This window comes from Chenopodium quinoa, unplaced genomic scaffold, assembly GCF_001683475.1.
Source record: "Chenopodium quinoa cultivar QQ74 unplaced genomic scaffold, ASM168347v1, whole genome shotgun sequence".
NCBI lineage: Eukaryota > Viridiplantae > Streptophyta > Magnoliopsida > Caryophyllales > Amaranthaceae > Chenopodium > Chenopodium quinoa.
Genome location: NW_018745240.1, coordinates 206,393 through 267,340, shown reverse-complemented (window position 1 = coordinate 267,340; position 60,948 = coordinate 206,393). Strand labels below are relative to the sequence as shown.

Here is a 60,948-nt window from a genome sequence, read left to right as displayed (position 1 = left end):
AATCATATCCCCTGATGTATTTCAAGGCTCTGAAGCATGCTTCAGCTTCAGCTGAGGAAGCTATGTTGTGTAGCTCGATTACCAGGTTGTAAACTAGTAATGCAAACTCTAAGGTCTGTTACCAGATTGTAAACTTGTAATGCAAACTATTAAGCTTGAGTTCCAGGTTGTATTGCAAAGTACTGAGATCGGTGTCCAGATTGTAATGCTTAGTGCCGAGCTCGGTTTCCAGGTTGTAATGCAAAGTACTGTATTAAAGACAGACGAGTAAAGAAGATGGCAATGGCCTACCAGCCATAAATTCCATTTATCTCAAAAATGGGGAATAGTGTACATCCACATACAATGATACAGAGATCTAGAATTTATCCTAAGCCTTTGGCTCATTCTTTAGTTTAACCTAACTAATGAAGGTGTAGCAAGAATAGCTTATACAGCTGAACTCTAATCCAATAATTTCGCAGTATAAGATCACGAATTGTAGCCCTCTAATCGAATTGTTTGCCTTCAAATGTTTGGCCAGTTTTCCAACTCCTTGGAGCTACATTATATGATTTGAGAATAGCCCCATCACTTGTAGTGACCTCAAATGAAAGAGGCTGCTTTTCCAAATTAGCATTGAGTATCCAGTTCTGTCCCCAATTCCTTGACATTGGAAGCCATCCAGTTTGTGACCCCTTAACTTTTACGGTGGTAACATCACCTGCCCCTGCAACATTGCTGATGAGAACAGACATAAATACTCCAGACGCATCGATGGTAAACCGAATCCCTCCTTCCTTTCTGCATCTAATCCTGCTCAAAACCAAGGAACAAACACTTCAACAGGCAGTCGAAAAAAAAGTAATTTGCTGCATAGATCATTAAGAAATTAAATGTACGGAGTAAAAAAAAAAGAGAAAAACTGAATTTATCTACTGAGTTTAAGGGACTTTAAACTATCTGCATCTAATTGCAACTCTCTACATCGAAATATCAAAGTAATTCAATTATTTGTTGAACCAGAGCTAGCTTTATATCTATGCTTGAAGGCAATTGATAAAGAATAATACGGGTTCCAGTACATATGAAGCAATAAAATGGAAGTGCTAGCTGTTATATGTGGATTAATTTGCTGCAGAAGTGCAGAGTGAGAGATATACTACATGGAAACACAACAAACTGGTGTGGTCGAGGTAAAAGACATTCTTAAAGAGGAGTTCTGAAAGTACATAAGCAGACCACCAGCAGGTTCCAGGCACACAATTAACTTGTATCATTGTATGTAAAAACCTAAAAAGAAATGAGATAACATGATCATCCAGGATCCAGCTATATTAAGCACGCAAGACTCTGTATCAAACAAATTATGAATACAATACATAGACAGCTAAAGATTTTACCAAAATTGTGAAGTACTTTTCATAACTTTAGATGCTATATTATACATTACATAGTTGTTGAATTATTCTTTTTTCCCTAGTCACTGATACCCCAGTAAATGGGTCACACACACACACACACAAGTGCTAATTGTCACTGCTGCCACTCTTAATAATCTTTAGTGGTGTTACTGGAGTAGTTTGAAAAGCAAAAAGGCAATCTTTCCTTAAAAATGTAGTTAATATTTAAAAACATCAGCATTATCAGTAATCACCCTCAATTTTATATAAAATGGACACCTATAATTTATGGCCAGGCTAAATTTTCTTAATATGTGCACCATTGCATAGCTTGCAGGTTACTTGGACTAGCAGGGTGCATCTTGACATTTGGGCAGAACAAATGGCAGCTAGATCATACTGGCCATATTCTTCTAATCTCTTTATAAAATTTTAACTTAAGTTAATCAAACAAAGATCTTTAATTCTGAAAGTACGTCTAACTATAGCATCTACAAAGAACACCAGATAACCCTGAATCAAACTCTGACTCCCCTCGGCTTTACAACCCTTCACCAAAATTGTTGAGGGGACACAAGAGCATTCTTCCTCAAAGTTGATGGATAAACAACCAACAATCGAAGCCTTAATCTCAAAATATTAGCTCAGCTACATCTTGTACTCGCCAACCATGATCCTCTTAAATATGCTCCTGCAAATTCAACTTCTACATGTCCCAATATCGGCATTAGCACCCTCAATATATTTAACTGCTCAGCTTAATATGAAATGGGCATGGATAGTGTATGGGTAAAATAGATTTTCTTAAGACAGGCTTAAGCTTTGCTTGCAGGTTATTTGGACTTGCAGGGTGTATCTTGGCATTTGGGCAGAATAAATGCCAGCTAGAACATATTAGCCATCTATTTTACTAATCTCTTGATAAATCTTGAACTTAAAGGCAATTTTAGTCCGCCCACGATTTTTAATTCAGAAAGTAAGTCTTAAACTCTTAATTTAGCACATTCACAGAACATCAGATTGCCCTGAATCAAACTTCCATTCACCAGATGCCAGACTCTTCTCCTCTTCTGTATACCAAAGCTGTTGAAGAAATACAAGAGAATTCAGCCTCATAGCTGATTATGTGAGAACAATTTCATCCTTCAAAGGTTAACTTATCTGTAAAGAATTTTTAAATTATCTCCTAGCCACTCCAAATTCCATTATAACTTATATCTTCAGAAATTCATGAAAGAAGACATAATTGTGGAAGTTGTGCTTCCATCAACTATTGGTAAATACTCCCACTAGGCTACTATCCCTGTTCAATCTTCTCAAAAAAATACTTCATCTCCACTTCTGTTGGTTTTAAAAGGCCTCAAAATTAGGTGCTTGGACGTTGTATATAACTTTTCCTCCTCCCTGTTATGGAGATAATCCACAAAAGGCATTCAAGCATTAAGGAATGGTATGAAATAAAGTTCAATAATAGGATATCATTGGCAATTTGACGGTTCTAATCCATTGCAAGGGCTATTTGTCATGAAATTTCCAAAGGGAATGACATAAATAATAGTCGAGAAACTCTAAAATTTGAAACTGCATAGCAGATGTTAAAAAGATTACACTTATCTAGTACAAAAGGGATACGGAGTACTAAGAGGAGGCAGGTCAAATAGAGACTGTCCCTAAAACATGTTTATCTATTTTATCCCCTAAAAAGACAGATAGACAGATAGTTAAGACATGATTTTACACTACGTATGGATAACAATAGTGAATGGAAAGGGAGGGGAGGGAAAAAGAGGGAAGAGAAAAGGTGGTGAGGAAAGGGAGAGAGTGACCTTTCAACTGTTTTCCAAATCTTTCCAACAATGGAGGGATTTTGTTTATTGAAAAGGGAACCTTGCCCTATCTCAAATAAGGGAAATTATTGTGATAGACCCAGGGTGCCTGCCACCACTTAAGGTGTATACTCAAAGGAAAGGGAGGAAAGCAGAGCAAGTCCAGCAGGGCCAAAAGGAAGGGGGCCAGTAAACAACAGTCACAGGTGGCGGGGGAAGCAGACAAATTTGATTAACATTCCACTATGAAGGAGTGCACCATGAAACCTGCAGTTTTGATTCTCTTGACAGTAGGACAAACTCCAATTAATGTTAGGGTTGTTTGAGATTGCTTAAGTATAAATAGACGAGTAGAATGTTAGTAGATGTTATGTGATTTGAATGTTATTTTTGTAAGGGGGAGAGTAGTAGCCTCAAGCTGCAGTGTGAGACTAATAGCCTCAAGCTATTGCCATTGTAAGAACCAACCATTAGTCATCTAAAGACTCAAGCTTTCCACTGTCCACTCTATCCTTTAAATTTCTGCTTAACTACAAAATTACCCAAACCAAATTTTAGTCTATTACAATTATATCCCTCACTTTCCCTGCCTTCCTTTTCCCTCCAAATATTCCTATCCAAACATAGTCTATAAGAAAAGCTTTTCCATAGCTCACATGCACGAAGAATTATTATGAAACTGCACTAAGAATTTAGGGAGTTTTTTTTTGCTTAACTAATGATTTTCCCTGTGTACCAATTTTTTTAAGATATATATTCTTAAAACTTCTGTGAACCTTGTATGGAGACCATGAACTGCCTTAATAGACTACTTGATTAATAAATCAACTGAATGCAAGGATGTTGTCCGACTTATTCCTCTTCGTTTTACTGAATGAACAGTTACGTTATACCAAACATGAACAGAAGAAAGAAGAAAGAGTATGAAGAATCATACAGAATTTTGGATCATTGATTTAGGATGAAATGTGATCATATGTTCATAACATTTTAACCCACAATGCTTTATGAGTTTTATGACTGCGGCTCTTCTATGAAGGCTCTGTAAAAGCACCACAATGTGCAATCCATCATATAGTAAATATTATACAGGATGAAAGTAACTGAATAAAAAGGTAAATTTGTATCAAGCAGTGCTAAACTTGGCCCGTTGGCTGTGGTACAGCATACTCCATCCATAAAAGAATAGCACTTGTCCCAACCCCTCAAGATTTAGGATTTAAGATAATGTCGGCTCAAACCCTTGAGAATAGTTCAAGAGGATATCTCACATTCTCAGGTGATCAAATCATGAACTACTCCTATTTTAGGAAGTTATAAGCATTTAGGAAACACTATAAAGATCATTATACTCGTATTCCCCGATCAAGGTTTGCAAGGAGCATGAAATTTTTTACATGCTTAGCATATGCAATAGAAGATTTTTTAAACTATGTGTGAGCACTATGCTTTTGAAGGCAAAAAAAATTCTTCTCAAATGGCAAAGTTTAATCTGATATCATTGAAGCAAGCCCGTCATTATAGATAAAACATCACCCTTCTTCAAGTATGAAAATCTACCTAAACTTTGCAAAATTGACCTGTAGGCCGTAGCCAATCCGAATTACCAAACCCAAACCAAAATTTACACAAATTCCTGTATTTCACAAGCAATAGGGGGCTAAAAAATCCAACATGTAAAGAACATAGTCTACAATTACACATCCTCATAGAATCATAGCTGTTTCCTTGAAATTTGATATGCTCTCAAGGACTAGCTTTGGTATTAATCGCCCTACTTTTTGTACTTCGTAATCAGCTCAAATAAGGCAAGATCAGTGGTATCAGTTCACAACAAGTTCAAATATGAGGTTAAGTGAAAAAACATAGCCTACGAAGTTTCGAACCCAGGTTGAAAAACATGCAACTAAGCTACCAACAACTAGCAACTTTATCAAGACAATTACATTGTAACACATGCAATTGATGACTACAATATCTCATAAATTCCCAACAACAATAATCACAAAACCCCTTTTTCAATTGCACCACCTATTTAAAATAATCAAACTTCAACACCTGAATTAATTCCAATCAAGCTACATCTACTAAACAAAACAAACCCAAAAATATCCTCGCATGTCAACTAGCTTAGTTGGTTAAAGTCTCGCGGAACTACTCACACCCAATACCTCAGATCAAATCCCATCTACATTTAAATAACCAAAATACCAAAAGAATAAGAGAATGAATATAAATATATAGTATATACCTTCGATATTGAACAGCCATATTGCCAGCTTTCCAAAGAGCGATCTTCTCAAAAGCTTCAATAGGAAGAACAAAATGCTTATTGGGAGGATTACAGCGACCACCACCATCAGCAGTAAACCCAAAATTGGGAGCACAAAAATTAGTAGCAGTAACAAGAATAGAAGTACCCGGAATACAATTCCGAAGATCCTCAACACACCGAACTTCAAAACAAGCGCCGCAGATCTGACCCTTGTGAAACAAAGCAGTGCTCAACCCGACAGTAGCTTTACCGTAGCCGGATTTTTCGAGGTTGCCGTAACCACATGCACCACCGACGATGTCGCGGGGGTCTGCCGCGGCGTAGTATGTTGCACGCGCTGACTCCCATTGGGAGAGGAGGGGGGAGGAGGAGGGTGGTGGGTTGTAGTGTGCAATGGAGGGGTGGAGGAGAGAGAGGAGGAGGAGTGATGGAATGAGTGGGGAGAGGGAGTGTGAATGTAATGGCATTATTATGGACAAAGAGAGAGATTTGAGGAAAGTGAGAGAGAAAGGGAAAGGGAGAAATGTTAAAGTAGGAAGGTTAGTTGTTTCACTTGTTTGGGTGTTCGTTTGAATGTGTGTAGTGTGTTTGTCTTTTTGTAGCTTTTTGAAGAGTAAGAAAGAAAAAGAGTTGAGAGAATGAGAGTGAGTGGTAGATGGTTTCTACTTTAGGAGCACTTTGTATAAAGATCAAAGTTTTGGAATTGATACCTTGTAAATATTCTTTATGCTTTGTTTGTTTAAATATAATTCCAACATCTAAATTATTAGATTCGAAAATGTGGGGAGAATAGTTTAAGGCTAAATAATGGGGGAGAAGCGAAGTTCGCTAATAGCATGGATGGATGTTCACTTGAATTCGTAGAAGAAAAGCGTATGAATGTCATGCTTTGAAAATTCGCGTGAACTTGTGTCAACTAAACTAGCTCTAAGTATAACTTTACGTTTATTAGAGTTAATTTTCACATTTTTTAAAGAACATGAAAACTAACTCTAATGAATATAAACTCTAATGAACATAAAATTATCTTAGTAATAGTTGTTATGTTCATTGGTTTTCACGTTTATGGGAATCAAATTTCACATTCTTTTAAGTTAGGCTTGTTATTCAACTGATGCACAGTACCCCTTATACATACACCTTCACCATTATATTTGGAGTGTACAGTCAATCAACTTTGGTATTTGTGTGCTTTTAGTCCCTTGATTTTCAAGTGTGATAAATTAGTCTCTTAAGTTTGCTGACTAAGTCATTAATGACTCAAGTTATTAGAGACTGAGAATTGCTCTCTTTCCTTTAACTTTGCTGACTCATTGGTGCTCAGCTATTATTGCAGCTAGAAAGTACAAGTCTTGGGTGGCTAAGAGACCAATATGTCACACTTTAAAGTTGAGGGACTAAAAGCACACAAATACCAAAGTTAAAGAGGACTATATTATGGCTTTTTTTTTAAGAAAACGATATGGAAATATATTAATGGAGGTCAAGTCCTGTCAAAGTTTGTAGGTTTTGAGGGAGGGACCTAAATAAACGAGTTCGTTACAACCTTCAAAATCTCACCTCGCTACAAGATAGGCAAGGATATTTCCCGACCTTTTGACATGACACAGAGAAAAATCAGCAAAAGAAGAAGAGAGAAGCACTATATCTTCTACCAGCAAGCTAAAGGGATCAAAGCCCTCCCTTTTCTGCCCAACACACTGAACAACCGTGAGGGAGTCACTCTCAATAATTACTCTATTGTACCCCAGGCGAATAGCTAATTGCATACCAAATCGGCAAGCCCCGGGCTCAGCGAGAGCTGGACTCCACCCCGCACTTTCCCTGCGAACAGCAGCAGCCAACACCACGCCCATCTCGTCTCTGATCACAGTACCCAGCCCTGTATACTCACTAATGTGAGCATCACAATTGACTTTGACAAACCTAGCACCAGGACATTTCCAAGAGCACACAGCAGCAGCAGCAACATTAACAGGCGGCTTAAAGACACTACACGCATATTCCCCATAGTCAATAACATTCCTCACCAAACCAGCAGCAACAGAACTGGAGAAGACTATATTATGGCTTAACTCATCATATTTGTGATAAAAAATTAAAAACCAACCTTTCCCATAAAAAAAGGAAAAATAAAAACCCATAATCTTCTACTCCTATAATACGAAACTATAAACTCATCCCCCTCAGCGTGCTCTCTTCTGCCCTCTCTCAGTCCTTAAAGGTAACTTCCCTGCACATTTCTTCACACTGTATTCAATTATGCTCTTAATTTCTCTAATTTTTTTTAGCTTTGCTCTAAACTAAACTATCCATTTTGCATTTTGGGGTTTTGTACAATTGATTTATTTAATGATTATCTGTGTTTTTGATGTTGTGCACTTTTCTTTAACTTTCCAATACTGCCCAAAATCTAGATCAGAACTGGGTTTTTTTAGTTGTTGATTGGATTTTATGAATATTTACAATTTTTAATTATGTAATTTTTGTGGCATGAACCTTAATTTGAAGATGTTGCACATGTGTCGTGGTGGAAACCCTCTAGAATTAGCCAAGACTGCTGGCTGCTTAGCTTCCTTTCAACATAATAATTTCACCCATTATCCAATATTTGGATATTCAAGTTGGAAATGCTCAAAACCCAGAAATTATAGGGCTCAAAATTGGGGTTGTAGAATCTTGTTCAGGGAGAAAGGGTGTAGGAAACAGCTGATAACCCGAAATTCAGAGAGCGAATTCGAGGTACTGGATGATGAGGGGGAGCTTGATGGACCTCAGAAGAGGTTTAGGGAAAGAGGAGAAGAGAAAGACTATGACCGGGACCCGGAATTTGCTGAAATTCTTGGTAACTGCCTTGATGATCCGGATACTGCTCAGTCCAAAGTAAGATTGAATTTCCTATGAAGTTCGTGTTTTTTATCTTGTAGAGTATATCAATATTTTTAGGTGAATTTAGCTGATTAATTACTGTTGCATTGCGTAATGAATGAGAAATAGTGTAAGGGTTTGTTTTGTGATTTTGAGTTCTTAGTGCCTTAGTGAATGATGTTTCAGGTGGAGGAAAGGTTGAGGAAAAAAAAGAACAAGATATTGCAGGTTAAAACTGGTTCTGGCTCACCCATGAAAGTTACATTCAACAAGTAAGTTTGGGCTATCATCTTTGAAATCATATACACAGCTGCTTTATAGTGACCGTTTGTCGATTGTGTTTCAAGTGTTGTTTAGATGCAAATTCATAGTTAAGAAGAGTGTCTAATGTGTAATTTGTGCAAATTCATTGCACACTATGGCAAAATTATCATATATGAGGTGCAAGTCCAAACTCCTAGTCTGCTTAGTCTGTTGTAGTCCAAAATCTGTTGGCTTTTATATAACCTGGATTACTGGTAAGGGACAATATTGAATAACTTTTGAGTTAACTTGTATTTAACCTGGATCGGATGATTATTTGTTAAGTGGTAACATGTTAGTTTCTTGTGCTGTATTACTCCCATTTCGCTTTTGGTTTCTTGGTAAAGCTAACAGTCTAACGTCTCAATCAGCAATTGAACTTCTTTTCATGCCTGTAATAGTCTTTGCAATGTTGTCTTGTTTTGTATAACCATGAATTAAGTTTGTTCATTCATTTTAGTCTTTTTGGTGGTTGGCAGATTTGATTTCACAAATTCATATATATGGTTTGAATTTTACAATTCTCCACTACAAAAAGACGTTTCTTTGATTTGCGATGTAAGTCACTATTCTTCAAAAGTCAGGGTATATGACGCTAAATGAATCTAATTTAATGGATGTAGTTTCATGTAATCTTGTTTGCTTATAGGTTATTCGGTCGTGGCACATCATTGGACGTCTTGGTGGTTGCAATTCACTGAATATGCAGGTAATGCTTTTCTTCAGGAGCATGATGTTTAGTGTATTGTTGGAGATATGTACTCTTGCCAAAAGTTGATACTTGTGCAATTTCTTAGTTCAATTGTTCTTGGGTGCACACATTGATGTATATACAAACTAGCTTTGTATATTATTTAGTTGCATGAATATCTATTCATGCTCCTGATGATTCTATGGATTCTTTGGTTCATGAACATCCTGAGAATAAAGTTTTGTTTCATTCATCAGAAAGGCCTCTCTTTTTATCAACTTAATGCAATTACTAGTATACATAGAGAGGAAAAATTATGCCCTTCAAATTAACTTTGTCAGTAGGTTACAATTACTTTCTAATTCAAAAGCTTTCTGTCTTTGATGCAGTTATCACAATCTCCATTAGACAAAAGACTAAGTTATGACGCTATCCAAGGAGCGAATGTTGATCCGACCACCTTTTATAATATAGGGGATCTTGAGATTCAAGAGAATGTGGCACGAATATGGTATGAAGTTTAATTCAAACTGAAAGTGATTTTGCTTGAGCTTGACTCTGCTTTACTTGTAACAGACTGCAAGGTTCTATAGTATTTGTGGTGTAATTACTTACTTTTGCTTAATATGTCTCCAGGGTTGATATTGGGACAAGTGAATCGCTGCTTCTGGATGTTCTATTGAATGCATTGACACAGATAAGCTCTGAGTAAGGCTTTTTACCTTCCCCGGTTCCCCATCTATCTTATTGTTAAAGTCTCAGTCATATCTTGGACCTAGTTTATGTATATGTGAGGGATAAGATGAATTTATTTATTAATTTAGGTAATCTTATTACTGCAAAATGAAAATCTGATGATGGAAGTGGAATGTATAAGATATTTATAACGGATAGGAGCCTAGATATGTACATATGTAGTAATGCTATTCTTTTCTGACAACTTAAAGCCTATTTTACTTTGGCTCTTCAGCTTGTCTTCCTACCCATGTCGAACAATCGACATTCTGACGAGGGTATATAATTTTTACACAACACTCCATGCTCACTCATTCACTTCAATTATCTTGAACCCCTAATTGTAGAAAAAAAAATGTACAAATAGAATGAAGATGAGAATAAGTACGATATGTGTTCACAAGTACGTTTCACACAAGTATTTCAACAAAAATTAACTATCAAGTCAGCTTAAGATGTGTGCATGCATCTGTATGCTTTAACTCACGCAAAGTCTTCTAAAAACGAACATGTTCCGTATATGTCGTGTGACTCGTGTCCTTGCAACCATGTCCAATTCTAGGATGTGTGTCATGTCTGATTTTTACATTCTAGTGTAGCAATTATTTTGATATGTACCTGCATCCCTATTCTCCTTCATATATACTAGAGGATTTATATCAACTGTTTAGATTAACTCTTGTGCTTGGTGTTCCAAATGGGCAGTTTTGTTGGCATAAAACAAGTTGTCTTTGGTGGATCTGAATTCGAGAATTGGAAGGAAAGCTTGACCGTAGAAGATCCTGGTTATAGTGTGCACAAGATATGACAAGCCTATCTAGGAGGAGCATATGGTAACAGTTCGTTATGATATATGATGGTATGCCTCTGCAAGTTATTTATCGAGATACTTGTATTTTTGAGAAGCCAAAGCAAAGGTCGCCTTGCATTTGGAGCCCTTACCAATATTGGAGTAATTTCCGTGACACCAGGAACCACTTCAAGCATGCTGTGATATTGTGGATCAAAGTGGAACGAGCTGATATGTCATTCAACATGCTTTCTACAATGGTGAAGTATTGTACATCAGCCAGAGAATGACTTTTTGCAGAATTTTAAATTCCTTTTTGCATAAAGTTGTTTGTAATATCATCCAAGATGTGAATTGAACAGTCTTTAAGTTTTTTTTCAGGATGTTCTTCAGTAGAAGTTTCATTTGTGATATTGACTAGCCACATAAATATCAACAAGTAACAAAATCAATTCTGCATTACTCTCTCCCTTTCTTATTGATATTTATATTGATGTATAAAAAACCACACTTCGAGTTTGTGCAAGGTCCCGTAAAATTCACTACCATGTGTAATTTCAAAATAATAAACTTTAAAATTTTTAAAAATACGCTATTAGAGATCAAAAAAAAAAAAAAAAAACCAAAATTGATGTTTAAAAATGTGTATTGAAAAGTGTTAAAAATAGCAACTAAGAACTACATCAAACAGAAGGTGTATTATCTAGAAGTATTATTAATGTAAGCACATTTAACCCCAAACTAATCCCATATCAAATTCATTTGGAGGAAATATCATCATAATATGAGATTGAATCTAGTCTATATGAATAAATAATTGCTCTTTGATCACTTGAGGTTCAAATTTAATAGATTTGTGCATTCACTTTAAGCTTGGCCCAATTGCTAAGTACTAAATGAGCTTACTTTTAGCAACTTTATATTTGATCACTTCTAGGGTGACTAGTTTATTTCTAGGTCCAATAAACAATCTGCCAAAATTCATGATTATGGGTTTAGATAATTTCGAAAATAAGTTGGCCATTAAATTTCACAAAACAAGCGAAGACTGATAACACGTGATTCTTTATCCCAAAACTCCCAAATAGTCCTACACTAGATATAGGAGGGACAATCGAGTGAGACAAGGCTGAACAAAGTAAGCTCGTTAGGCTTTCATTCAAACTTTAGCCAAGTCACAGGTTTTGTTGAGTTTAACATTTCAAATCTAATATCAAATCTCAACTTACCATAAAACTCAACTTGATTTCGAAAATTAGAACTTAACTTTATGTTACGGCTATGTTTGTGTTGTTATTTCTAATTTTTTTTTTACCGTATTAAATAAATTCTGTGCTATTATTTCTTTTCTTTTTTTTTACAAGAATTTTGTGCTATTATTTCTAACTTCTCCCCATTGTTTTTATATAATTTTACTATTTGGTTAAGGGCTATGTATGAGAAGCTGAAAAGGTAAATAATGAGGATAAATATTAATTACACCGATTTGCACGTGATTTTGTCATGAATTCCCAACTTAATTCCATTTTAGAAAGTATATTTAATGCTTATAAATAGCCCTACAGACTACATATATCATTACCTTAAAATAAAATACAAAAAATAAAAATAAAAAATTAAGCCATAGCTTCTCGAGCCAAGTTTTGTTGGTTCATCCGTCTCGAAAATTTCGAGCCGAACTCAATCCATACACGAATTAGCTCTGCTCATTAACACCCCCCGTTAACTCGTAGTTTTAACTTGTAAGGTCTCTAATTCCCTTTTTTGAAAGCCTTCTCTCTCTCTCATACGCTGAAGCGTACTCTGAGTTCTCTCCTTCATTGAAGTGGCTTATGAGCTTTCTCTCCTCCATTTAAGCAGCTCCTAAGGTAGATTTATTTATTTATTTTTTTATTAAAATCATTCTGTATCAATTTCAACTTGGTCTAATTGCTACATGGGTTAACAATTGTGGCATTAGTTGTTTATTTGGGGCGAATTAGGATTAACAGGCTTTGACTGTTAATCGGTGTTCAATTAATGTTAGCTTATTCAATTGTAATCCCCCATATTTTTCTTAGTAAATAATTATATATATTTTTTTCATGTATACGAATATTTTATAATAATTTTATACTTGTATAAATATTTTTTGGGAATGATTTGACAAAATAAGAACAATAACTTATTTTATACCCACTTTGGGCCCATGACTATCATCTTAATCCTACTAAAGCCAAAAAAAAAAAAAAAAAAACAAGAAATCCTTAAGCCCATATTCCCATTTTAATTAAGTAAACTTCTTATTTCTCCTCTCAAAACCCTTGTATGACTATTCCTATTGCCTTCCCCTTAGGCCTTGTTTGATTCACCTTATTTTTACTGATCTGGTCTGGTCTGATTTGATCTGGTCTGGACTAATCTGATTTGACCAAACTTTGACATTAAGTGTATGATAATCTATAAGGAAAAAATATATCAAGTGAGATCTTGTTAGATTCGTAATAATGTGTAGTTTATTAATATGTAATTTTCACAATTTTTTTCATTACGAAATTAAGAATATTTAGCGATAAAAAACCACACATAAAACGATGTTCTGATCTGAACATATTTTTTCTGATCTGATCTGATCTGAAATTATTTTTTCTGAAATAAGTAAAAATAAGTTGAACTAAACAACACCTTCCTGCTTCCCATCTATTGCTTCCCCTACTGCCTTTTTCACACACACAAAAAAAAAAAAAAAAAAAAAAAAAAAAAAAAAAAAAAAAAATCCCTCCTGCGCTGCTGCTGTCACTGCTGCTACCGCCGCTGCTCAGCCCGCTGCCGCCGCTGCCCTCGCCACCTGCTGCCACCACCCATCCGGTTTCCTCCACTTCCCCTTCTCTTCTATCTTTCTCTCTTTTCTTGTTTAAATTTCTTTAAAGCTTCAATCTTTACATGAATTTTCCAATGATTAATAATTTTTATGGTTTGATTATGTATATGAGTTATAAAAGATTGCATATTTATGAATTATACTTTATTTGATTTATGGAATAAAATTTCAGATTCGGTTTATTCAAAAATTGAGGGTTTAAATGTTGATTTTTCATGATTTTTGGGTTTAAAACGTGATGATTAAGTTACCTAATTATAGTATGTGTAAATTATGTTTAAATTCAATTATCTTGATTATAAATTAAATTTCAGGTTTGAATTATGTATTTTTTAGGGTTTAAGTTGTGAAATTTGAAGGTTTAATTGAGTGTTTATGAATCTAATTGAATTTTAATTGTATATTCCAAGTTTAGATTGTTGTATTCCTACATTCTACTATTAAACTAAAATTCCAGATTTTTAATCTTGACTTCAAAGGTTTTAAATCATGGTTTTATGATGAATTTTTTGGTTTTTAACATACTAACGTACTATATAATGATTATTTTAAGTGGAAATGTTTATGAGGTTGTTTCATAATTTTAAATTAAATTATCAGATTATAATCCTACTTTAAAGTTGCTGGAATTTTATGCTATAGGCTATATTTTCATGATTTTAACATACAAACTTGTAGTTGAACTTTGAATTATTAACTTTGACTATTGTGAGCAATTTAAAGGCATTATTTCAATGGTTTAAGGGGTTTTAAAGTAGTTTGGTATTGCTGTAAATTATATTGCTTGGGTATTAATTGAACTATTGTTGCTTTGTTTAGGAGAGGACTTCGTAGAAGGTGACTTCTAGTCTTAAAGTGGCCAACCAATTTGTGTACTCAAGATACGTACAAGAATACGAAAAACCTTGACTCTTGGAGCATGTTTAAGGACTTGGAAAAACTTAGAATCATGCTAGGGAACTTGTGGATTGGTTGAAATCGTTTGGTAATGAGCTTGATTGATGATAAATGTGATTATTGGTTTGATTTATGTATTCGTATTGATTTCCTTATAAAAAAAATTATTTATGCAATAATTTGCAAAATGAGCCTAGTGGCAAAGATACAAGGATGTATGGAATGAATTAATCTATTACTTGTTCACTAATATTGGATTGAAATGAGTAAAGGGAGAATTAAAGTCTTATAAGACTAGGTTGAGGATTTAAGGTGCCTTATGCACTTAAGGTGTTTATACACCGAGGTAGTTAAAGGAATCAATAATAAGTATTGTTTGTCACTAATAAATCAAGAATTGAATTGGAAATTTGAATTGCTTGAATAGTTGATGTTTGATCGATTGTATTATTTTGCATGAGAGTCATCACCAAGTTTAAACCGGTAAATCACGTAAAGTGTAAGAAGGATGAGCAATAAAACTATGAATTTATAGTATTAGTTGTGTTTTCAGAGGCCGTCTGATCTACGCGTCTCTTGTTTTCAAATACTTTTAAAATTATAATGAGTTAGATGAGATCTCATACTAGCTATGGCCACAGAGTCGGGCCCGTCTGCCATTGGATGTTTATTAATGTTCCGAAATGGGGCATAGGGTTTTCTTTATTAATGTTCCGAAATGGGGCATAGGGGGACAACCCGGTCTATTACTTAATCCAATCAATTAATGAAATAATCAATGTTATTTAGAGAAATCTTAGTAATGTCAACAATTGAGTCATGTGTTTGAGTAAATGATTGTATTGCGTGTGTGTGCAGAATGATTTCTAGTAACATGCTAGGCTCTTTACTATATTTCGTAGCTTGTATGTACTCTTGCTGATTGCGTGCTTTTGTATGTTTCTTCTTGATCATGGCCTTCGCCCTTCAATGACCCTGTAATGATCCAATTCTTACACTTGTAATATTGGGGAGCAGATTTAATCACCTGAACTTGCATCAAGGTGATGGGATTTTGAGTGGAGCGTCGGTTAATCTCTTAGCTTATTTCATTTCATAAGTTGATTTTATTTTGACTCTAATTCTATTTACTTCCTATTTTACTGGGTTTTGAATAAGGGTCGTTATGGTTTCAAATTGTAAGACTAAATTTGGTTTTGATTGTTAGTTTTGAAACTTATATTTTTTTTTTCAAAACTAAGTTAGTTTTTCGCTGCTGATTTCTGAAATTAGCCTTAACATTTGAACACGTGGCGGTAGCACGTCAGTAATTCTCTTACAGGTTATTAAAAGTATTTACAGGTTATTACAGGTTTTAAAGAGAGAATTATTGGGGTGTTACATCAATGGCTTAGTAATTGTTACATTATAACTGTTAATTAATTAGTCAATTTAGGGTTCTTGTACTATTGATTATAATTACTCAAGTTATGAACAATTCCAGCGATTCACATTGATACTATTAAGCAAGAAGAACTTTATGTGATTTTTTGAGCCTTATTTGATAACCGAGTCGAATTTGGTTCCTAACCCTTTAATGTTAGGATCATACTATGAAAATGTGAACTTAGAAATGGAATATTGGTGAAATGATGGCGAATGCTTAATCTCGAGGGATTGGGTCAATGTGATTAATCAGGATATGTTTGTAAGTGATGTTTTGTAGGTCGTGTCATGTTTGATGAATCATTTATATCTTCTTCTTAAGAATGAGTGCAGAATGTAAGGAATTAAGTAAAAACTTGAGCATTTTAAACAAACAATACCCATATTAGTGTTTGATCTTGATACATTCTAAGTATCATGAATTTATGATAAAGAATAGCTGCATTGTAAATTTGCTATCAACTTCTTTTGAGAGAGATGGACATTGTATTTAGGGATTAAGATGCTTTATAGAAGCGGATATGACCAGATGGAACTCCTCTCCCGATTATCATTTACATCTACTGATAATCAAACTCATCTTATTCCTGTCGTGTTAATGATAACTTCTTCAGGAAAAAATTCTGCTCTTTTGACAGTGGTAGCTGCCTTTCTAAAACAGGCTTGTTCATTCGGTACAATTGAGTGAGAAGCCGAGAAAGGAGGGGAGCAAGAAGATAATTAACACCAACAAGGAAAGAAAAGGAAATGGGATCAGGACTTCATGCTGTGAAAGTTTGTAGGCAACTTCTCAAATCTGTGAAGAAGCACATTGGACAGGAAGACTACAAAAGGCACTTTAGTGATTATATAATGGAAGAGTTTAAGAAGAACCATCAACTGTCTGATCCATCATCTATACAGAATAAATTGAAGTTGGCAAATGATTATACTTTCTTGCTTAATAGTGTCCATCATCACAAGGTATACAATTCTAGAGCCTTGCATTATGTGAAGTCGAATTTCATTTATAAACAATTAGACGTTCATAGAAGAAGCCATCACTTGTTTCTTCTGTGTTTGTGTATAGTATATCTTTATACCTGTGGATATTCTTTTCTCCTCTCTTTATTATGGGATATTTTCTTTTCTCTGGGGTCCTATAAATCTCAGCTAGAGGGTTGGTTTTTATATCAGATAACCTGCATAAAACTTGAGTAGACCTTTCACATTTCATTTTCTGATGCTATTTATAAGCTATCTATATATGTTTAAAATTCTATTTGGCCAGCTAGACAAATGAAGCCTGATCCAGGGAAAAAATGACTTGGGAGCTCAGTACATTGTTCTTTCTGAATAATGCATAGTTAATGTGGAAGTATGTATAAATGAACTGTTGTCCTGATTCAATGTTGCTATGGTATGGGGGAAAGGAAGTGATACTATCTACAGATTGATTTGATGTTAGATGAGTGATCGAAGAACAGTATCTACGAAGTTTGTGGATATCAGTTATGCATCTCATCTGAAATCTTACTGTATTAATATTGGTGAATATGTTCAGCTCTATTGTTCTAGGACCTATGGCTGCTTATGTGCCTTTACACATCTTCCATACTTGATAAATTATTGCCTTTTTCTTTCCTTTTGCTTATTTGCTACAAAATTACTAGTACACCAATTGGTGCACTGATCTTCTAATTTTATCATGATCTTCTCATTTTTCTTTTAGGAGCTCCTATTCTCCTACAACATTGCTGTGGACAGATCAGATGAGATGAAAAGGATACTCGGAAAATCAGCTGCCAGTGTAGGGCTTCAGCTTCCTGAGGTTTATCAGTCTTGACACACGCATATATTATGCACCCTTTCCATTCATTTTTCACTGTCTTCATAATAAGCAGAGTAGGAAAAAAAAAAAAAAAAAAAAAGCAGAGTAGGACACCTAATGTACCTAGAACAAGTTGACAAGCTGAAGACTGGCTTAGCTGTTTGACTGTGGCTCTTGTTTGTTTTCTTCCAGTTGAACTGAACCCTTCTTTGCAGGTAGTGGTAATGTAATTGTACTAAACAATGTATGAAAGAAGCGATGCTTGATCAAAGTTAGTCAAAGCAGTTTTATTGAAATTCCTCTCTTTTGAAGTTTCGTATTTTAACTCTAAAATATTGCTATACCAAATATGAGTCAAATAGACAAATAGTACAGGAAGTCAGAACAGAACGGTAATTAGCCTGACAGTCCTCTGGAGACTATTTGGCTTCTTTCAGAGATGAAGGGATTCACTGGCTCGAGAACTTATTCGAGCTTATCAAACTTAAAATTCTACCATGAATATTTGAGTATTTACAAATTTGGCCTGTACAAAAATTGAGTATTTGAGTCAAAAGTATATCTATTCAAATAAATTTCTGCTTATTGCAACCTGTAAACACATGCGACAATGAAGTCTGGCTTGTCTTGCCAGGGTCAAAAGAATCTATGATTGAAAATATTCGTCTGCAGTAATTTTTGATGCTAGGAATTCTGAGCTTTTGCATCAGTCATTCAGTTGAAAAATGATTGAGAACAGCTGTGGTGGTGCTGATTCCAAACTCCTCAATATCCCCGAGAAATTATGCACGTATGGTTAGCCTTGGCTGTTTCAAATGCCTGTCTAGTGAACATCTCCTGGTGCACGACTGAAGAAGGACTTCCTAATGGGATCCTACTCCTTCAGCAGAAGCATAATCTGTAAATGCCACGTTCAATGCAGAAAGGATCAACTGATTTCGGAGTAAAGTTTCATTGGGTACCGTTTTATTACAATCAAATTATTCATCTTCATCTCTATATTACAGCTCTGAAAATTCATCAGTCAATTCATGTTGAGTATAAACAAGCTCTTTCATTAGCATAACTTCACCCTATGGAAGTTACTGCACTAATCATCCTTCAGGGATTAATTGAGGAACGTAGATTCTACAAAAACGACAAAAAGACTAAATCCCAAAAGGATTTGGCGTTACTAGTAACAATATCAAACCTTTTATTTAAAATTAGGCCATCGTTTATTTTATAAGTCACTCATTCCTCACCCTTCAAACACACACATAGGAGAGACAAAAAGTAAATACTGGTAAAATTAATTCACATATCAAACCTTTTAAGTGTATTGACAATCTTAAAATCTGATCATTTCTGCATTATGCAAATTGACAGGTTCGAGTTCAGCTGCAACATTAGTTTACCTGCTAGCTGTCTAAAACCAGCAACTTCTGATATAATGGAATCACCCGTGAATTTAGAAGCTGTTTGAATAAAAGAATTACGGGACTTAAATGTATCACATTTGTAAGAAAAATACAAGAAAACGTATTCGAGTTAATGGTGGAGGGAAAGAGGGGGAAGGGGAATAGAAAAGAGAAAAGCAAAAGCAGAAATGGACTTGTGTTTTCCTTCCACATCCTTCCAACTCCAGACATATTTGAAAGGGAAATATGATACCCCAATTATCCGCCAATTCAGATCTAAACAATTAAAATTGGATCCATTACTTTCCCTACCTTTTGTTACTATGAAATCCATTCATCCAAACACGCTGTAAAAGGATCTTTAAAACATACCTTTAAAGACTGACAGAGAAAAGAAGACTTCTGAAAGAACTATATGACAGTGTGCTTGGATAGTTCCTGCTTTTCAATATCCAGATGAAAGAAGACATAATCAACCTTGAGGGCCTGCAATTATGTCTGGTAAAAAGTCTCTGATGTAACAGTCCCACTCTTTTAAACTATCATCACCATCAAGAGAAAGATAAAAATTTCACACAGTTGGATTACCCTCATCGAAAACTATCATCAACATCCTCATTGTAACACAGCATAGCAAGAAAGTGCAATTCCGAGGAGAGAGGTCTCCAGAATCATATTGCTATTGATCTCATCTCCAATTATGTCTCTAAGAAAAGCACAATCATCAAGGTAATGTTTCCAAGCAAAGCTGCTTTATTAAAGAAACTCAAGATGCAATTCAACATGCCATTAGTAGGCCTCTTTCAACAAAACATTTCCAGTAAGAGGGTTCTGAAACTTGACCATATATATAATCATTTCCAAACTAAATCCTATATTTCATATTGTAAATAGCATATACATGAAAAGCTAAAAAGTTTATTAACCACCAACAAAGGAGTTGTCTAGAAGATGCAGAAACAAGTTTAAGGTCTGCCCATACCATACCATAAACAAGGTAGGCAGTATCTTTACTCTTTTTTCAGCAACTCATTAAAACAGGGTCACTAATATTTTGGCTCTGATCAAGAAATTGGCCAATATGTCAGTCTCATTTGCCTTTATTTTTACTGAAAAAAAGTCAAGTTCAGGAATAACATAATTCATAATGAGTGTAGATCTGTTTTTCTGGAATATGTTCATAGCCATTTCTGTTTAATCAAAAGAGAAAGAATAGTTATGCATTGAAATGATAGAATGCTACCTACATATGTGATGTTCTGTTTATATGTCAAGAGGCAAGATAGCTATTCACGTATGTGGATGAACATTTACGATAAATATACAAGGATAAATACTATGCAAAATATCCCAAGCTCAGGAGGTCCTCCACAAACAATCATAAAATTTCGTAATTCACATTAGGAATGCATAAAAAATTAGACACACAGTAAAAAAATTCCACTCTCCTCCAAGGCAATGCTCCTCCTCCTAACCCTTGTAGATTTCATTCATGAAGGAAGGTGTCCTTCACCATCTGTTGTATATGTATTTGCCCTTATTAACCATATTTAGGACAGGACCAAATGCATAAAGTAAGGAGAGATTCAATTTTTGATTGAAGGTTTGAGAATTAATTATATCTTCACTTGTCATAAATGTGGGAGATGAATGTAACATTGGAGCAAAAATTAGGCTGTCACAAACTGCATGACTTCCAATATAAAGATACTAAGGGCTATACTTTTACTGCTAACTTAAAGAATTAGCCCAACTCATCTATCATTACTAGTCCACTAGTCATGGAGTTACTCTTGAGTCTTGACCTCATTCGTTGACATTTTGCTCTAGATCATTGAAACTTTGTTTTAACTTTTGGATGGATTGGTGCAGGAAATAATGGAAATTCAGATTGGAAGTAAATGATTAATCATCCTATGCTAATTGAAAAAAAGACAATAAAATTCTCTCTGCACTTGAATTCCAGTAGTCTGGCTAAAGGAAAATATTAGAACATTCTACAGATGCATCATGTGGATGCACTGTCACACAATTCTGAGTCAATGGAGCTCTTGATTACCAAAATTCTAATTCAATCATATAATTTCAGTGTACTCAAAAACAGTTTCATGAAATTCTAACATTTTAATGACATGCATAACCTCCGTTACTAAACTGGCACCATTAAATTTTAGCAAAAATTAGAAATACAACGTACCAGAATGGCTGATGTGATTGATCGCCTTGATGCCACACCATCCTTAGTTCCAAGTCACAACAATTACAAACAAAAGATTCCAGCAAGTTCAACGGATAGCTAAATATTTCTGTTGCATCATCCAAGACTATTAAATTACCATAGCAACATCAAGCAGGCTTGCAATGCTAGTGACAGCCATACAGAACCAAAGAACGCAGAACAGGGAGATCTCCAAGAAGTGAAAAAGGTTAAAAAAAAATCTCTTGATTGTTATTCCATCAGTGCAACCACATACTTGTACAACTAGAATGAATGAAAAACATTAAGGGTTCCCCCTTTGCCTATAGCATACAAGTTTTGTAAGTATACCATACTAATACATGTTTGACTAGCTAAGCTATAAGAAAAATCAAGCAATTGATCTCTCCACTACGAGAAAACTCATGCTAAAAGTTAATTCAAAACGTAGAGAAGTATACATCAGGAATCACCCAAGACACATCAAAGATACAGGGATAAAGCAATCTCTTACAAAGGACCAAAAGCTTACGCTCCATCAAAGATGCTATCGGTAATCAATGTCAGAGAAGGGCCAGCTAAATAACAAAACCATCACTACAATTTTTGTTGAGACTGGATAAGTAGAGCATTAAGCATGATATGAACTGCGGCTTCATATACAACTCCATCATAATGCATTCCATCCTCTGTACATCTTTCCCCACAATTTTCACTCAAAGACTGAATATCCAACAACACAAATGGGCCACCAGGCCGTAAAAGCTTAGCACCACGAACTCCCAAACCGTAAGCAAATTGTGTTGCGCTAGTCATTCTCTCTCTCTTCTCTTCAGTATTCAGCATCGAATGTATCAATGTTGGCATCCCCAACCAAAACAAATGAGGCTGAGATTTACCAACCAACAATGGCATCACAGAACGACTCAGAAGCTGCAACGAAGCATCATAATGAGTCGCGTTATTCACATGAAGCATATGCCAAAGACCAGAACCCATGACCAGAACATCAGGGCAGCTATGATTCCTATTCAACTCCAATGCCAAGTGAGTCAAATTATTAACATAAGGAGCCCATACAAAATCCAACTTCAACCCTACTCTATCAATCACCAAATGATAATCACTATGCCTCTTAAACAACTCCCCTCGAACCGCCACCATTTCTTCCTCAACCAACACCAAATCCAACAACGAAAGCACGAATAACCGCGCTTGCGAATCCCCAGCAACCATTACCCAAGACCCATTAAGCAGATCCCCAACATCATTCCTACCCAACTTCTGAAAATCACAAGCTAACACATTCTCATCTGACAACATCCATTTCCAACTAGAAGAAAAATTCATATTTCTAGGATGATTTTTCCACTGGATCCGATGAAGAAAAGAGATACAAGATTCACGATTCTCAAGAACAACTAAGGTCGAAGAAGAAGATGATGATGAAACATCAGGAAAAAAGTCGGTAAGAGAAGGAAAGTACGGCGAAAGATGAACAGCAACAGCAAGTGAAATGAAAAGAGCACCACTAAAGAACAACACTTTATTGCGGCTCAAATGCCACCCAGCTAACGCCATTGGAACAAGAACTACTATACAAGCCGCCAATACACCTAATTGGACGGCACCTAACATCATATAAACTAGCAAATTTCCATTAAATCCAACAATTAATCCCCAAAAAAGGGGAAATTTTACAAATTATGATCTGGGTATTCAATAATTTTTCTGGGATTTCGTTATTTTCAGCTGTTGAATCGAGTAATTTGTAATTTAACAAAAACCCATGAAATAATTAGTGAAAAGTGAATGATTCTGATCTGTGTATTGAATTGAGATGTTACCTGAAAGCTGAAGGTGCTGCAATGGCGGAAACTGGGTGATGGGAATGGAGTAACGACAAGGGAGGAGAGAGAAAGGGGAAGTTGTCAAAGTCAGGAAAAGGCGAAGCAACAAACGACGATTGAGAATTGTGAAGAATAGAGAAAGAAAGGAGGGAAGTTGAGAGGTCATGTGTCAACCATGGATGATGATTGTTGATGGTTCTTGGCAATCGGGGCGTCGTCAGTCTGAATCAAGTGCGGTTCAGTAGTTGTTAAACACACATTAAATTAAGGGTGTTTTTACTTTTTAATCGGGGGTTTTATTCCTCTAATGGAAAGTTAAAGAGATGTCTGGTTTGCCAAGTTAGAGGTGAAACAACAGTTGAGCACGGGCTGGGACTTGGAAGATCATGTATTGAGTGAGATATCTTGTGCTCAAATGGATCATCCCATCATGTAACAGATTAGTCACGAAAAAGTTATGTTATGTTGACATAGGTAGGATCTTTCATTAATGTTTCGATATGTTACATTCAAGGATGTGATTAATCCATCGTTGAGTTCCATATTGATCTAATGGTTGAGATACCTTTTTAATTTCACTCACACACTATTCTATTTATGCTATTTTCACTTATTTTAGGCTTTATAAGTTCAAACAAAATAAGTTCCAATAAGGAATTATCAAATTTCAAATTACAAACTAAAATAAAATAAATTTTAATAAAATCTAATAAGTTCATATAAGTTCAGATGAGTAAAAATCAGATTAATAGAATATGTGTACAGTTATCAATGAGGTCTTGGCCTAGTAGCAAAGATTGAAGACCCGTATGTGGTAATTCACAAGTTCAAATCCCTCTTCGGCTCTTCCTATTTATAATCTGTAAATATCGTCTCATTTACATACACAAAAAAAAAAAAAAAAAAGGTTTATTAATAACTTTGCCATGATAAATTGATAGGTGAGAAATAAACCCCTTATGGCTTTATAATAACTTTATTTTAATTAGTTTTGAGATAATAATTAAACTTAAGCAAAGAAGATTGAGAGGAGTAATTTATCAATCCAAAATCTCTATTTATCACTTCACCAGGATACACATCATACAACCATTTTCTTATCTTTCCTTTTGTGTTCACGCTTATTTTGCTCATTTTCTTATCGCTTCCACCAATAATATCCATTAATCTACAAAATGAAGTCTATACAAAAAACCAACAGGATTAGTGCACGAGCAATGACAATAGTGATGTGAAAAGCAAAACAAAGAGGTGTCCAACAGCAATTTTGGTCCTAGTGAATATTCACTATATATTTTCGTATTATCAGACCCGAAAATGTTTCTGTTCAACGGATCAAATTCAGGAAAGATAAGCCGGCATATACCATGATATACGTCTGAGGTCTGGATTGCTGGCCTTGCTGCTCAATTCTTGTTAAAATATTCTCTCATTCTCAAGGACAGACCAATTTTAGTACACAGGATTGGAAGCATTATAGTAGAATCACAATAGACACTACCAGTTGCAGGCAACTTGGGAATCCATTGAATTTCCATTGTTTCCATTTTGTATCCTGCTTAACTTAAGGGACGGAATAGTTCCTGTCCAACTACACCCAACTGCTACCTGGTGCTATCTTCACTCGTCTTTCTTTCATTTCAATTCTCAAGTTATTAGCTTCTTCATATCTTCCTGCGCTTGCATAAATTCTAGCTAACAGCACATAATTAGCAGCATTATTAGGTTCTATCCCAAACAATGCTCTTCCAGCAACCTCTGCAAGGTCCACCTCTCCATAAGTTCTGCAAGCTCCTAACAGCGCACCCCAAGCTTTTGCAGTTGCCTTAACTGGCATTTTGGTCAAGACGTCGTAAGCTTCATATAATTTCCCTGCCCTACTTAGTACATCCACCAAACAAGAGTAATGATCACTGGTTATTTCCACACCATGAACCTCTTGCATCCTTGAAATGTAACCCTTTGCTTCATCAGCCAATCCTGCATGACTACAAGCTTTCAGTACGCCCAACAAAGTAATCCCATCAGGCTTCACTTTCGCGTCTTCCATTTCATGAAAGATGTCCAACGCTTTTCTTGCCTCGCCGTGCAATGCATAAGCTGAGATCAAGCTACTCCATGCCACTACGTCTCGCTCTCTCTCCTTCATACTACAGAATATGCAATAAGCATAATCAGCACATCCACATCGCCCGTACGCTTCAACAAGACAACTCCTAAGCTGTGGATTCGGATCAATATTGTTCCGCAAACTATGCCCATGAATCTCTCTAATCAACTTTAAAGCCCCACCACCAGCACAAGCAGAAAGCAAAGCCAATGCAGTAATAAAATTCGCCCTCAACCCAAAATCCTGCATTCTTCTGTAAAACGCAAGAGCCATGTAACACCCATCATCTAACCTCGACAAACCATCGATAATCGAATTAAACGTCGAAATATTAGGAGCAACATCCATAGATTCAAACAACCCTAAAGCCAGAGAAACATTATTAGAATGTGCATAAAGTGAAATCATTACATTCCATACAACATCATTTCTCAGGGAAATTTCGTCGAACAGTTGGCGTGCAGAAACCAAGGAAACACATTTCCCATAAAAATCAACAAGAGCAGAAGCTACAAATGGGTTTGATAGTAGAGAAGATTTGGTTATGTGGGCATGAATGGAGGTCCCAAGAAGTGGGCAATGGAGGGCTGAGCAGGATTTGAGAGTGAGCGGGAAGACATAAGGGTCAAGAGGAAGAGCCAGTGCAGAGTGAATGTGGTGGAAGAGAGAGAGTGCTTGGTTATGGCGACCTTGATTAACGTGGGATGTTAGCTGCTTTGTGTAGGAAAGCAAGCGTAAGAAGTTTGAGTTGTAGGAGTAATTCATGGCTTCCGCAATTTCGCCATTTATTCTCGAGGTTTCGTGTTTGCTTGCAAATGTAATGTTCTTCGAATAGGGGTGAAAATGAGTTACTACGCTTGCGAATTATTTTTTATGAGGACAAAACTCAAGTTAACAAATAAGTTTTGGTATCAAGCTAAGTTTGGTTTAATGACAAAGTTTGTATGCTAAGCTTGATTTAGTGATAAAGTTTGTATCTCACAATTAAGAGGTTTTCGGATTAAACCCCATTAGTGACACTTTAAGGTGGGGATTTTCCTTACCCTTCCCCCCTACTTTTAAAGTGCCTAGTCTATTAACTCGGGTTGGAAGAACCTGTGAGAGATTTCGGTCCAATAGGACCTTTCTCCTTACTAGCAAAAAAAATAAATAAATATTAATAAATAAATAAAATACCAAATAAACAAGTTTTGGTAAATAGCAATTAAAAAAAATATTAATATTTGTTTGGGTGCCAAAACGGATTCCCATTTTGGGCCTTACTTATCAATTGAGCCACCAAGCTTAATAGCCTCAAGTTATATCCTATGCATGCAAGTCAGCCCAAAGGCCATAAAAAGTTCATCAAAGGAGCCCATGTGCTCAGATCGTGACATGTGTCCTAAGGGCCCCAGGTTCTATACATGTCCAAAGGAAAGGGACTGAAACTCGAAAACAGAGCAACCTACACCAAAACCACCGCGTAGGAATGTTCACAAGCCCCTAGGCGAGAGGCAGCTTAGCATCCACAGTAGGTTGACACATCTGAGGGACACGCCGACTGACGCATTCACAACACCTCCTTCGAACAAAACAAGAACATTCGCCTTAATGGAAAAGACAGTCGAGAACGTACACTCGGCTGAGCATAGGAATAGGAAAAGCGATCATGACTCCCAAGAGATCGCCTTTTGCCCCATGGATTTTAGAAGAGCAAGCGGCAAAGGTCAAACTACCTTCGCACATCAAGTTCTCTGGCACGATAGATCCGAAGGATCATGTCTGCCATTCGAGCGGCATATGTACCTGTTCCAGTATTCCGAGGCAACATGGTGCAAGTATTTCCCAACGACCCTAACATGGTTGGCTCAAACATGGTTCTCCAAAGGTCTCGGGAATGGAACAGTAACAGGGTGCGATGACCTCAAATTGAAATTTAAGGCTAAGTTCATTGCGAACAACCGCCGAGAAAGATAACCGTTGTGTTGATCGGCATTAAGCTATGGGAGACTATCTGGCGCGGATTAGCACCATTGCGGCTGAGGATATCGACCTTCGGTAGGACGTAGCAACTTTCGCCGTGCAATCAGGGCTGAGGAATGGGAAGTTCCTTAACCACCTGGTTAAAAAAACTAACCATGGTTAGTGATTTTAATTACAATACTTATTATCTTTGGTAATCAATTAATACTGGATTACCAAAAATAATAACTTATTTTCCAATTCACCAAAGAAAAAAAATAAAAAAGTTAGATTTTAGCAAAGAGAATTTTCTAAAAATTTATCCTAAAACTCAATCAACAATCCGAGACATCACCCGAGTACAAAATCAGGTAATTGAAAAGAAGAATTAAAATTTCACACCAATTCACCAAGATGCAAATATCGAAGGTTTTCAAATTCATAAAGAGTAAATTCAATTGTCGCGCGAGTTTTCATTCGAGTTCGCCATAAGTTTTACAGACGTTGTGGAGTTGTTATATAAGAACGAGAGGAATGAAAAAGGTGGATAAAAAAGACATACGAGGGAGAAGGTGATGTATATAGAAGAAAAGTTTGGGCTATAAGTACATTTTGGTAAAATGATAAATATAATAAATTTGATTGGGTAACCAAATAGAAAATTATAGTATAAAATGGAGGCCTTCCAAAGGGAGGTTTGATAGGTACTTGTATATACATATCAAGGGACATTTGAGACATTTCGCATGAAATTTACCCATCTCTCTCCTCCTTTTCTCTCACCCCCACGTGCTGGATTTAAGTGTACCACTGGGTGATTAATAGTATCACTAGATGATCAAATAGTGTCATTGAACATTCTGTGGTACTATATATTCACTCAATGGTACTGTATATTCATTTAGTGGTACCAACTACTTATAGAAATAATATCACTACATATTCAATGATATTATATAAGATTTTAGTGGTACATTTAAAAATTGGTCCAACTTGCTAATCTCTCTCCTCCTTTCTCTCACCCCCATGTACTTACAATACTTTTTAATATTTTAAGGAATGATATGTATTTGCAAATACATATCAAACCTTCATTAGTACTTCCTCGTATAAAATGGTAATACCACCTTGGTGAAATTAAATGCACCCAAACTTATATTTTATATTCACATATATGTCACACCCTTCACTCATAGTAGACAAGAGTTTTTCATTAACAACACTTTAAATTTATTTAACTTCTAATAAAATTTTAATTAATTAAAAAATTCCAGAAACTATTTTAGTTGACCCCCATTTGTAAGTTATCTACATAAATAGCAAATTACACTAGTGTTGTTAAATAATGAGTTTAGTTATTTGTACCATTAGATGTTTATTGATCGTGAATGTTTCACTAAACTATATAATTTATACATATATCAAGTTAATTAATTTATAAAAAAAAAAAAAAAAAACTTTTGTACGTTATTCCTTTTGTTTTAAGAGTGCTTTTATTCTTACTTTAAAAAAATAAAAAATAAAAAATAAATAAAAAAAAAACACTTATTACAATAATGTGAAGTTCACATGCAATTATTGAATCCTCATTTTATTAGTGATATATGATTACTCAAAATATGATCCTCGTGGATGTTGTGATCATTTTAGATGATTTCCACACAATATTTAGATTTTATAAAGATATAATATGGTTGATTTCTTATTAAGAAAGATTAATCTGATTTCATGCAATTAAGACTAAATATAACAATGCCTATGTTGATTTATTACCAATAACATATTACATGAAATGACACATGATTAAAAAAAACAAACATGGTTTTATACCATAGAAAGAAAGATTTTTTTAATATATTGTGATAACTGTTTGGTATTAAATTATTGGAAAACTAGATCATGAATTATGTATTATCATGTTCAAATATTACCAAACTTGTGATGTTTTTGGCCTTCTATTTATCATGGATGAAATAAGTTTTAATTAGTAAAAATAATCAAACTTCAAGGAAAGTAGTTCAAAACAACAATAAATTAGTCTCATCAAAATACATCAAATTAAACCTTTAAAATTCCCTCCTTCAAAAGGAGATCACAAATTCTTATTATTATATAAGTTTAACCAGTTTGAGTTTATGAAGGATATATGGTGTTCTTCTCAAGACATCTTTAATCTTCATACATTTTCCTCTTACCTTTATCCTTGTTGCATTTTCCTTTGTCGTCTTGGTCCTTATTGTTGTTCCCCTTATTGAGGAGATTCTGATATGCTTTAGATAGAAATGTCTCCACCCTTTCCTTAAGAGTGAGGTCTATCGTCTTCCTTCTCTTACGGCGGTGTTTTTCAAGATCATTTGTCTTTCCTCCACTTGAGAAAAAATATTTCTTCATTTACCCTAAAGCCTCGCGACTTAAAAAAAACAATATAGAAATTTTAATATATATACTCCGAGATATTATATAAGACTAGAAATTTTTAACCTCGTATTTGCATTGTAGAAATTATTAAGACTATAAAGTACTACAACACTGATATATATTTTACAAAAAAAAGCACTTATACTGCTTGGATCTTGGTTGGAACTAGGTTCTAGAAAATGGATATCATAGGGAACATTTTCACCATTAGAGATTTTTCCTGAAAACCTAAACTCCCAGTTCAGCTTCTTTCTAGTTGAGCGTTTCTCCCTTGAAGTGCTCGCTTCCGCAGACTACATAAGAAAATAGTACAAAAAAATGTGAATAATACCAATCATATAAAAAATTTAAAAAAAAACATGTAAAAACTTAATTATAGAAATAATCATACTAAGATAAGCTTACATTATCAGCTGGTTTTGGCTCCATCTCAGGCTTCTTTGGGAGGTAGCCAAAGTGAATGAAGTCATCAACTTCATTTAGAGACCTAAATTGTTGGTTGGACCATAGATGAGTACAGAACTGCAAAGCAAGGTACAACTTAGTAATATTAACTAGGGTATAAACTATAACATGTATATATCTTTAAAACAAAGTATTTATTTTATACCTTATCAATCCTTATGTTGTCGTTTCGAACAGACATTGTTATCAGCCAATTCTGTAAGCGCTCATCTAGTGAAAACCTTGACATTCTTCTTTGCTTAATGTCAAAAACCAACACAGTCTGCAAAATGTTCATTTATTTGAAAATGAATTAAAGAGAGAGGGAGAGAGAGAGAGAGAGAGAGAAAGAGAAGTGAACTGTTAAACATCGCCCGCAAATTCCTACATAAAGCCCACAAAATAAGAGTGAAATGACACTTTTGCCCTCATACTAAAAAACACACAATTTCTCTCTCTACTCTCTACTTCCACTTTCTCTCTCTAAATTATTTCCAGAGCTATGTCGAGGCGGCCCGGCAAGGAAGTGGCGGCACCGGCGGTGGGCGGAAGGCGGTTTGCCGGCCAGAAGGTAATTTTTTTAATTTTTGTAATTTTTTTTAAAAAAAAAAAACCTCCGGCGACGGTGGGGCGCCAAGGCGAGACGCCACCACCACGGAGGAAGCGCCTAGGCAAGACGCCCGTACGGTGGTGGCGGCGCCTAGCCCAGACGCCACTACCACGGCGGCGGCGCAGAGGCTAGGCGCCACGGCCGTGGTATTAGCGTCTGGGCTAGGCGCCGCCACCACCGTACGGGCGTCTTGCCTAGGCGCCTCCTTCCTTTTTTTTTTTTTAAATTTTTTTTTGTTTTTTTTTAATTTTAAATTTTATTTTCGAATTTTTTTTTTTTTTTTTTAAAAATTTGTTTTTCTTTTTTTTTAAATTGTATGTTCCCTTTTTTTTTTATCTTTTTTTTTTTAAATTTTGTTTTTTTATTTGTTTTAATTTTATGTTCTATTTTTTTTTTTTTTAAAAAAAATTGTATCTGGTTTTAATTTTTAATTTTATGTTCCTATGTATTTTTTTTTTTTTTGAATTATATTTTTGTATGTAAAAAAAATTATAAGTTCCCTTTTTTTTTTATAAATTTTCTTTAAAATTTTGATGTTCTTCTTTTTTTAAGTTTTGTTAGTTTTTTGTTTTTGGTTTTTTCTTTGCATTTTTGATTTTTTGTTTTTGTTTATGTTTTTCATTTTTTAGTTTGTTGTTTATATTTTTTGTTTTTGGTTATATATTTTGTTTTTGGTATATTGTTTTGTTCATATTTATATTTTTTTATGTTTATATTTATATTTTTTATGTTTTTATTTATATTGTGTTGTTTATATTTTTATTTTTTATGTTTATAATTTTATTTCCGTTACTTGTTTATTTGCTTTTGTGTTTATTTTCGTCCTTTTTTGTATTTATATTTTTTGTTTTTGGTAATATTTTTTGTTTTTGTTTTTGTTTATGTTTTTTTTTTTGTTTGTAGTTTATATTTTTTGTTTTTGGTATATGTTTATGTTTATATTTCTTATGTTTATATGTATATTGTCTTGTATATATTTATATTTTTTATGTTTATAATTTTATTTCCGTGACTTGTTTATTTGCTTTTGTGTTTATTTTCGACTTTTTTTAATTTGTTTTCGTTATTATGTTTTGTTATTTACTTGGAGTTAGGCATCGCAATTTAGACCTGGTGCGGGGAAGAGTATTGACGTCGTGAGGAGTACGATCTACTCAATGGAGAGCTCGGGGCCCAGACACGTTAGATCCCGTGGTATTTCGGCCTCGGCCCGCAGAGAACGGGTGCACTGTTCTGCGGACGATCAAGATGATGATGATGATGAGGAGGAGGAGGAGGAGGAGGTCGAGGAGGAGGAGGTCGAGGACGAGGATGATGCAGATGAGAATGTCGACGATGAGAGTGGACCATATGATGATTACGGTCCATTCAGTCAGAGGCTTGATGATACGTATGAGACGCATAGGGTAGATGTGCGTAAGGGTCGAGATGGTAGGTTTGTTAGTAGATCTGGCACATCATCTGCGTCCACTGTGTCTGCGGGTAGCAGAAAACGGTCGAGGGCCGTTAATGATTCTTGGATGGTGAGGGGTGAGGTGGCCGGGGGACCTATAGACGGGAGTGTGATTCCTAGCTTTTTAGGACACATCGCTACCCGTATTTGGGAGGACCAGGAGAGGGCTTTGGATACAGGCATTTTGAAATGCCAAACCCGGGAAAAGACTTGTAGGTTTTTGTGTAGCTGGGCTGATGCTTGGCCGGAGGAGAGCGAGATGGTCGGGCGATTGAGGGCCACTAGAGTGAGTCTTCGTCAAATTCAAACCAGTAAAGGTAACCACGTGCTTGTGCCTGGTGCAGAAGCTGCTGTATAGGGTTCCTTCCCTCTGACCGTTCAAACCTCAATTTCTGTCTGACGTTGTAGATGTGTCTTCGGTTTGGCTGGTCTTCGGGGAATTTCTCTAACACAGACGCTAATATTTTAGCGGGCTTCACTTGAGCATCACTCATTTCTTTTACAACTAGTTTCGCAGCTGGACTTAGGCCGCTTAACTGCCGATGCCCCACTTTGTATGCTATCAGCTCATGGTTGTGATATCCCCATTTGCCGTAACCCTTCACTTCCCAACCGTCACGCCTTTGATGTTGTCGAACCTTAACTCGGAACTGACACCCACAACCTTTCCGCTTTGAGTCAAACCGAATCGCTTTACTGAAATCTCGTTCTTCTCTTTTGCGATAACGGTCGCATCTCAAAATGCGATCCATTCTACCATCCCGTTGAGATTTATGAGTTGCTACTACTAAACAAAAGCCTGATCTAATTGCAACCTGTTTTGCCCAATCAATCGCTTGTTGAGCATCTTCGAACAGGCCATCATGTACAAAAATCCCACTGTAATCATTTCCGTCTCCACCATAATCCTGTAACAATAACATATAACGTATAAATATAATTACATTAAGATTAAATTAACAAAAACAAACAAAAAAAAAAAAAGGGGATTAAATTAAAAAATAAAAAAAAAAATAAAAAAAAATATATTCCCCTAGTGGCGCCTGGCTAGGACGCCGGAGCCACGGCCAGGGCGCCTGGTCAGGACGCCGCCGCCATGGTGGCGGCGTCCTGGCCAGGCGCCATGGCCGTGGCTGCGGCGTCCTGGCCACGCGCCACCACTATGGTCGAGGCTTCTCCACTAGGCGCCGTTACCACGGTGGCGGCGTCCTGGCTAGGCGCCACAACCACGGCATGGCCTTTTGGCTAGGCGCCAGCCACCATTTCGTCCTTACGATGCGTTACGAACCTCGTTTTCCGATGACGACGGCGATTCTCCGGTGATCCTCGGCGATCCGGTGCTGCTCCACATTTTTTTAGTGCGAAAAATTTATCTTCGGTTAAAATTATAAAAAGGGCAAATTTGTCAAAAAATTATAAAATGTGGGCTTTATGTAGAGATTTGCGGGCGATGAATAACAAGTCCCAAAGAGAAACCATAATAAACATTTTTTATATCATTTAACATCAATGCACATAGTATATCACCAAAAAAAATTAAACAATTTGAAAAAGGAAAAAAAAAAAGAAAAAGAGTGATGCATGTATCTTCAAGAAATAAAACATACACTTGCATCTTACAATAACTTGATCTTTTTTTTACTTGCCATAAAATATTAAATCAAGAGTATTTTTACATGAATAAATTAAAATTTGATCTGATTATAAATACTCTTATCAAAATCTTTCCTCAATAATAAAATAAACAAAATCGACTAAGTAATAATTTTGGTACTATGTCTCTTTACATGCATAGTTTAAAGTTGTGTTATCACATACATATACTCCAAAACATAACTAGAATTGTGTGATAGATTTTCTACTCTTACTATGTGCATGCAAAATACTCTAATCTAATAATTTACCATTATCCCCTTAAACCTCTTAATTGGTTTTACCAATATAACTTTTAATGTATCCTAGAGTAAACGGGTATTTGTTTGTGTATTTAAAATATCATAAAGTCCCCTCAAATTTCATAAAAGACATAGTTATACAACAAATGCCCATCTTTCATAAATAAAAAAAGAAAAAAAAAACCAATCAGTAATTTTCACTCCATATAGTGCTACTATTATATTTTTACCCTAATATCAAAAGAAGAGAGATAGTTAATAGGATACGTGTAATTATTTTTTCTTAAGTGAAAATCGAGTTTTGGATCTCACTAACGTATATTATTTTGAGATATTTAATTAAAATACCATAATATTATTACACAAAATTAAGCTTAATTATTCAAATAGTAACATAGATAGACATAGATTTCCCTAGTTCCAAATTACTAGTTTTATTATTCCAGTATTATTACGTTCTATATAGTAACCTAATTTTTTTTACGATTTACTTTAATGAAATTTGGGTATTATATTCATCCATCCACTTTATTAAAAGTAAGATATTTAGACAATTTGACAAATTATTTAGGAACAAGGTACACACATATACACAATAACTCGACAATGATTGGTTTATATGCTCTATCAGCATTTTACCTCATTATCCACGGCGGAGTTTTGGGCAACAGTAGCCAACATATCCAGTGTTCTGGACTCGTCAACAAGATTTAGATTTCTCAAATAATTATTAACTTGAGTCAAACCATTTGTCATCTCCCGTAATAAATAAAAAGTATTACTCTAAATTACCTAAACTAATATACTCCATAGTAATTAACTGAATTAGGCTTGTTTTATAAAGCTATAATTATATATTACCACTTCAGTTGTTGCAACATTAGTCGTAGTAACTTCTCTGGTTCCCATAGGTTGTACACCATCTTCGGGCATTGTTGTCCCAATCGCCACAAGTGCCATAGTTAGTGCCTCAGCATCTATTTGAGCGACAGTATCCTGCAATAATTTTTGTATACTACCTCCGTTAATTATTATGTATAATTTTGGGTATTATTTGTGAGAATATTTACTCCATTTTTTGGTGAATGACCTACAAAATTTAACGATAGAAGTATTATTATTGCTGTTGCAGAAACATTATTTGCCCTTATGGCTCTCATTGCCATAAGTTTCGTAGTTAAGGCATCATCATCATTCTACAATAATTATTTTTTTGAAACAAATTAAAGTTCTTACAATTTTGTAATCATAGTTTTGTATTTGATCTAAACAATTTAACATTAAAAGTATTACCACTTCAGTTGTGGCAACATAAGTAGCAAATTCAACAGGTCTCGTATATGATTGAACAGTTTGATTATCCAACGTGGACTCGAACTCCATTAGTGTTGTATTTGGGGAATCACCATTTTTTTGGTTGATGATACCATGTAATAGGTTTTTTTATTTATTCAAAGTTATTAAAATTATTTTTAAAAAATTAGTTCAGCAAAAATAAAGTGAAAAAAACAGGACTTTTTGTATTTTAGAATTAATATAAAATCAAAGTAATTACCTCGGTTACATTTACACCTCTATCAGGTGAGGTAGCATAGGGTGAAAGATTCAAAAAATATGTTGTATATTCATCCAATGACGGGTCCTATATGTTTTGTGAAAATTTAAACAAAGATGTCATTTAATACAACGATAATTAAAGTAAACGTAACAATATAAACAATATATAAACGATATTTATATTTTATGTAAATGCATGTATGAACAGATAATAAATACACAAAAAAGTTTAGAAACAAATCAAAGATACTTTCGTGACAACCTAAGTAACAAAAAATGTAGAATCACACATTAAAGATTCATCTAAGCTTGAAATTGTAATATCATTTATAAAGAAAGTTAAAAACCGATCATTAATAGATAACAATTAGTGTGGTGTGAAGGACGTAGATGAATGTAATGACAATAATTTTAATGAGATTAACTAAATCTGCGTAAGATTAATTTTGAAATGGATTAACTTTATGTGTTTGTTAAGATAGTTGATTTAGTTAATATAATTTTTTTTTAATGTTTTAGGGTAACCATACACTAATTTAAATGGAATTTAACATATGAAATTATTAAACTAATAAAAAAGAACGACCACTAAAATTTTAATTTTTTTTACTGACACTATAATTGTAATTGAGCATTAGGTTATACAACTCTACACTATGTATTAGTTAGTTAATGGATAATTCAATTATTTTGAAAGATATACAAGAATAATTATAGTTTTAACCATATGAGTTTATGAAAATAAGATAAGATGATGAAAATATAATTAAGAGTTGGTTCACGATTTTCAATAAACTTAGAGGATATATTTTTAACTATAAAGGTAACAGTTTTTTTAGTAAACTAACATGTATGTCTAAAATACGAAAGCGAAGAGTACTTCAAAAAATTTAAGTACAACAACTTTTAATTAAAATTTAGCGATAGGTCATAAAATAATTGAATTGGTTCATCGATATATCGCCAGAATTAAACTTTAGTTAGTCTAACAAGCGATAGCATAAAAATCATGACATAAAACGTTACAAATAAAGTTGATAGAAAAATAATTGGGTTGATTCATTGATTTATCTCTTGAACAAATTAAAGTTTGATTGATTTAACACGTAATATCACATAAATCTGTCATCATGACATAAGACGCCATGAAAAAAGTTGGTAAAATATAGGAAAAATTAGAAATAACAATCCCAACTTTCATGAATTTTGCTAGAATAATCCCAACTTTAGATTATTTTGAAAATCCGAACTTTAGGGGTTCTTTTTCTTCAATCTTAACCGGTCAACAAAAGTCAATGACCTATTATATCAGGTCACTTGACACGTGTCAAGCCCTGATTGGTCCATAAATAAAATAAGTAAATAAAAAACAAAAAATAAAATCAAAAATCAAAAATACAAACATCAACTAGCCTCCCCTTCCCCAACGACTACCAGCCTGCTGCCCGACCAGATCGTCGTTGTCCATGCCGGCCGACTTCCCCTTTCCAACCGCTAACGTCGCCGCTTTCCTCCCCTGCCATTCCCCCATTCAACCACGAAGAAAGCTCATCCCCCCACTCGTAAAAAACCCCAAACCGCCCTTTCCCCCACCTCGAAACCTAGCGGATGGGGTTTTCGATGGTGGGGGAAGGGTCTTTGGGGGTTTTCGGGAGTTGGGGAGAGTTTTAAAAGGAGTTTCGAGTGGTGGTGGTGGCAAGAAAAGGAGTTTCGAGTGGTGGTTGTCGACAGAAAAGGAGGGGAGGAAGGTGGGTCGCATCACCGGTGTTGGGGGAAGGGGGAAACGACATTGGGGGAGGGAGAAACCGGTGCACGGGAAGGGGGAGTAGTAGCAGCCGCCGGTGGCAAGGTTTTGGGTGGCCGAATTCGGGGTTTGGCTGGTGTTTTTATTTTATTTTAAATTTTGTTTGTTTTTTTATTTTTTTTTGTTTTTATATTTTTTTATAACCAATTAACTTGTGACACTATCACTTTTAAAAAAAAAAATTAACCCATTCAACCGATACCGGTATTTGGGATTGAATAAAAAGAAGAACCCCCAAAGTTCGGATAATTCCTGAGTAATCCAAAGTTAGGATTATTCTACCAAAATTCATGAAAGTTGGGATTATTATTTTTAATTTTTCTTAAAAATAATCAGATTGATTTGTTGATCTATCACTAGAAAAAACTAAAGTTTGATTGATTTAACATGTGATAGCAGATAAATCGTGACACAAAACGTTACGTAAAAGTTGATTCATTTAACTATCACTAGAAGAAATTAAATTTTGATTAATTTAGCATGTGGTATCTCAAAATAATAATGACATAAATATTAAAATTGAAGTTGATAGAAAAAAAAATTGACTTAATCCATTGAATTATCATTAGAAGAAAGTACATAAATACTGACATAAATAAAATTAGAGTAATTAACAAAGAAGAAACATGCATAAAATAGATTAGAACCCCAAACCCTCTATGCCCTTCAAATGAACACCAATTCACCAACTAGAACATATCAACTATGAGATATAATTTAAAATTAATAGTAAAAGAAAAAAAAAAGAATAGTTGAACAAAGCATGTAGATATAAAATCAGATCAACCATTTTCACTATTACACCAAATTAAACCACAATTCGATTCAAACATGTATATATGAAGAATGAGACAAAAATGTTATACAAATAGGTAATTAAAAGGAGAATTTAAATTTCATACCGGTTTACCAAATTGCAAATGTTGAAGCTTTTCAAACTCCGAAAGAGTAAATCCAACTGGCGGCGAATTTTTGTTTGGGTTCGCCATAAGTATTGTAGAGAAGTTGTTTATGAACGAGAGGAGAAAAAATGGTGAATAGAAAAGAATTATATATGAGGAATGAAGAAGGTGATATATATATAGAAGAAACGAAGGACATTTTGGTAAAATGATATATATAACAAAGTTGATTGGGTAAATACCATGGGAAAATTATAGCATAAAATGAAAAATAATACCACCATAGTAAAATTAAATGCACCCGAACTTGTATTTTATACTACGTATTAAGTCATATATATGTCTCACCCTTCACCCATTGTTTGGAGTTTTTTCAGTAACAAAACTAGAAAAATTACATTTTTCAACTCTTTTAAACCTATTTTAACTTCTAATAAAATTTTAATTGATTAAAAAGTTCCAGAAATTATTTTAGTCAACCCCTATTTCAAAATTATTTAAATAAATAACAAATTAAACTAGTGTTGTTAAATAGTGAGATTTATTTTGTACCATTAGATGTTTATTGATTCGTATAGTTTGTTTCATTAAAATTAAAGTTGTGAATATTTCATTCACAAAATAATTTACCTTTGTATCAAGTTAATTATAAGTTTTTTTTTCCTTTCATTTGTTTCTTTTGTTTTAAGAGTAAAGAGTACCCTTTTTTTTTTCTTACTTATTTTTCAACGCTACAAGAAAATTGTCTTTTCGTAGCGATTATTTTGTAGTGATTGTACATTCACTACATATACATCTATATTTGTGAAATGGTAGAGGAAATTGTATCATTTTACAATCGCCATGGTAATCCCATATAAAATCGATACGAAAAACATAATAACACATATCCACCTTTTTTTTTTGCACATTTATTAAATTATGGAAAATCATATCGTTTACAATCGCCACTAAAACCTAAATTTCTATACAAAAAGCCTTTTCTACACTAGATATACAAATATTGTTTGACAAAGAATACATAATATATGTCATAGCTTATTGGTAAAACATTTAATATTAGAGCTTGAGGTTGTGTGTTCAAATCTTGTAAAGATCATAGGTATGATTTTTTATTTTTATTTTTATTTATTTAATTTTTTTAAGAAAATGAGTTCAACATTTATAACGATTATAATCGCTACAATAATCACCACGATTGGATGTATTTTTTCGTATCAATTATTGAGGACAACCTCAGCTATATCGAAAAACACTACTAAAGGCTATGGTAACAATGGATATTGTGTCGAATAACTATTCGTTGGGAAAGCTTTTTGTAGCAAATACAATCGATACTAAAGATTAGAATAATCGCTACAAAAAGGTAATGTTCTTGTAGTGCAATTAATTACAGTAAAAGTGAAGTTTAAATGCAATTATTGAATCCTCATTTCATTAGTGATACGTGTTTAGTCAAAATATGATCCTTGTGGACATTGTGATCATCTCAGATTATTTCTACACAATTTAATAGATTTTTATTTGTTACTATAAAAGAAAGATTTATCTTCTTTTGCAATTAATACCTATATATGTTGATTATTACCTCACCTCAATAGCTAGTACTCCATATCAAATGACATCAAGTGTGATATTATATGAAATGAACAAAAAATCACGTGTGATAATATATGAAATGAGACAAATATCAAGTGTGATTTTAATATATAATTAAGGTTCAAAAATATATAAACACGGTATATTTTATAATTTTTTTTTGTTTAAACAACAATACAAAGAAATTCTTGAAGAAAAATAGAATGAAAATAAAATATGTGAAGCTATATATGTATTTGTTTAACGAACTTTTTTTTCAAATTGTGAACTCGGTGAAAATATGATGTTCCAGGCTTCCATCATCATATGTAAATCAATCATTGATCGTGCCAGTAGGTAAGTTGTGTAATTAAACCCATCCCCTTGTGATCACTATTCATCGCATTCAAGAATTTCATGGTGTTCAAATTCTAAAATATGCTTCTTTGCCTACATAAGTTTTACATTTTTTTGTGTGGAACATTAGATGAGTTTATATAAGATTGAAAAAATAATGAATTTAAAGTGGTGATAAAGTTTATTAGATATGATAATTTTTTTTAACGTAGAACTTAATCTTTTAGCCGAATAAATGATAAATTTTGAACATTTTTTTGCTCGAAAAAGCAAAAGGTTATATTTTTAGTTTCAATTATTTTTTCTTATTTTTTGTATCTAATCCAAAACTGATATTTTTTTAATTGAACGTGATTTCATATTTTTTTTGTTAGTAATTTTTTTATAAAATATTTTATTATAATCACTTCTCATATTTTATTACTTTTTTTATCTAATCCAATTTTTTTTAATATCAATTGAATGTGAATTTCATTTTTTAATTTTAATAGTATTTTTTTTATATATACGAAATATAATAAATTGTTTCTTTTCTCTTAGATAAAATTTCCAATTTTAAAAGATAATAATTTATTTTTATAATAAATTTAAACCTTTAGTTTTAATCCTACGTGGTGTTTTAAAAGAATAATCCTACGTGGCATAATCCTACATGTAACACTCTTAAAATACTAATCCTACATGGCGCTCTAAAAACTCGAAAAACTCTGAAAAATCAAAATCCTACGTGGCTATCTAAAAACTCGAGAAAAAACTCCCCTGTAAAATATATATATATATATATATATATATATATATATATATATACACATATATATATTACACACACACACAGATATATATATATATATATATATATATATATATATATATATATATATATGTATATATATATATATATGTACATATATTGTACATATATATATATACATATATATATATGTATATATATATGTATGTATGTATGTATATGTATATATATATATTATAATTATATATATACAAAAAAAAATTATAATGTGGGATGTTATTTGATTTAATTTGTTACAATTTGTAGTTTTCTAATATCAAATTTCCATAAATTTTCTTATACAAAACTAGAGATATTATTGGTCAAAGTTAAACATTGAAGACCATTTAATAAACAAATAGGAAGATAAAAAAGAACAAAGGGAATAGGTGAGGAACATAGCATAAATGTTGAGAAGTTAAGGTTCTTTAGGATAATACATATTCTATGCAAATATAATATTTTAAAATCGAATTAGAGAGAAGAAAAGAAAATTGAGAATCATAGAAAAATTACATCAGGCTTTGTTCTATAACCTAAACATGTATTGAACTTAAATTAATTTTGATGAATTTTTGTATATAATCAAATAGGTGGTGAGAATTGTACTTCCTCCTCCGCATAATGTAGTGTATATTTCGTTAATATGATTTTCAATTCTTAACTTTGACCATCACTTTAATTATGTATTTGTAAAAATTAAAAAAAGTTGATATTTTACAACTTGAGACAAATCTAGCAATATCTAACGTGAATATATATTTGTATATATTGACGAGTATATTTGGTTTTAGAATCTGACTATAAAAATGATAATAGCAATATATTATAGGACGGAGAGAGTAGTAACAAGTCCAATCTAAACTCAAGTAGCTTAGGAGGACTAGGGGCTTGAATGTACCATTAGATAGATCATGGCAATAATTCATTCACTACAAACAGGCAGGGCAAGCTAAGCACTTATGGAGTTATGGTGGTATATGCTTTTCCTTACTCTCGCCGACGAAGACTTTGAAGAGGATGTCAAGGCTTCTCTAATCAAACTGGTCTCTTGCCGGTGTTTGATATATGGCAAACCTAACTCTTGCCAACATGTGAGGTATAAGAAATTAGAATTAGAAATAGTCCTACAAGAGTAAAATTAAGACAACTAGCTAGGGAGTCTTATAGTCCTATGCAAGATATTCCCCCTCTATGACACGTAAGCCATTAACCTATCCTAGCACTCCATCCAAAGGATATCTCTCATAAGACTCTCCAAATTGAAGCATAGATCAACCAAGCAACAATATTTCATGGAACTTAACATGATGCTAATACATGGAACTTCATCATATCAAAATTTCTAGGGGTCATCTACCCCTAGATCAAAGAACTACTCTCACATAGCTAAGGTGAACACAACACATGGAGATAAATTTTACTATTTTGGGTAACAAGATCGAGATGAAAAATATTCTAAGGCCTTATTTATTTCACCTTACAAAAATAATTTTCGGTAAAAATAATTTCAATCCAGTAAAAATAAGTTTATTTCAGTAAAAATAATTTCACTTCAGTACAAATCTGTAAATTCAAAGAAGAAATGCAATAGAGAATCAGTAAAAAATAATTTCACTTCAGTAAAAATAATTTAAGTTCATCAAAAATAATTTCATATCAGTAAAATAATTTCAACTCAGCAAAAATAAGGTGAAGTGAACAGAGTCTAAATAAGTTAAAGAACTTAACATCAAACACTAAAGATGAGCAACATAACTTAAAATAAGGGACAAGTGGTATATGTGTATCATCAGGTTCTTGAATAGAATGTTAATAGAAATACCATTTTATTTTTTTTGACATCAACATAACACAAACAAATAACAAAGTAAAGGAAAAGCTACTTAAATTATTGCGACTATTATTCGCTAGCAGATATGCCCTTTGCAACTGTTCCCTGTCTACCTTGAGAATATTAAAGCATTGAAAACCCAATGCTAGATTTTTAATTTCCAGCATACTCTAGCAGATGCTTATATCATTTATATATTCCTTTCATAAGAAAGTGACTTAATTCATCGAGTCACAATATAATAGGACCTTAGAGAACCCCATTCTATAACACCATTTCAAGGCCTGAAGACAAGCTTGTGCCTCCGCATGCAATGCCAATGTTGCAAGTCTAAATCCCGCTCTTGCATTAAATTAGTCCCCTTCATTTTCCTTTGCAGGTCATCCAAAGCCATATCTCCCGCTTTTCTTCTCCCATGAGCCATCAAACTGTAGAGTGAAATTTGGCAGACCCACACTCGGACAGAGAATAAAATTTTCCTTCCCAATGTGTACCTGGCAGAATCCCGGTGGTTCTTGTATCTGCGCGTTTAGAATATTTAACATTTCTAAGACAGGTAAGTCCGGCTTTTTAAAATCCTGTAAACTTTTTAAAGCTTCTTCAATTCAATGCTCCTATACAAAGTGCTAGGTCTTCTAGTGTCTCCTTGGAACAAACACTGATTTCTCGTGACCCACATGCCCCACAAAGTTGCAATAAAGGTGTTTAATGTTGTACTATCAATTCCATCCTAACTATAAAAAAACAAGATATAAGTTTGAATCTATTTCCTTAGAAAAAAAGAAATGGAGTCATTAGTTGTATGGCTATTGGTTACGTGGGCATTACTCCACGCAAAATTAGCCAAATTACGAAATCTAAAGATGTTTTGCAAAATCTCATTTTCTAATCCACAATAGTACATAGAACATTCATTTGCATTCTACGTTGTACAAGTTTCTCTTTCGTAGGACTAGCTTCATAGAAGAGTTTTCATATGAACATAATCCGTTTTGGGGGAATATTAAGTCTCCATATGATTTTACAAAAATCGAAATTTTCCTTACAATGGCCTGGTTCCTGAGTTTGAGCATTTTTTGATAGAAAACCATACCCATGCAGTTTTAACTGTAAATTTTTCCTGAAGAATGATTAGGCCAATACATGAAATCCTCTGCCCTCTCCTTTGGTAATTCCATCCCTAAAATTGCTTTTGCACTATTCTATTCAAATTACTCTGTAACAAATGAAGCATCATTCCAGGAACCTGTATTTTGATCAATAAAGTATTTGATCTTCCATCTCAAACTATCATGTAGAGTTTGTTAAACTTCACCACTGGGACTTTCCCATTAACTCATTTACTGCTGCAGGCTGGAACGTTGTCACCACTCCCAATCTTTCAAGCAAACCCTAGAAGGAACCGGTTCGCTACCTGTTGGAAACCTTTGCGAGCATAAGAAAGAGGACCTAATGATTGGTTTCTAGGTATACCATGACACATGGCACATTTAATTTTAGCATTGATAACCTTAGATGCAAGGAGTTGTGGATTCTTATGCATCCTAAGAACATTTTTGGAGGAGAGTATCATTCATCATACTAGTTGCTCGAATTCCTAATCCACCCATACCATTTGGTAACCGAATAATTGGTCTTTTTATCCAATGAATACCTTTTGCTCCACTTGTAGCGCACCAAAACCTGGTTATGATTGAATCTAATTTATTCGCTATAGCTAATGGCAACTTAAGTGATTTCATAACATGAGACAATATACCCATTAGAAAAGAGTTTATAAGTACCAATTTTCATATTGTAATAATCTGCACGTAGACCACGAAAAGATTTTTGTTTTAACCTTCTTCACAAGGAAATTGAAATTTTTTGACTTTTTCCCCGAAATATCAATTAGATTCCCCAAATGTGTTCCCATAGTTTGAACATAGGAATACTGAGAATCTCCTTAGATTAAGTAACAAGATCTTGGCAAACAGAAGGACTATATTTGATGTAAGATTTCTGAAAATTTATCCATTGTCTTGAGACTGACCCAAACCTAGCTAGAATACCACGAATGTTTGTGCAAGAAAATTTATCTATTTTGAAAAAGAACATGGCATCATCCGCAAAAAATAAATGTTATATTTTCGGGGCTCTTCTTGCAATTTTTAATACCGCTAAAGAGTTTAATTTCTTCAACTAACAGTAACATTCTCGACAAAACATCCATACAAATATAGAAACAAATATTGGGATAAATGATCACCTTGGTGAAGATCACAATATGGCTTAAAGCCTTGGGTTGATTTCCCATATACCATAGCCTTAAAGGTGACGATCGAGACACATTGAGAAATTCACTGGACCAAATGCAGGGAGAAACCATAAGATCTTAGGATCTTAAATAAAAATGTTCAACTACACGATCATTAGCTTTCGACATATCAACCTTGATAGCTGCCAGATGAGTCAAATATTTTTTCGTATTTATGAGATGAACAAGTTGTTGTGATAAGTAGACATTATCTTCCATATATATGGCGACTAGGAATGAAAGCATGTTGCAGTCGGTAATCCAAAATTAAGTGGGGGTAGGACTATTTTCATGTGTTTCACATAACACTTCACAATACACTTGTACATCGTATTGCAAAGAATAATATGCCTAAATTGCGTTACCATTTATGGTGGATCAACTTTTGGTAATAAAACCTAGAGCAAAGCATTCAGTTTAGTTAGAAGGAAGTCAGTCTCAAAAAAAGTTTGAACACTTTTAATAACTATTTCTCCAACCACCTCCCAATGAATTTTAAAGAATTTCTTTCTGAAGCCATCTGGATATGGAGATTTCGATGAATAAATATCAAACATTGCTTCTTTAATCTCTTCCGAAGTAAAGGTTTTCTCCAAGTCTTCTTTTAAATGGGAGAAATGAATTTCATTCCCTTTATAAGAGATCGATATTTTTCCTCATGGTTCGGATCTATTTCTTGTTGATAAGCAGTTTTAAATCTATTAATAAATAATTCCACAATTTTGTCCTGCCCTTCCAACCATTCTCCATTATCATTACATACGGACATAATCTCTTTCTTTTGTTAACCTTGTAAAACAACCTTTTTGTAGGAGCATCACCCTCCTTTAGCCATCTAGCTTTAAGCCTTTGTTTCCAATAACAATACTAAAGTTGACATTCTGGAATAATATAATTTAGATGTTGTACCAATTGTTCCCATCATTCAAACATAATATGTTAGAACTAGTATTGAGAAACTCCTTATTTACACCTTGCCAATTAATTCCTGCGTCTATTGTCAAGACACCATTACTGGAGCTAGTGTCTCACATTTCACAGCCTTCTCGCGAGAACAAAGGAAATAGAACCATGAAAGAATTTGCTCTATTCCATTTTAATCAGTTCAACAAGAAATTCCAAATTTTAAAAGGTGAAATATTAACACTCTTGAAGAATTAAATATAAACTAGGAAAGCAATAAAGTGTTAAAACTAATTTTAAGAGGGGACTAAAGTGAATCATATAAATTTTAAAAGAAAATAGTAAAAGTGGAATAAAAGTAGGCAAGTAACCCTAGGGTACAAAGGAAGTGTTTATTGGGGAAGAAAGAGTAGCTAGTTATCATAGAAATCAAGGTTATAAAAAAAATTAAAAAACGAGTGTTGAAGAGATAAACGCCCTTTTTGTTCTTCGAATTTTTAGTGAGCTAAATGGGTAACCCTAGGCTAACGATAATTTTAGAGCTCTAGTTTGCACTAGGCCAAACGACCTCTTCTCTGAATATGGTCGTTCATCTTAGGAGTTTTGCTTATTGATTGCTTAGTCCTCTCAATATGGACATTCAAACGGTTGTCTTGGTGCAAGACAACTTCTTTGTTTTTCTTCTTCCTTCCCTAGCCTCTAAAAGCTAACTAAACTCCCAAGATGGCTCATTGAGATTGTAAGGGAGCTTAGGATGCTTGTGCCTTCCTTCATCCCCTTATCTCTTCTCTTATTCCCCTTTACTTTCTCACTTCCTCTTCTCATGGAAGCTTAATGATGGGTGATGATGACAATGGATTAGAGTGATTCACTTTGAGCTCTATTCAACCTCCTCTTATATATCTGGAAAAGTTCCTCCAAATAAAAAAAACAAAGGAAGCCATCACAAGAAGAGTATGCAAGTATGCTGTTAAATGCAACATAGAATGAACTTACGAAGTATGTATTTGAATTCCTATCCAAAATGCTCCTGATAAGTGAGTATAAAATTCACTTATTCAACTCCGCCTTGCTTAGACGTTTGCTTATTCTCAAGCAAATAGTCAAATAAAGAAAAATAGAAATGCATGAATGGTTAGACTTGTTACCTTGCACAAAATACTAAATATAATAGAAGTGAGGGAAGGTAATAGATATCAATCATGGTGATTTCCTTACCATAATTATTGTAAGAAAGCAGAAGTACATTTTTGGAGCCTCTCCAAAATTTATCAGTTCTGATTAAGCCGGACATACTATAACTAACCCTAGCAAAAATCATTCAAACACCCTGGAAAACGATTAATTTTCCAACAAAACTTTAGTAACACATGGCAAAAATAGGAAGATTAGCATTTAAAACTCCAAAATATTGTGTTTCAGTAATAAGCATTGCAAGGAATAAGATTATCTCTATAAATCTTATAACTCTTGCACATAAATAAGATTGACATATTTAACAAACAAATGCCAAAAAAGGCTTACTCTACTGATTCATACAACGAAAATTTCAATTAAAGCAGGTTTGAATTAAAGAAGGTTCTCTGGAGTACTTCTCAAACCATCTTTAATCTTCATACATTTTCCTCTTGCCTTTATCATTGCTGCATTTTTCTTTATCGTCTTGGTCCTTATTGTTGTTACTCTTGAGGAGATTCTGATATGCTTCGTATAAAAACATCTCCATTCTTTCCTTAAGAGTGAGCTCTATCGTCTTCCTTCTCTTATAGCGGTGTTTTTCAGGATCATTTGTCTTTCCTCCACTTGAGAATAATATTTCTTCATTTACCCTAAATCCTCGTGACTTTAAAAAAAATGTATAATATATAAATTATAATACATACTCCACATTATATAGGACTGCAAATTATTAACCTCATATTTGCATTGTAAGGGCTTGTTTGGTTAGATGTAGGAATTGCAAATTACTTGGAAATTTGATTTCCCACGAACTTCCTAGGAAATTTTAAACAGTGTTTGGTTAACCAAGGGAATTGGAAATTCCCAAGGGAAGTTCCACTTACCTAGGTCCTCCTAGGTAATTTACTTCCTCCATTTTGTGGGAAGTGGGAATTCATGGAAATTTCTACTTCCCATGAATTTGTCAACCAAACAACTCCAAACAATTTCAATTCCTAGGAATTTCAACTTCACATGTTTTTATTTGTCAACCAAACAACACCTAAAAATTATTAAGACTACAAAGTACGCAACACTGATATTTTACAAAAAAAAAGGCACTTACATTGCTTGGATCTTGGTTGGAACTAGGTTCTAGAAAATGTATATCATAGAGAACATTTTCACCATTAGAGATTTTTCCTGTAAACCTAAACTCCCAGTTCAGCTTCCTTCTAGTTGAACGTTTCCCCCTTGAAGTGCTCGCTTCTTTATACTACATAAGAAAATAGTAAAAAATTTGTGAATAATACTAATCATTAAAAAAATATAAAAACTTAATTAATAGAAATAATCATACTAAGATAAGCTTACATTATCAGCTGGTTTTGCCTTCTTCTCGGGCCTCTTTGGGAGGTAGCCAAGGCGAATGAAATCATCTACTTCATTTAATGACCTAAATTGTTGGTTGGACCATAGATGAGTATAGAACTGCAAAGCAAGGTACAACTTAGTAATATAAACTAGGGTATAAACTATAATGTGTATATCTCTTCAAAACAAAGTAAGATATTTTTCATACCTTATCAATCCTTATGTTGTCGCTTCGAACAGACATTGTTATCAACCAATTTTGTAAGCGTTCATCTAGTGAAAACCTTGACATTGTTCTTTGCTTAATGTCTAAAACCATCACAGTCTGCAAAATGTTTATTTGCTTGAAAATGAATTGGAAAAAAAAGGGAGAAATAATAAAATAAAGCATAATAAACATTTTTTATATCATTATTAAGCATCAACGCACATAGTTCACCAAATATTAAACTATTGGAAAAAGAAAAAAAAGAGTGATTCATGGATCTTCAAGCAGTAACACATACAGTTACATCTTAATTAGAATAACTTGATCTTTTTTTACTTACCATAAAATATTAATTCAAGTGTATTTCTACATGAATTAATTGAAATTTTCTCTGATGATTATAAATATTCTTATCATAATATTTCTCAATAAAAATAAACAAAATCGACTGAGTACTAATTTTGGTACTATCTCTCTTTTACATGCATAGTAAAGTAAGAGCTGAGACTGTCATCATCATATACATATACCCCAAAACATAACTAAAATTGTGTGATAGATTTACTATTCTTACTACGTGCATGCAAAATACTCTAATCTAATAGTTTTATTTCTGAAATATAAAATTATATTGACGTTACTTTACTATTATCCCCTTAAACCTCTTAATTGGTTTTACCACTATAACATTTGATGTATCCTATCATGAGTAAATGGATATTCGTTTGTGTATTTAGTATATATTAAAGTCCCCTTAAATTTCATAAAAGACGTAGTTATACAACAAATGCACATCTATGGAAAAAAAAACCCTAAAATTGCCCAATCAGTAATGTTTTACTCCATATAGTAGTACTAGTATATTTTTACCCTAATATCAAAAGAAGAGAGATAGATAATAAGATATGTGTAATTATTTTTTTTAAGTAAAAATTGAGTTTTGGATCTCACTAACAACATATATTATTTTGAGATATTTAATTAAAATATCATAATTTAAGTATAAAAAATTAAGCTTAATTAGTCAAACAGAAATATAGACGTAGCATATTTCTCCAGTTCCAAATTACTAGTTTTATTATTCCATTATTATTACATTCTATATAGTAACCTTATTTTTTTTTTACGATTTACTTTAATGAAATAGGTATTATACTCAATCCATCTACTTTATTAAAAGTAAGATATTTAGACAATTTGATAAATTTTTTACGAACAAGGTACACACATACACATAATAACTCGACAATGATTGGTTTATATACTCGATCAACATTTTACCTCATTATCCATGGCGGAGTTTTGAGCAGCAGTAGCCAACATATCTAGTGTTCTGGACTCATCAACAAGATTTAGATCTCTCAAATAATTATTAACTTGAGTCAAACCATTTGTCATCTCCTGTAATAAATAAAAAGTATTACTCTAAATTACCTAAACTAATATACCCCATAGTAATTAACTAAAATTAGGCTTGTGATGTAAAGCTATAATTATACATTACCACTTGATCAGTTGTGGCAACATTAGTAGTAACTTGAGGTTGTACACCATCTTGGTGCATTGTCGTCCCAATCACCACAGGTGCCATAGTTAGGGCCTCAGCATCTACTTGAGCGACAGTATCCTGCAATAATTTTTTTATATTACCTCCGTTAATTATTATGTGCAATTTTAAGTATTATTTGTGAGAATACTTCAATTTTTGGTGAATGACCTACACAATTCAACGATAGAAGTATTACCATTGCTGTTGCAGAAACATTAGTAGCAACTTCAATTGTTCCAATAGCTGATTCAACATTAATCGCCCTTGTGGCCCTCATTGACATAAGTGTCGTAGTCAAGGCATCATCAACATTCTACAATAATAGTTTTTATTAAACAAGTTAATTAAAGTTCTTGAATTTTTGTAATCATTTTTTGTATTTATTCTAAACAATTTAACATTATAAGTATTACCACTTCAGTTGTGGTGACATTAGTAGCAAATTCAACAGGTCTCATAGAGGATTGAACAATTTGATTACCCATCGCGGACTCGAACGCCACAAGTGTTGTATTTAGGGCATCACCATTTGTTTGGTCAATGTAATAGGTTTTTTATTTTATTCAAAGTTATTAAAAATTATTTTTAAAAAATAAGTTCAGCAAAAATTAAGTGAAAATAACAAGACATTTTGTATTTTAGAATCAACATAAAATCAAATTAATTATTTATATGCATAATTAATTATCTCAATTACATTTACACCTCTGTCAGGTGAGGTAGCATAGGGTGAAAGATTCAAATAATATTTTGTATATTCATCCGATGACGGGTCCTATATGTTTTGTGAAAATATAAACAAAGATGTTATTTAAAACAATGATAATTAAAGTAATTGTAACAATATAAACAATATATAAACGATATATTTTTTATGCAAACGCATGTATGAAAAGATAATAAATACACAACAAAGTTTAGAAACAAATCAAAGATACTTTCGTGACAACCTAAGTAACAAAAATAATAGAATCACACATTAAAGAGTCATCTAAGCTTGAACTTGTAATATTAATTATAAAGAAAGTTAATAATCGATCATTAATAGATAACAATTAGTGTCGTGTGAAGGACGTAGATGAATGTAACAACAATAATTTTAATGAGATCAACTAAATCTATGTAAGATTAATTCTAAATGGTTTGACTTTATGTGTTCGTTAAGATTGTGTTAGTATAATTTTTATAATATTTTAGGGTAACCATACATTAATGTAAATGGATTTTTACATATGAAATTATTTAACCGATAAAAAAGAATGACCACTAAAATTTTAATTTTTTTTTACAGACACAATAATTGTAATTGAGCATTGGGTTATTACAACTCTACAACTATTTATTAATTAGTTAATGGTTAGTTTAATTATTTTCAAAGATATACAAGATTAATTATTATAATTTTAATATTTTAAACCATATGAGTTTATGAAAATAAGATTACTGTAAAATTGACGAAACAGATGATGAAAGTATAATTAAGTGTTGGTCCACGATTTCTAATAAACTGAGAGGATTTATTTTGAACTATGAAGGTAACAACAATCTTTTTAGTGAAAAACCATGAATGTCCAAAATACAGAAGCGAAGAGTACTTCAAAAAATTTAAAGTACCACAATTTTTATTAAAACTTTGCTATAGGTCATAAAATAATTGGATTGGTTCATCGACATGTCGCCAGAATTAAACTTTGGTTAATCTAACAAGCGATAGCATAAAAATCGTGACATAAATGTTACAAATAAAGTTGATAGAAAAATAATTGGGTTGATTCATTGGTTTATCTCTCAAAGAAATTAAAGTTTGATTGATTTAACACACAATTGCACATGGATTTATCATCATGACATAAAACGCCAGGAAAAAAGTTAGTAAAAAGTATTCAGATTGATTTGTTGATCTATCAATAAAAAAAACTAAAGTTTGATTGATATAACATGTGATAGCAGATAAATCGGGACACAAAACGTTACAAAAAAGTTGATAGAAAAACATTGAACTGATTTTTGAATTATCACTAGAAATTAGATTTTGATTAATTTAACATGTGATATCCCAAAATCATGATGACATAAATATTACACATGAAGTTGATAGAAAAGAAATCTGACTTAATCCATTGAACTATCATTAGATGAGAGTACATAACTACTAACATAAAAAATAAAAATAAAAATAAATTTAGAGTAATTAACAAAGAAGAAACATGCATAAAATAGATTAAAACCCCAAACTCTCTATGCCCTTCAAATGAACATCACCGATTCACCAATCAGAACGAATCAACTATGAGATATAATTTAAAAATAATAGTAAAAAAAAATATATACAGTTGAACAAAGCATGTAAATATAAAATCAACTATTTACACTGTTACACCAAATTAAACCATAATTCGATTCAATGTATAAAGAATGAGCCAAAAATGTTATACAAATAGGTAATTGAAAAGCATAATTGAAATTTCATACCGGTTCACTAAGCTGCGAATGTTGAAGTTTATCAAATTTTGAGTGAGTAAATCCGATTGGTGGTGAGATTTCATTCGAGTTCGCCATAAGTTTTGAAGAGAAGTTGTATATGAACGAGAGGAATAAAAATGGTGGGTCGTAGAAAATAATTATGTTGAGTATGTGGGGAAGAAGCTAAGGTGAAATTATGAGGAAGAAGCTAAGGTGGAATTATGGGGAAGAAGCTAAGGTGAGATGATATTATATATATATATATATAGAAGAAACGAAGGACATTTTGGTAAATGATAAATATAACAAAGTTACATTTGTAAAGTTAAATGCACCCGGACTTGTATTTTATATTTCGTATTAAGTCATATATATGTCTCATCCTTCACCCTTTGTTGGGAGTTTTTTCATTAACCAGACTAGAAAAATTACATTTTTCAACTCATTTAAACCTATTTTAATTCTAATAAAATTTTATTGGTTTAAATAATTCCAGAAATTATTTTAGCCAACCCCTATTTCAAAGTTATCTAAGTAAATAGCAAATTAAAATAGTGTTGTTAAATAGTGAGATTTTTTCTGTACCATTAGATGTTTATTGATTCGTATAGTTTGATTCAATAAAATTAGAGTTTGTAAATATTTCATTCGCAAAATAATTTACCTTTGTATCAAGTTAATTATAAGTTTTTTTTTTCTTCCATTTGTTCCTTTTGTTTTAAGAGTGAACAATACCTTTTTTTTTTCCTTATTTACTTTTCAATTAATCACAGTAAAGTGAAGTTCAAATGAAATTATTGAATCCTCATTTCATTAGTGATACGTGTTTAGTCAAAATATGATCCTTGTGGACGTTGTGATCATTTCTAATTATTTCCACACAATTTGATAGATTTTTATTTGTTACTCTAAAAGAAAGATTTATTTGATTTTGCAATTAATACCTATATATGTTGATTTATTACCTCAATAGCTAGTACTCCATATCAAATAACACAAAAATCAAGTGTGATATTATATGAAATGACTCAAAAATCAAGTGTGATATTATATGAAATGACACAAATATCAAGTGTGATTTTATACCATATCATGCAAGATTTATTAGTATACTGTGATAATTGTTTGGCGTTTGATTATTGGCAAAGTACATGGATTAGGAAAGATGTATTATCACCTTCAAATAACTTGTGAATTTTGACTTTCTATTAGCTTAAAGTTTTAATCGGAAAAAATAATTAAACTTTAAGCAAAAGTATTTTATTTTCAATAAAAAAAAATTAAATGCAACAAAAAAAGAATCAGTTGAACACATGTTCCTCCCTCCGTTCTTTTTTATCTTCCCATTTATTATTCATATGGTCACTTTTTATTTTATAAAATTCATGTAGTCAAATTCATAAAACATTGGCCGTATTTCTAATTACTATATCAGGAAAAAAAAATTCATAATGTAGGATATTATTTGATTCAATTTGTTGCAATTGTATTTTCATAATATCACATTTTCATATATTTTTCTTATATGAAACTAGAGATATTATTGGTCAAAAGTTAAACATTGAAGACCATGTAAAACACAAATAGGAATATAAAAAAGAACAAAGAGAATAGGTTAGGAACAAAGCATAAATGTTGAGAAGTTGAGGTTCTTAAGGATAACACATATCATCTATGCAAATACAATATTTTAAAATCGAATTAGAGAGAAGAGAAGAAAAATGAAAATTATACAAAATTTACTTCGGGCTTTTTTCTATTCATCCTAATTAAATATATATTGTCCCTCAATATCGGTATATTAAATTTATGATCGATATATTTGGTTTTAAATATTGACCATAAAATAATAATAGCACTATATTATGAGACGGAGAGATTAGTAACAAATCCAATCTAATCCAAAGTAGTTTAGGAGGACTAGGGGCTTGAATGTACCATAAGATAGATCATGGCAAGAATAATTCATTCCAACACTACAAACATGTAGGGAAAGCTAAGCACTTATGGTGGTATATGCTTTTTCTAATTCCTCCTTACTCTCGTCGACGAAGACTTTGAATAGGGTGTCAAGGCTTCTCTGATCAAACTTGTCTCTTTACGGTGTTTGATATATGGAAAACCTAATTCCATCCAAAGGATATCTCTTATAAGACTCCAAATTGAAGCATAGATGATTAAAGCAATTAACAATAATGTACATACTATAAAAGAAGTGGACAAACACAACTCAAACATACCAAGTAACAAGCCTTACTTGATGCTAATACATGGAACTTCATCGTGTCTAAAATTTTGAGAACACTAAAAGAACTTCTCTCACATAGCTAAGGTGAACACAAAGCATGGAGATAAATTTTACTATTTTGAGTAATAAGAAGATGAAAAACATACTAAGGCCTTGTTCATTTCACCTTAAAAAAATATTCTGTAAAAAATATTTTAGTTCAGTGAAAATAAATTCAGTTCAGTAAAAATAATTTTAGTTCAGCAAAAATGACTTCAAATCAGTAAAAATTAATTTTGGTTCAGAATTAATAAGATGAAGTGAAAAAGGCCTAAATAAGTTAAAGAACTTAATATCGAGCATTAAAGATGAGCAACATAACTTAAAATAAGGGAAAAGTGGTATACGTGTACCATCAGTTCTTGAATAGAAATGTTAATAGAAATACCAGATTTTGAAAGGTGAAATATTAACACTTGAAGAATTAAACATAAACTAGGAAAGCAATAAAAGTGTTAAAACTAATTTTAAGAGGTAACTAAAGTCAACCTTATAAATTTCTAAAGAAAGAAGTTAAGTGGAATAAAAGTAGGCAAGTAACCCTAGGGTTACAAAGGAAGTGTTTATAGGGATAGAAAAGTGTTCAAAAATTCGAAGTAGCTGGTCATCATAGAAATCAGGGTTACAAAAACGAGTGTTTAAGAGATAAACGCCCTTTCTGTTCTTCGGATTTTTAGCGGGCTAAATGGGCAACTGTAGGCTAACGACAATTTTAGAGCTCTAGTTTACACTATGTCAAACGACCTCTTCTATGAATATGGTCGTTAATCTTAGGAGTTTTGCTTATTGATTGCTTTAGTCTTCTCAATATGGGCCTCCCAACGGCTATATTGGTGCAAAAATTAGTAATAGCTAGTCTCGAGACTAGCTATAAAAGTTAAGAGACATGATGTGATTGTTGTCACATCAATATAAATACTGATTATAAAAGAAAAAATTCTCATTTTCAAAATGCGCAAAACCCTTTTTCTCTCTATAATCGCCTGCTTTCTCTTTCTATTCTCTCAAAACCACCTTTATCAAACCTTCCAAAGCATAAAAAAAAAACAAAAAAAGTTGCTAAAAATGCATAAACATGGATATCCAAACAAGAAATTCAAGGTGCACTCAAACAATCTAAAAAATGACCTCAAAAGAAAAAGTAATTTTACTATTTACACAAATTTGTTCAACTACAAACAAGATTTTATGTAGAAATTTTAGTAGATTATATATGCGACAAGGTGTCAAATTTAATTGCAATTTTTGTTGATTAATTTGCAGTTGTGGTTGATTTATACTTTTGAACATTTTCAATTTTGGTTAAATTAATTGCAATTATGCACTACATTTTGTTTAGAGCAATAATTTTAACATTAATGCCAAAAATAACGAAAAAATGATGAAATTTTACAACAGTATGTAATTTCTTACTACGGAGTAGTTATTTTGTTTTATGCCAAAAAAATTTAAATGCTTATTCATTCTATGTAAATTAAATGTTCAATCTGGAAAAATTAAATGTTCATACGGATTTATTGACTACATGTTTATTATGTGAAAAGTAAATGTTCATTTTAAAATTACAGTCATAACAATATTTGTTTTAATCATTAAATTGAAAAGCAGATATGATGATGATAATGAACTAACTACCTTTAAAATGGCTAAAAAAAACAAGTGCGAAAATTCGACTCCTATAATAGGTCCAAATCTGTTAAATGAGATCAAAAGATCCACCAAATTACAATTTGTTAGTTTTCATATTAGAGGATGTTCATTATCATTTTAGAGGTTGCTGAATAATTAGCTTCCTCTTTTTTAAAATCAAATTTTTTTTATTGTTGTTGGTTAAATGTCAAAATCTTGATAGCGAATTTATATTTTTGTTCATTTGGTAAAAGAATTATGTTCATTTTTGTTCAAAATGATGAAAATATGTTCAACATTGATTCTTCATTCTCATAAAACTCTTGAGAAGACCATTTGTTCATTTTCATGTTAGAAAATGTTCATTTTCATTTTAAAGGATGATCAATCTACTTTTTTTTTGAAGGCATCAATATAATTAATTTTTTTTAGGATGTGTATTTTTGTCATTTTATCGTAATGATGTTCAATTTTGTTTAAAAATTATGAAATATGTTAAAAATTGACTATTCATTCATAATAAGTCTTAGAAAAATCACTTGTTCGTTTCCTTATATTAGAGGATGTTCATTTTCATTTTTGTGGCTAAAAAGAAAGTGGCCGAACAAAATACTACCAAGGAAGCGGCGACAATAATTGAAGCAGCTCACCAACAAAAATAAAAATTGTTGAAGAAATAATACTTAAAGCTCAACAAAATGTTGATAAGTAAGCAAAAACTTTAGATGTTCACAGGAAACACATTGTAGAACACTTTGACTTTCGTTGACTTTCCTCTCTCCTCCCATGGTGCTTCGATTTTGATCGGTTTTCTTCATCAAAATTGGTCTATAATGGCTCGAAAGAGGAAGCAGAACACTCCCACACCTCAGCAGACACAACAAAATACTACTCATGAACCATTTGATACAATTTTGCAGAATTTGAGAAACTCGAGTATTCCTTTAACCCTAGTTCGATTGCTGAAGTTGATGAACTAGTAACTTCAGTGCCGGGAACGGTTCACCTTTCCTGTGGTCCTATTCCCCATAGAGATGTTGAAATTATTGCATTTCACTATGGAAGCATTATTAAACCAATAGCTCCATATTTCAATCAAACAGTACCTAAGGTTTCAGAGGTTATTGTTCCATTGGTTTCTGGAGTTGAATCGGGTGTTTTTGTTGTTCCTACTACAAATCCTCAACCTAATGCTGATCTTAAACAAGCTAGAGAAAGTAGAAATGGTGATTAATGGATTGGTTTGTTCAAAGGCAAACTAGATGCTAAGGGTACTCCCCTGTCTTTCGTTGCTCCGAAAGTGCAAGATGGAAAGCAAATAGCTCAATTACAGGCTTCTAAGCTAAGTGAAGGTAATAAAAAATGGAGTAATGCTATTGTGTTTTATGTAGTTGGTTAATTATTTCCCCACTATTGCTGCTGTTCACCGCTTTATTTCTCAACAGTGAAGTAATATTCATAAACCTTTTTTTTGGCATGATGATGGTTTTTTCATTATCAATTTACACTCTGTTGATAATATGAATGATATTCTGTGCTCGGGACCTCATATGTTTTTTTTTGGTAAACCTGCTATAACGAAACCATGGAGTGCTAGGTTTGATTTTCATGCTGAAATATTAAGAACTATTCCACTCTGGGTTAAATTTTCTAATTTACTTCTAAACTGTTGTGTCCTAAGACTCTAAGTAAAATTGGGACCTTGTTTGGGGTTCCTATTTGTGCAGATGAGTATACATCAAGACAACTTAGAGTCTCATTTTCTTAAGTTCTCATTGAAATAGATGTCACCAAAGCTCAGCCTAAATCAGTCTTTGTTGAAAGTCCTTTTGATGAACTCTTGGAGCCAAAGGTAGTGTATGAGTGGACACCACCTTTTTGTGTCAAATGCAATAAAGTGGGACATGATTGTGCTGTTGTTAAGCCTAACCCTCTTGCTGCCAAGCAGAATCAAGCTAAGCAACCTGCAATTCCTGCAAAACAACATTAGGTTTGGGGGCCTAACTAGGCCCCTCTTGTTGCCTCTATCCCAGACAAAACTGTTCATGGTCAAGGTATTGTTACTCCTGCTATTATTGCTGCACAAAATAACTCAGATGATGGATGAAGAATAGTAAGGAGGAAAAATAAGAGTCAAGTTAACCGAGACACTCAACCAGCTACTACTTCCAATGCTTATGGTTTCATTATAAATCCTATCGAGGGTGATGATAATCCCCCTCTAGGGTCATGGTAATTCTCACATGGAACACTAGAGGTCTTAATGATCTTAATAAAGTGGCTGATGTCAAACAACTACTTTCACAACAAGGTGGAGATGTTATTAGTTTATTGGAGAGTGAAGTGAAGGCAAAGAACATTCTATCTATTCAGATCGAGGAAGATTGGCATGGGATGGTCTTGGATCACTAACTTCTCTTGCTCTCAGAAAGGCAGGATTTGGGTGGGGTGGAAGGATGATAGGCTGCATTTAGATGTGCTGATGACTCACGAACAATTTATTCATTGCTTGATCATTAATTTTTTCTACGGATTGCATTATATTCATGATAGGAAAAATTTGTGGGCAAGTATTAAGAATCTGGCTATCCCTTCTTTACCCTGGTTGTGTGCTGGGGATTTTAACTCAGTTCTGAATTATGGTGATAGAATTCATGGCAATGTGGTGACTAATTATGAAACTAGAGATTTTAAGCAGTTCATTGATGATATGGAATTGATAGAGATTAAAAGTAAAGGTTTCTTGTACTCTTGGTAAAATAAGGCTCACTCTAGGCCTAGGACCTATACCAAAATTGACAGCGGGCTGGTTAATCATACTAAGCTGGATCAATATGCTCATGTTGAAGCTATTTACTTTCCTCCCTCTCTTTTTGATCATTGCCCTATGCTCTTTGAAGTTTTTTTTCTCTCATCTTGGAAAGGGAAAGCCTTTTAGATTTCTTAACTGCCTGACATCTCATAGAAGGTTTGAAAATGGATTTAGAGAAGCTTGGAGTGGTACTGTTTCTGGAAATGCTGTAGTTAATGTTTGGAGTAAGCTTAACTGATTAAAGCTAAAATGAAATAGCTTAACACTAATCATTTTAGCAATATTGATGATAGAATTGATAAAGATCAAAAGGCATTAATAGAGGTGTAGGGTAAGATTACTGATTGTCATGATCCTAATTTAATTGCTGCTCAAGATGATTGTATTTAGCAAGTTAATTATTGGAGGAATGTTCAAGAGATCATTTACAGGCAGAAATCAAGAATTGATTACTGTGAAGCTTGGTGATGCTAACAATCATTATTTCTTTTTTGTCATGAAACATAGACATAGTTGTATAAGGTAGCTCCCGCTGAGCTGCCCCGTGGCACTCAAGCCAGTCCGGTCCAAGGTCAGGGAAAACCTCCCAGGGGCTCAGCCTCGTGGCTGACCTGAGCAGGCCTCAGCCTGCAGCACTAAGAATGGAATAACTATAAATAGTAACTCAAATGCAACAAGAAAGAGGTTAGACACATATATCTCATAACTTATCCATTATTATTCATTAAACAACCTTACTAACTTAAACATCGGAAGAGGTTTCTCAAAGCTACCTCCGAGGGCATAACCACCGTTATTGTGCAGGTGATTTCTAACCGACGTTCAAGCCAAACTCCTAGCCAGGCTCCGGAGCTACCCCGGAACAATTAGCACTAGAAGGAGGGGGGTAGTTCCAACACCTTAGATCAACCAGTGAAGCTTGTTCGAGGTCGGAAAAGTCGTCATGACGGGGGAAAACTAGATCCGACGACCAAAACACTATTGACCGATCCCGCAATAACAACTGCAAAATTAATCTCGATCAATACCATAACCCAAATCAAGTTAGAACCTTTTCCGGCATCACCAAAAATACAAATGGAGCCTATAAACCAATCGGACCAACGAGGTGACTAATCACAAACCAGAACAACGAGGTGATTACTCAAACATCGACAGGAAAGCTTCAGACGGTGCACATACCAAAGGTATTGCAGAACTTGTCCTAGTGCAATAAGGAGCAGCTAGCTGCTATGACAGCTGTGCTGAACTCATTTGGAAAAGGGTC

At 33.3% G+C, this 60,948-nt stretch overlaps 5 protein-coding genes across 10 annotated transcripts; 2 read left to right on the top strand and 3 right to left on the bottom strand.

The window, feature by feature from the left end:
* Positions 1-268: 268 nt before the first annotated feature.
* On the bottom strand, positions 269-6,204 carry LOC110711122 (expansin-A13-like). The gene is made up of 2 exons (XM_021889497.1): positions 5,460-6,204; positions 269-795 (listed from the first exon to the last, which is right to left on the bottom strand). The coding sequence occupies exons 1-2, from the start codon at positions 5,948-5,950 to the stop codon at positions 489-491; spliced, it is 798 nt and encodes a 265-aa protein (XP_021745189.1). The 5' UTR covers positions 5,951-6,204; the 3' UTR covers positions 269-488.
* Positions 6,205-7,575: 1,371 nt separating this feature from the next.
* On the top strand, positions 7,576-11,332 carry LOC110711121. 2 transcript variants are annotated; one of them, XR_002509274.1, is made up of 9 exons: positions 7,576-7,707; positions 7,995-8,366; positions 8,538-8,623; positions 9,134-9,212; positions 9,304-9,363; positions 9,735-9,856; positions 9,982-10,053; positions 10,786-10,939; positions 11,052-11,332. XR_002509274.1 is itself a non-coding variant. In XM_021889496.1 (8 exons), exons 2-8 carry the CDS (start codon positions 7,995-7,997, stop codon positions 10,886-10,888), a joined length of 894 nt encoding a protein of 297 aa, XP_021745188.1. In that variant the 5' UTR covers positions 7,576-7,707; the 3' UTR covers positions 10,889-11,332. The 2 variants fall into 2 exon arrangements, 1 of the variants encoding a protein (XP_021745188.1); XM_021889496.1 differs by having other exon boundaries at positions 10,786-11,332.
* Positions 11,333-13,567: 2,235 nt separating this feature from the next.
* Positions 13,568-18,158, top strand: LOC110711165. Of its 5 annotated transcripts, none has more exons than XM_021889550.1 (4): positions 13,568-13,717; positions 14,550-14,567; positions 16,714-17,015; positions 17,764-18,158. In XM_021889550.1, exons 3-4 carry the CDS (start codon positions 16,800-16,802, stop codon positions 17,875-17,877), a joined length of 330 nt encoding a protein of 109 aa, XP_021745242.1. In that variant the 5' UTR covers positions 13,568-13,717; positions 14,550-14,567; positions 16,714-16,799; the 3' UTR covers positions 17,878-18,158. The 5 variants fall into 5 exon arrangements, with proteins under 5 accessions (XP_021745242.1, XP_021745239.1, XP_021745241.1 ...); XM_021889547.1 differs by having other exon boundaries at positions 14,550-14,715; XM_021889549.1 differs by lacking the exon at positions 14,550-14,567 and having other exon boundaries at positions 16,691-17,015.
* A 3,527-nt stretch (positions 18,159-21,685) lies between these two features.
* LOC110711164 lies at positions 21,686-23,804 on the bottom strand. The gene has a single exon (XM_021889545.1). The coding sequence runs from the start codon at positions 23,098-23,100 to the stop codon at positions 22,057-22,059; it is 1,044 nt and encodes a 347-aa protein (XP_021745237.1). The 5' UTR covers positions 23,101-23,804; the 3' UTR covers positions 21,686-22,056.
* Positions 23,805-24,218: 414 nt separating this feature from the next.
* On the bottom strand, positions 24,219-26,574 carry LOC110711163 (putative pentatricopeptide repeat-containing protein At1g03510). The gene has a single exon (XM_021889544.1). The coding sequence runs from the start codon at positions 26,182-26,184 to the stop codon at positions 24,901-24,903; it is 1,284 nt and encodes a 427-aa protein (XP_021745236.1). The 5' UTR covers positions 26,185-26,574; the 3' UTR covers positions 24,219-24,900.
* Positions 26,575-60,948: the final 34,374 nt, after the last annotated feature.

Coding starts and splice junctions, on each gene's coding strand:
- LOC110711163 (XM_021889544.1), bottom strand. CDS start 26,184: ATGAATTACTCCTACAACTCAAACTTCTTACGCTTGCTTTCCTACACA.
- LOC110711121 (XM_021889496.1), top strand. CDS start 7,995: ATGTTGCACATGTGTCGTGGTGGAAACCCTCTAGAATTAGCCAAGACT. Junction 8,367..8,537: donor CGGATACTGCTCAGTCCAAA/GTAAGATTGAAT, acceptor ATGATGTTTCAG/GTGGAGGAAAGGTTGAGGAA. Junction 9,213..9,303: donor ACGTTTCTTTGATTTGCGAT/GTAAGTCACTAT, acceptor GTTTGCTTATAG/GTTATTCGGTCGTGGCACAT.
- LOC110711165 (XM_021889549.1), top strand. CDS start 16,800: ATGGGATCAGGACTTCATGCTGTGAAAGTTTGTAGGCAACTTCTCAAA. Junction 17,016..17,763: donor ATAGTGTCCATCATCACAAG/GTATACAATTCT, acceptor TTTTTCTTTTAG/GAGCTCCTATTCTCCTACAA.
- LOC110711122 (XM_021889497.1), bottom strand. CDS start 5,950: ATGCCATTACATTCACACTCCCTCTCCCCACTCATTCCATCACTCCTC. Junction 796..5,459: donor ATGGCTGTTCAATATCGAAG/GTATATACTATA, acceptor GGTTTTGAGCAG/GATTAGATGCAGAAAGGAAG.
- LOC110711164 (XM_021889545.1), bottom strand. CDS start 23,100: ATGATGTTAGGTGCCGTCCAATTAGGTGTATTGGCGGCTTGTATAGTA.